At 37.9% G+C, this 72089-nt stretch overlaps 6 protein-coding genes across 6 annotated transcripts; 1 reads left to right on the top strand and 5 right to left on the bottom strand.

Moving 5' to 3' along the window:
- Positions 1-20194: 20194 nt before the first annotated feature.
- On the bottom strand, positions 20195-22273 carry LOC147908828 (uncharacterized). The gene is made up of 2 exons (XM_087408582.1): positions 22221-22273; positions 20195-22161 (listed from the first exon to the last, which is right to left on the bottom strand). The coding sequence occupies exons 1-2, from the start codon at positions 22271-22273 to the stop codon at positions 21609-21611; spliced, it is 606 nt and encodes a 201-aa protein (XP_087264708.1). The 3' UTR covers positions 20195-21608.
- Positions 22274-22353: 80 nt separating this feature from the next.
- On the bottom strand, positions 22354-23244 carry LOC147908829 (uncharacterized). The gene has a single exon (XM_087408585.1). The coding sequence runs from the start codon at positions 23242-23244 to the stop codon at positions 22693-22695; it is 552 nt and encodes a 183-aa protein (XP_087264711.1). The 3' UTR covers positions 22354-22692.
- A 63-nt stretch (positions 23245-23307) lies between these two features.
- LOC147908830 (uncharacterized) lies at positions 23308-24500 on the bottom strand. Its single transcript, XM_087408575.1, is given in 2 exon segments — positions 23308-23675; positions 23678-24500. Coding segments are annotated over 2 exon segments (1191 nt in total).
- A 5691-nt stretch (positions 24501-30191) lies between these two features.
- Positions 30192-32132, bottom strand: LOC147908831 (uncharacterized). Its single transcript, XM_087408572.1, has one exon. The coding sequence runs from the start codon at positions 32130-32132 to the stop codon at positions 30396-30398; it is 1737 nt and encodes a 578-aa protein (XP_087264698.1). The 3' UTR covers positions 30192-30395.
- On the bottom strand, positions 32067-35120 carry LOC147908832 (uncharacterized). The gene has a single exon (XM_087408576.1). It carries the CDS (start codon positions 33292-33294, stop codon positions 32179-32181), a length of 1116 nt encoding a protein of 371 aa, XP_087264702.1. The 5' UTR covers positions 33295-35120; the 3' UTR covers positions 32067-32178.
- A 15162-nt stretch (positions 35121-50282) lies between these two features.
- Positions 50283-55439, top strand: LOC147908833 (uncharacterized). The gene is made up of 2 exons (XM_087408759.1): positions 50283-54388; positions 54584-55439. The coding sequence occupies exons 1-2, from the start codon at positions 50283-50285 to the stop codon at positions 55437-55439; spliced, it is 4962 nt and encodes a 1653-aa protein (XP_087264885.1).
- Positions 55440-72089: the final 16650 nt, after the last annotated feature.

Here is a 72089-nt window from a genome sequence, read left to right on the forward strand (position 1 = left end):
TTTCCATCTAGTAATTCACTTATGATTTTCTCGTAATGACCCTTTCAATTATCTTTTTTTTTATGTATAATTTCTGTAACAAAACCAGCAAGTGTGCAGTCAAATACTACATCGCTCTTTTTTGCTTGTTGTATAATATAGCCATAAGTTGTACGCCACATTCGTTATACATTCCTTTCGCGTAATATTTAGCATCACTACTAATAAAAATTTTAGCGCGTTTGAATGTGAATGCGCACGGTAATTTTTTGCTGCTATATCTTGTTAGTCAATACATACGTCCATTTTCCCGGCTGCAATGACATATATTTTCTGTTACGTCCGTATGTTTATTGCGTAGGTTTCATTTGTATTCATTTTTCTTCGGAAATTATTAGTTGAAAACGTTTCATAGTTTCATAGTTTCAGAAGTGGAAATATTATTTAAATCTGTTAAATTAAACGAGCTGTCTTTTGAAATATTAAATGTATCTTTTTTATCAATGCAAAATGCTTTTAATACGGCGCTTCTATCGTTTTTTAAAATTGTATAAATTTTGTTTGAAAACATTTTTTTGGAAATCCGGTATTTTTTTGAGAGTTCTGATTGCCTCCCAAAGAGTTTTATTGATTGTCCTATTGGACCATAGTGCTACAATGAACGAAAAAGTTATAGTCTTTCAACGTTTCGGAATCGTAAACTGCCCTCCCCCCTCCCCCGAAACTTCTAATGATGTTTTCATCGCTTTAATCGATGGAACTTTTTCTAATATTAATAGAGAACTCTAGAACTCTTCGGGGGGCAATCAGACTCTGCTTATTTTTTTTTAATTTTGAAAGTGAGGGACCAGCTTCACAAACATCGAGAATGTTCGATGATGGCAGAGTACGCTCTACCTCAGGTCACGTTGCGGATCAGTCTAGGAGCTGGTGGTAAAGAGCGGAATCGGAGCTGGTGATCGGGAAAAGCGGCGGAGAAAAAGAAGATTCCTCGTGCTAGAAGCATGGTTTTTGTACTGAATTGTTGTTCCCGCTCGTATTGTTGTACGGCGTCGCTTGGCGATTTCTGATTTACGATACGAGCGGAAGACGCATGGTTCGGCTGTCGCTCTCGGCTTCTTGCCGAACGGCCATAACCTCTAAATTATACTTTGAGATTTAAAATGTTATCGAGCGTACCGTGCTCTCAACACTCGCAAGTGACCAGGGGTCATTGCGGCGGCATCTGGCAGGATGTTAGTGCCGGATACAATGCAGTTTCTTTGGGGAGTGCATTGTTACAAAGTTACGAAAAAATGTTATGTTTAAACTCATTTTCGTAATCGTTTATAGCAGACTTAGAATCAATTTTTCTAACGAGTATCAAATTTTCCGAGCTCATGATACTCATTTTAGTTACTAGGAGGTAGAATTCTATAACTTGCAATCGTTACTTTTTCTAATCTAATTGGATATCTGGATAACTTTCCTTGTAAGAGGAATTCTCCGCTTATTGGCAGAATTTTTTTTTTTTTGGGTTGAGATAGATGTAAAGTCAATTTAAAGAAAATTCGAACTTGTAATATTGATAAAATTCTTGTTAGTTTAGAATCCCTTTATACAAAAAGTTGTTTATAGAAGTTGTCCTTCATTACGCAATATTTTTTATATAATAAGTTTAATTCAAAATTTCAATATACATGTACTTTGCTTACAGGCAAATGCAAATGTAAACGCATGAGGGATAGTATTAAATTTGATCGATATATCGTTTTTTTTATCGAATTATACTTACATTCTATTCTATTATAGAAGCTTTTGAATTTATTTGAAATGTCATAACTTTAAGATAGTTTTCTGACATGCGGAGTTTATCGACATACGAAATTGTATAGATATTTCATTAATTTTTATTGTGATATTTATAAAAGAGTTTATTAATCTTAGAAATATGTATCTTATTTATTTCAATTAAGAGACTAACTTTCTGCAAATTACGGATAGTTAAGTATACCGAAAATTTCAAATAAAATATATTTTGTGTAAGATCATGAAAAGTTTAAAGTTTGTATTCTGAACTTACATAGGATACGCATTGCAAAATGGTTGTTTTAATGAGATTTAAAATTCTACGCTACAATAAACACATTGTTTCTTTTTTTCTCTCTTTCTTTTTTCACTCTCTTTCTCTCTCTCCTTGGATTGTTGGGTGTTTTGACGATTAAAAATTTTTTATGTTAATTGTCAATAATTGGTGACACGACGAATTTTATAATTTTTTCATCACTTCATCACATAATCTGCTTGACTGAGACATGGCTTAAATCTGAAGTGTCAGATACTATGATCAACCTTCCTGGCTTTTCGTTGCTCAGCAATGATATATATTTGACACCAGCCCCACCACTTCTATCCCCATCAAGCAGATACCTACTGGCACTGAGTCAGCCGACTTCGCCGCTGCGCGAGAGCGAGCGAGAGAAAGCGTCCGTCCTTCTTGCTCTACTAGTAACTTGTAAACACAAACGAGTAATAGAGCGAAAAGGACAGCCGCTCTTTCTCTCTCGCTGTCTCGCTTCTCTATTAGTCGCTTGTTATAAGCGACAAAAAATCGAAAATGTGCTTTCTCGGCCGCTCGGCATGTTTCTGCATAAGGGAAAAAGGAACACACAGATTCTAGGTAACGATTTTGATAAATTTTAATAATCATATAATGCTTATTTAACCTCCCATTAATGATTTTAAAACGCGATAGTTTACGAAATATTAATTGTATGTTATAAAATTATAATATTAGGTGTTGGAATTAATTCGTAGCGTTTTTTAATGAAAGAATGTTATTTATTTCACATGAGCATTAAAAAATACATTAATGAAAGTACTTCCCATCACTTGTAAAACGCTACGAATTAATTCCAACACCTAATATATATTGGCATAATCTTTATAATTATATTAATCATCTCACTTTCGTAATTTAGTTCATTACAGAGTTTCAGAATTTTCACATACATTGAGATAATCCTAAAGTAAAATAGCCGTGTAATCTTATTAAAGTTGGCTCCTAATCGCGATCTCATTGTTGTCGCTATATTCGGCACGTCATTGGCCGTATCGCGTATCGCACCGGTGACACGTTTCGAGACGCATAATTGACGTGACGGAAAATGGATCGGTGAATGGCGCGTGTGAGAGGCTAGTGGAGGTTACCGAATATAATAAAATAATAATGTGGCAGTTAATAATATAATATGAGGGTAAGACAATAAGTTTTTAGAAAAACAAAGTAAAATACATTTTTTTTGATCGATTCATTTTTATTTCTCAACATAGTCTCCTTTTAGCTCGATACATTTGATCCAATGATTCTCCAACTTTTTCAAGCCGTCCGAATAATATGATTTGTCCAACCCTTCAAAATAAGCCTCTGTTTCGGCGATGAGCTGTTCTCTGATGGTGAATCTCTTTCCTCCGAACCATTTCTTCAGGTTTGGAAACAGGAAATAGTCGCAGGGAGCTAAATCTGGCGAATATGTTGGATGGGGAAGCAATTCGTAGCGGAATTCGTTGAATTTGGCTATCGGGCATGTGTGAACCCGTGCATTGTCTTGATGGAAGAAGATTTTCTTCTTCGCCAAATGGGGACGTTTTTTCTTTAAAATGTTGTTGAAACAGTCTAATAAAGCTGCGTAGTAATCGCCATTGATCAAGTGTTTCGACGGAAGGTAATCGATATGAATTATACCGCGTACATCTCAAAAAACTGTGGCCATCATTTCCGGCCGACTTTTTACGGTCTTCGTCTTCTTCGGAGCTGGTTCACTCGGTGAAGTCCATTGTTTTGACTATTCTTTCGTCTCGGGTGTGAAGTAATGGATCCATGTTTCGTCCACAGTAATGAATCGACGCAGAAATTCATTTAGATTAAGAGATCTTAAAACATCTTCAAACATTGTTTTGAAATCGTCACACCGTCGCGCTTATGGTCTACAATGAGCAAACATCCATCTTGCTGGTAGCTTTTTTATACCCAATTGTTCGTGCAAAATTGAAATCACTGTGCCATGTGATATGCTTGTGACCTCAACAAACTCGCGCACTTTCACTCGTCGATCAGTCAAAACAATATTGTGGACTTTATCGATGATTTCTGGTGTAGCAGCCTCAATTGAATGTCCCGAACGAGGTACATTACATGTGAATGTCCGACCACGTTTAAATTCATTCACTCAATTATATACAGTCGCAAACGCTGATGCAGATGTGCTATGAACATTATCCAACTTCGCTTTAATTTCTTTCGGCGTTAAATCTTTCACATATAGATGTTTGATCACTGCACGAAACTCGTTTTTTTCCATTTTGCAAAAAATACAAAGGTTGTTCGCTATAATCATCTACAGAAATGAAACTATACGATGAATTCCGCTCAAAATTTGACAGTAATCAACTGAAAGATGCTATTTGTCAAAAAATAATGTAACATGACACTGCGAATGCCCTCTGATAGATTTTCTAAGAACTTATTGACTTGTCCTCGTAGTAAAAATAATAAAATGCCTCGTAAGCTATTTATTTCTTATCACAGTAATGATAAAAAAGAGACGACAGTGGCGAGATGAGACATGAGGAAGTGAAAAAGAGGTCAGACGAGTGATGAGACGCGATAGAGGCGAGAGATGAGAGATGAGTAAAGGAAGATACGGAATAGAATCGAAAGATGAGAGAGAAGAGGGTTAGGTATTAGAAGAGTTAGTTATTTTGCGTTTTATTTTTGTATATTCTGATATAAAATGTCTTGTAAATTATATTAGGTGTACAACTTTGCTTCCGCCGGTTTTTTTCCGAAATTCGAGGCTTTATTGTAAAAAATTTATACATTTATGATTAAAAGTATTGTCCATTACTATCGCTAGCCATTACTTTCTCCCATTTTTCGAGCAGTGTACGAATCCCGCGTTGAAAAAACTGGTCATCTTTTGAGGCGATCCACGAATCGATCCAATTTTTTACTTCTTCATAAGACGGAAGTGCTGGTCAGCCAGGCCGTGTGCCATTGATCAAAATAAGTGATAGTCAGAGGGAGCAACGTCTGGAGAATACGGCGGGTGGGGTAGGACTTTCTATTTCAACGTTTCCAAGTATGTCTTGATCACTTTAGCAACATGGGGTCGAGCATTGTCATGCTGCAAAATCACTTTATGTCTCTCGTTGTATTGCGGCCGTTTGTCTTTCAATGCTCGGCTCAAACGCAATTGCGTTCGATACTGATCGCCTGTGATTGTTTCAGTCGGTTTTAACAGCTCATAATACACTACGCCTGGTCCCACCAAATACAGAGGCATGACCTTGGAGCCGTGAATATTCGGTTTGGCCGTCGACGTAGAAGCATGGCCGGGAACTCCCCATGATTTTCTTGAGGTTATCGTAAAATAAACCCATTTTTCGTCTCCAGTCACAATGCGATGCAGAAATCCCTTTCCCCATCTTTGCCTTTCAAGTAGCTGTTCACAAGCAAACAAACGCCGTTCAACATCTCTCGGCTTCAACTTGTACGGCACCCAATTTCCTTGCTTCTGAATCATTCCCATGACTTTCAGGCGTTTTGAAATGGTTTGTTGAATCACTTCCAATGATCGTGCCAATTCTTCTTGATTTTGACACGAGTCTTGATCAAGTAATGCCTCCAATTCTGCGAAAACCTTCTCTCTTCCATCGCTATGTCAAAATCACCGTTCTTGAAGCGTTGAAACCACTCACGACACATTCTTTCACTAATAGCGGCCTCACCATAAGTATTTGAGAGCATTCGATGAGCCTCAGCCGCAGATTTCTTCATATGAAGCAGAAAATTAAAATCTCCCGCAAATGATGAGAATTTGGCTCGTAAATTGACATTTTCAATCGAAAATAACTTTATGATGCAAATACAAATCGACTAATGTTTCTATGGGACTATGTTGACAGATGCTCAAGTTTATTGTATGACGTCTATGATCTATTTATTTCGACCACCACTTACCGCTAAAGCCATCTATAGGAAAACGGCGGAAGGAAAGTTGTACATCTAATACATTTTTTAGTAATGACAAAAAAAGATAATCAGAGTTGCAATACAGGAAGTTGGAAGTAAGAAATATATAGGTATCGAGCGAATTATGAGAGATGAGGGCAGGAAGTAACGAGATAGAGGCGAAAGACTTAAGAGACTAGAGAGAGAAGAAATGAGATATCGATGAGAGAAGAGAGATGCTAAATAAGAAAGTTACCAGAAGAATAGAGAAAATACGACACAATAAAAGACTTTACTATTTCTATCACCGTCTAGAATTTCCTTTTTCTCGGAAGAAAAGTTGCTTTTGCAAGATCTTCATCTGAGATGGTATCTGGTATCATTTTCATATCTGACATAATAAGTAAGAAATATGACATTTTATCAGTATTAAGAATGTTAAATAGTTGAAGTTTTGTTTTTACTTTAAATTATCAAGAACTTTACGAGATCTTTACGTCGTACTTCGAATCTAAATTTAGGTGAAAGAAGAAATCTAAATAAATGAGAGATGAAACTTTTATTTTTAAATTTAATTTTAAAATAAAATTGTTATTTTCAAAGAATTAATGATTTTATAGTCATTTTCTATTTTATTTCTGTACATTTTGATATAAAATATATTGTAAGCTATATATTTTTTTAGTAACGACGAAAAAGAGATGAGAGAAGCAAGACAAGACATTGGAAATGAGAGAGATGCAGGGCAAGTGATTGAACGAGATAGAGGCGAAAGGTAAAAGAGAGATGAAAGAAGAAAAAACTAGACAGAGAAGAAAGATGAGGGAGGACAGACAATAGACTAGAGAGATACGAAACCAGATATTAGTGAGAGATGAGAGACGAGAGATGAAAAATGAGAAAAAAGCGAGAAAGGCAAAGAAAAACGAGAAGTGAGAGAAGAAATTTAACTATAGAATTTAATCTTAAAATTATATTGTTGTTGTTAAAAATTAATAATTTGAGACACTTTATGTTTTATTTCTGTACATTTTTGTAAATAAAATGTATTGTAAACTATTTATTTTTTAGTAATGACGAAATCAGAGAATAGGAATCAGAGTGGCGAGACAAGAAATTGATAGGAAAAGAGATTTAAGACGAATGATGAGACGCGATAAATGCAAGAGAGATGAGAGAAGGAAGAAGCTAGATAGAATTGAAAGACGAATGAGGAGATTCGAGAGATGGGAAATGAGAGAGAAACGAGACAGATGTATATAATTCAAGATATAGATGAGAGGAGAAATTTTAACTTCGAAATTTAATCTTGAAATTAAATAGTTGGTGTTAAACAATGAATAATTTGTATATCCTTCTTTCTTTTGTAAAATTATTTTTAAAATTATTTTAAAGTGTAATTAAAAAAATAATAATGAAGAGATTAAAAATAATTTAAAAAATAATTTTCGCATTATTTGTTATAGAATAAATCAAGTTTTGAGAAATATAAAGAAATTGCTGATATGTAATTATGTGTAAAATTATACATAATTATATATTTCATATTACCAATTCTCATTTTTCTGAACAAATGTTCAGAATTAATAAAAAAATAGATTGGTTGCGACAAAAAAATTTCAAATTATCTAAATCTAAAATTAGACCTATTTCTTATGTTATTTCTAACGACACGAATGATAACCCTTCAAATATTCGTCTTGTTGTTGATAAGTTCTCGCATAATATCCATTCTAAGTTTGAAAGAATTGACATTAATCCCGATAATTTTAATGAGGCGTCTCCTTTAGATACTTTACATGAAAAATGGTTTATTAATTTGAGTGGCATTGACATTCCCTTAGAAGTTCGGTACTTGTTACAACTCAGTGAAAAATTTGGGCTTCCTAAATATAAATATAATAAATATAAATTCAATAAATATAATAAAGACAGTATCTTGATTGAATTTATAAAACACATTGAAAATAATATAATTGGTCTTCCTAATATTGGGTATGGGAATAAGTTTCCGCCCATTGCAGAAAGATGTCGTTAGTAGCATTGCTCGTGTGTTTGATAGAACGGCAAGACATGTTTTTGAAAGGTGTGTGTCCAAACTTTTGAGCCCAATAGATGGCATTCGTTCAAAGCGTAACAAAGAGTAACTTTTTTTTGCGTTGAAGATGTCGGAATTTATTCCAAAAAAGCAACATTTGCGGGAAGTTTTACTCCATTATTTTATTTTAAAGAAAAGTGCTGCGGAAACGCATCGTTTGTTCGTAGATATTTACGGTGAGCATGCTCCATCGAAAACTAGTTGTAAAGAAGTAGTTCGGCGATTCAACAGTAATGATTTTGACGTGCGTGATAAAGAACGCGAAGGTGCACCGAAAAAATTTGAAGATGCAAAATTGCAAGCATTACTCGAAGAAGATTCGTGTTTATCGATAGGTTGGCAAAAGAATTAAATGTTGATAGATCCACTATTGAAAAACGTCTACACGCAATGGGAATGGTGCAAAAAGAAGGAAATTGGGTGCCATACAAATTGAAAGAGAGAGATATGGAAAGACGTTTGGTCATCTGCGAGATGCTTCGTCAATGACAAGGAAGGGTTTTCTATTATACATCGTATCGTAACTGGCGATGAAAAATGGATCTACTACGATAACTCTAAACGCTTGAAAGCATGGATGATACCAGGTCCATCAACGCCAAAACGAAATATCCATGCTTCGAAGATTATGTTGTGCATCTGGTGAGATCAAAGAGGTATTATATATTATGAGCTGCTCAAACCGTCCGAAACCATCACTGGCGATCGTTATCGGCTACAACTGATACGTTTAAACCAAGCTTTGAAAGAAAAACGATCGGAATAGGACAATAGGCACAACAAGTTGATTTTGTTACATGACAACACTAGGCTACACGTTGCAAAACCGATCAAGAAATACTTGGAAAGAGTAAAGTGGGAAATTCTGCCCCACCCGCTGTATTCACCGGACATTGCCCCTTCAGATTTCCATTTGTTCCAATCCATGCAGTCGGCCCTTTCTGGAGAACGATGCAATTCTTATGAAGGTATCAAAAAATGGCTTGATGAATGGATCGCTTCAAAAGAATCAGATTTTTTCATTCGAGGAATCCGTTTATTATCGGAAAGGTGGGAGAAAGTTGTCGCTTCCGAAGGAGCATACTTTGAATAAACTCACTTATTAAGATTTGTTTAAATAAACACATCTTTTTCATTTAAAAAGGGCGGAAATTTATTCCCATACCCAATAATATCATTAACTTTGTTAGGAATAATTTTTTCCCAATACTCAATAGATTCCATAACAATTTTCCTTCTCCTACTTTTGCTGACAAACTGATTTTGGAATGGTTACGTATAACAAAAAGATTTATTAATAACCATCCCAATATATTTATCACAAACGCCAATAAAGGTAATGTTACTGTTGCTCTGGACAAGGGCGCCTACGTATCAAAAATGGAGGAGATTCTTTCAGACACTAACACTTACGCGATTGTCAATAAAGATCCAAGTAAAAAATTGACTCAGAATTTACTTTGTTGGTGAGATGGAAGCGTGATCAGTTTATTGACGAACAAACATATCGTAGATTGCTTACAACTGATGGTGTTATACCTAGAGCTTATGGTTTGACTAAAATACATAAGGATGGTAATCCATTGAGAGTGATTGTGTCATCTATTAACAGTCCATTATATTATCTTTCTCTTTTTTTGCATAATTTAATTAGTGATAGTATACCAAAAGCTCCTAGTTACATTAAAGACAGTTTCCATTTGGTTGAACATTTAAATGTACTGTTTTTGTACTGTTTTTGATTCCGAATATGTTTTGGCTTTGTTGGATATAGTATCCCTTTTTATTAATATTCCTATTGAGCTAGCATTAAATATCGATAGGAGATAGGTTTACATCTCGGCGAAGACAAACATTTCAAAAAACGAGTTTATTATTGCTGTTAGATTTATTTTAGATTCAACCTTTTTTTGCCTTTAATAATAGAACTTATAAACAGATATTTGGCACTCCGATGGGTTCACCGTTATCTCCAATAATCGCCGACATTGTAATGCAAGATTTAGAAGAAACAGCACTTAAAAAATTGTCAGTACAACGTTTGTTTTATTTTAGATATGTAGACGATGTTCTTCTCGCGTTTCCATCTGATACCATCAATGACGCTTTAAATATTTTTAACTTTTTACATACGAGATTACAGTTTACTTTGGAAGTTGGTACAAGTGGCAGATTAAGTTTTCTTGATACAATGTATTCTTGTTATAAATAATCAGAGAATTATATTTGGCATTTATCATAAAAAAACATTTTCCGGAAGATTCCTTAATTTTCATTCAAATCATTCTCTTTACCATAAAAAAGACACTATCATCAGTTTCATCGACAAAATTATTCTATTATCACATCCATGATTCCAACAAAAAAATTTGATAGATGCTATTCATGCTTTTTTAAATAACTGTTATCCTCTTCCCTTTATTTTCTCTACAATTAAAGTTGAGATTAAAGTTTCATATACATAATAAATATTGGGTCATCTAAAAAGTATCCGCGGTTTTTTGTTATTAGATGTGTGTTGATGGTCATATATCTAGTGACAAAGTACCGCGGATACTTTTTAGATGACCAAATATATTACACATAATTCACGTGAGAAAGACAAATATTTTACGATTCCTTATGTCAAATCTATTTCTGAAAGTTTCTTTCCTATCTCTAGTATGTTTTATTGTAAATTAGCCTTTTCTATTCCCAACATATTAAAAAGTTTTATAAAAAGAGGAAAAAATAAGCTTTCCTATCCAATCAGAATGTTGTTTATAAGATCTCCTGCGATGATTGTGAGGCGAGTTATGTTGATTAGACAAAACGAAAATTGAGTACGAGATTACATGAACATATCTCTGACATTAGGAAGAATATGGGTTCTCCTACTGTCATAACTAAGATGTGTGTTGATGGTCATATATCTAGTGACAAAGTACCGCAGATACTTTTTAGATGACCCAATATATAATGAATGACGGCACTTTACACTTTCTCTATCGACATTAATAACTTTTATGTCTTATAATATAAAAAATAATTTTTGCCTCTTTCTTTTAATTTTAATTTTATTACTTGCGATTTGTTTTGTACCTTTCTTTTTATTATTTACGACTCGATTTGTATTTTTCTTATTATTTTTATTTTTATTCCTGTCGTAATTTATTATTACATTTTGTACTTGCTAACAGAAACATGTTCGTCCTTATTCTACATACACAATCTGGAGGAACACATTGTTGTCAACTGCAACTTTTATATAATTTTCAATTTATTTTGGAGCGAGATTTATAGATGATATTGCGTCCGAGAGCAAATTTTTAATTAATTTTTATATATTTTATCTATGTAACATTTCCATTGTTATTTTTGCGTCACATTGAAAATGATCCAGGGATCGAAACGTTTGTGTTGTTTTTTACTTGCTGACGGTCAAATTAAATTTCATGTTTTTAAATTCATGACATGTTTTATTTTAACTATTTAATATAAATTTGATAATTTATAATGATTGTTTTAGGCTCGTAGCCCTTTGTCTTTTTATTTATTTTAATTTATTGAGCCTTATTACTTTTATAATTTCTCTTCCGAATCCGAAATCCTAGAATCCAAAATCCTTGGAAAGAGAAAACTTCTCCTAAAAATTTAAATAATATATATATCCAGAAAATTTTGGAGAGAGAAGTTACCAAACCTCTTCTGAAAATTTAAATAATCCAGAAAATTTTGGAGAGGGAAGTTATCAAACCTCTCCTGAAAATTTAAATAATTCAAAAAATTTTGGACAGGGAAGTTATCAAACTTCTCCTGAAGAATTAAATAATTCTAGAATCGCAGAGGAAAGTTTCCGTACTTCCCTGTTAAATTCTACTCTTGTCGATTGCAAGGAGGTAAATAACCAAATCTCGCTATGCAATGCGACTCAATTCTGCCAAAGGAAAAGAGTTCCACTCTAAAAAAAAATTAAATTACCAAGGATTAGAATGCCCGCAAAAAAATGATAATCATCAAAGTGATTCCTCTCATATTACTATCGATGAACTTCTAGAAAGAATGCAATCATGTAATCCTTATATAAATGTTCATAATTCGAAGGGAAATAAATCATCTTAAAAAATTCTAATCTACACAAAATCAATCTCAAGAAATGATAGACAAATTCATACGCAAACGTAAGTCAAAACACAAGGAAAGAACCGAACAGGAATGTCAAAATGAACCTAAAAAATATTCCACGCGAATGCTTAGTTGTATCGGAAAAAATCGGAAAGGACAGATTCACAGAAATTACAGAACTATTGTGTTTGGAGCATTTGAGTTTCCAGGAAAAACAAGTGTAATGAAATTTATAAACTGACAGCCAGGACAGATTCACATCCCTGGAGAAAAGTTGTCAGCAACGAATATATTACAACATCAAATATCTACAACGGATGATCGATCTATAAATACGCGACCTATAAATTAACCAAACCTCTCAGCAATTTGTTAAAAAATGATACTAAATTTGAATGAACAATAGAAAAGTTCTTCTAAGCATAAAAACAGAAATTGTGCGAAGAACTTGTCTTACAATATCCTGACTTTTCTAAATCTTTTATATTAACTATTGATGCTTCCGGAATAGCATAATTGGAGGCATCCTATCACAAGGAGAGATAAATAAAGATCGACCGATAGCATATGCTTCGCGAACTCTAACGAAAATGAAATAAAATACAACACTTATGAAAAAAAAGCTTTAGCCATAGTATAGTGTATTGTGTCAAGCATTTTAGATCTTATCTATATGGACAGAAATTTATTTTAGTAATTAAAGTAAAGTAACGAACCACAAACCTCTTCTCTGGTTTAAAAATGTACAGGACGCCAACATGCGAATACTACGATGGAGATTAAAATTAGCTGAATACGATTACGATGTGATATACAAAGCAGGTAAAACTAATGTAAATGCCAATACATTATCACGAAATCCGGTAGACCTTGAAGAAGCGAACTGCAATATAATTAATCATCACAAGCTTTTGAATCTTAATGATGCAGAAACGATTTCTAAAATGCTAAAGGAATCAGATGAGGAGGGCGAGGATTTTAAATTATATTCGATTGATGACGAACCACTTGAAGACTTATTACGAGACGATTCACCTGAAGAGGGTACGAATTCAATATCTATTACACAAAAGGAGACAGAAAAGTCACAATAGCTACAAGCTATAGAAAAGGTTACAACACACAATACTCCTCGAAATAATAAAATGCAGATTCGAAGTCAAACAGCAAAAAATAGGGACGCCCAGCAGGATAAGCTAACTAGAGATTTACATTAAAGGGAATTATTAAAGGTCAAAATGTTTGAAAATTATTTACTTTATTTTATGTTATAAAACGATTAAAATATATTATAGCGCACATTAATTTGCTTGGCACGAATAGTCTTTTATATTTTATTTAATTTTAAATTAATAAGTAAGTATAATACATACAAACTAGAAGGAAGAACAATTTTTTTATTTTGAATAATTGTAATTTATCTGTAAACAAAAATAATAACAATAAAGAGAAAACATTACAAATAATTAAAACGATAAATTTGGTATTTTAGAAAAAAAAATCAAGTTTAAAGAAAAATAAAAAAATGCTTATGCACACACACACACACACACACACACATATTTATATATACAATTTTATATATAATTATATATAATTATATATTAGAACTTTTATTTTCTTTCTCTTTATTATTATCTTTTAATTATAAATTTATGTATAATTTTAGACAATTATATATTATTCTTTATTATTTTCATTCATTATTTATAAATTGTAATAACATTTTTTATACATCTAATAAAAAAGTTTATTTTACATTATAATTATCTCATATGATAATTATCTCATATATCCCTGTATTTTTTATATCAAATCCAGTTATATTCTATTATAATTATACGATAGTTTAATCAAATATGTACATATTCATATGTATATATTCACGATCATAATTGTAGTAAATGATAAAAAGAGACCGGTAATACATAAATGATGTGCGTGCAACAAAGATAACCACATCAAGCGTAACAACTTTGTCGAATCAAATATTTTTAGTCTAGAGGTTTGCTAACATGGGGGTCCAACTGTCACGAAAGAAGCGAGAAGGCAAAAGATTCGAGAGAGACGCTCGCAAACTGAGCACACCATGTTAGAGAAACCGCATAATGAAAGGAATAGGGAATAGGGAACAGAGAATAAGAATTTCAACCTATAAGAAACCACGTACTGTGGAATACAGTTTCTCATAGATCGAAATTCTTATTCTCTTTCCTGTTCCCTATTCTTTTCATTGTGCGGTGCCCCTTATTTCTACCATGATAAAATAAACTGAATCATTAAAGCTATGGTACATAGAGATGACTTAAAATTTAAGCAGTAAAGGTATATTTTCATGGGTGACCTTTTTTGGACACGTAATTATTGGACACCGCACGATTGGACATGCACGATTGGACACTACATTATTGAATTATTGGACACCGCATTATTAGACATCACATGATTTTATACCATGTCTTTAAAAAAATTTATCATTCGATGTATAAATTATTCACATTTAAGGTAAGGCCCTCCTAATGTTACGTACATACGTACGTACACATATCCAAATGCGTTATGGCTCATCGAGCGGCTTATTGCTTTTTTTACCAGATCAATGATTTCCATCTATACGTAATTCATATGTTTATTTCCATCTATACGTTATTCATATGTTTATTTCCATCTATACGTAATTCATATGTTTATTTACATTGATGCATTTATGAAGATTTTAAAAAGTTTTAGATTCATCATGCATATTTAATAACGTTTACTTAGACCGTCCCATGGAGAAAGAAACAGCGGAATGGAATATTGACAGAAAAGATATAGGATGAGGCTTCTTTCTCCATGGGAACACAGTCTTATGTGTCACATCGTATATATATAGGGGCATTACTTTCTTTTATCGTTTCGATGTTTTTTATCGGTATGTGTCTACTTGTATTAAAATACGAGCGTTCGTTGTTATATATATTTTACTATATAAAGTGAAAATACATCAAGAAAATCATAAAGGAATCATAAAGGAGCAGTAAGGAACATGTGGTATTTTGAAGGTTATATAATCTGTCATGACAATGCAATCGACAATACGATTTATTAAATGGCTGATGTTATCTATTTGGCCAATATTGCGTTCGTTTTTTGTCGTATGATAAATTTTTCCTGTTGATTGGCTATAGAACAAAGAAGTCCGAGATCCTCTTTGTCTTGCAATCATTCATGCATTCAATTAACATGCTTGAAAATTCGTCGTTCGACAAAAAAACCGACGTATGTAATATTGGCCTAATACATAACATATCAGCCATTAATGAATCGCATTGACTCTTTTTACACCATTAAATCGGTTAGTATGTATGCATACAAATTGATGTGGATTAAATATTTGATACGTCCTTATTTATACCGATTTGCCTCAGAACTGGTCAGGTGACATGATGTTTTCACTGTTTTTCAAGATGTAAAACTTCTAATTCTAACTTGAACTTAAAAGTGGCAAATTTTAATATACGATCCAAAACGAACCAAGCATTTATAGCACGTTGAGATTGGATAGCTCGTTATTCTCTGTTCCCTTTGCCTATTGCCTGTGGCTATTGTATTTAAACCTTAAACTAAGTCATTGCATGACAGATTATCTAAAAATATCACTTCTTCAAAATATCACATGTAACACCTTATAATACGTTTTCACTGAGCGCGTCACACGTCGCATCGTCGAAAGAGAAAAAGAGAGGAGTTGTGTATATAAATTTTTCTCTTTCTTTCACGACACGACGTGTGACGCACTCAGTAGAAACTCAGCCTTAATGCTCTTTTATAATTTCTCGATGTACCTTCACTTTATATAGTAAAAAATATATAACTTATAACATTTATATATATTTTAATAAAAGAAAGCAATGCCCCTATATGTGTACGATATGACACATAAGACTACGTCCCCATGGAGAAAGAAGTCTTATCCTTTCTGTCAATATTCCGTTCCGCTATTTCTTTCTCCATGGGGACGCAACGTAAGTAAACGTTGTTAAATATGCATGATGAATCTAAAACTTTATAAAATCTTCATAAATGCGTCAATATATGAAATAAACATATGAATTACGTATAGATAGAAATCATTGACTTGGTAAAAAAACTATAAGCCGCTCGGTGAGCCATAACGCATTTGGATATGTGTACGTATATATGTAGGGAAAGCCTTACTTTAAATGTGGATAATTTATACATCGAATGACAAATTTTTTAAAGATGTATGGTATAAAATCATGTGGTGTCTAATAATACAGTGTCCAATAATGCGGTATCCAATAATGCGATGTCCAATAATGCGGTGTGCAATAATGCGGCGTCCAATAATGCGGTGTCCAGCAATGCGTGTCCAATAATGCGGTGTCCAACTGTGCGGTGTCCAATCGTGCAATGTTCGTGTCCAATAATGTGGTGTCCAATAATGCAGTGCCCAACTGTGCGGTGTCCAATCTTGCGTGTCCACTCGTGCGGTGTCCAATAATTACGTGTCCAATCGGGATACGCCCTATATTACACGAACCGTTCAAACTGGCCGTTTTTAATCATAAAATGGATTATATTATTAGAATTGCTTTTGTCAATTTTAACTATTGATGATTTTTTTTTTATCACTAAAGGTGTGAATGCCGAATTGGATTAGTTTAGCTTATTTTTTCCTAAATGTTGGCAGTCCCGTAACTAAATCCGTAACTAAATAAAAGAGAAATATTCCGAATCTGTTGGCCGTCATAACTCAGCTACTGACTTTGGAACTGGTTACGAATTATGACAGCCGACGGGTTCGGAACATTTTTAGTTACGGGATTGCCAACATCTAGGAAAAAAAGCTAAACTAACGCGATTCGGAATACGTTCTGAAACGGCTTAAGCGATAAAAATATACTTTTAGAAAATCAACATATTAGATTCGCTACAGCTTAAGTGGCGTCTACAATGAGCTTTTAAGGCATAATAGGCCTTCTACAGTAAGTCATAAGTCATAAATCAGAAGTCAGAAACTAAAAATTGACGAATGTAATTAGTCTATCTCTAGCTTCTGACTTATGACTTATTGTAGAAAGCCTATAATGGTCATTCTACAATAAGTCATTAGTCATAAATTAGAAGTTAGAAGTTGGAAATTGACTATGATTGATCAAAAATATAATTGAAATTGTACAGTACTTGTTCCTATTTCTGTATTGTTTTTTATTAGACATATTACATAGTTATTTTGATTATTGCATTTTTTAATTAATGGAGAACATAGTTGCATACGTATCGTCTGATAATTATGCTTGATGATATCTTCTTTATCTGATGTCAGTTTGTTAAATTATATATAAAATTAAACTTAACTTACGTTCAGATACTTCACAATTCACTTTGAAGGAGTGACGGTTAAAACCTACAATAAAACAATTTCTAATTTTTGTATTATGTTTCAAAATCTGATACAATTAAATTCTATGACAGTAACATTTGAGGTCTATTACAGAGAATGATGCAAAGAATTTTGTCTTGCAGTATTACTCATCCATCTTGTTGATCGAATAACAATCAGAAAACGTATAATGGAATTATTTGAATGGATTCCGATCAAAATGATCCAATTAAATTATTTCCTACATTTATATTGTGTTTTTTAAAGAAACTATAAGAAAACTAAATAATTCCGATCGGAACTCATTCCAAGCAATTTCATAATACGTCCTGGAATATCAAAGTACTAGAGATACGTATCTATCGTGTCTAATGGAATTTCCATGACCGTAGCGCCTGTATTTACATTTCGGTCAAATACACATTTTAATTAAATATTTTAATATTTAATTAAAAATATCTGGATGACTCACAAATGTTTTTAATGGTACTTTATAACTCTTCATACGAAATACAAATGATTCCATATATAAACTTTATTGAATTTAAATCCGGTTAATTATTTCGGTTAAGTACATGATCCAAAAAAGAATGATTAATTATAATTAATAGAATGACTCACAAACCTTTTTATTTGTACTTCGAAACTCTTCATAATAAATACAAACGATTTAAAATGATAATTTTTATAACCGAAGGTTTTGTCCGGTCATGTAATTACACTCGATGGTAGAAAGGTTGCGACACTTTTTTTACGATTGGTTTCGGAATGAAGCTTACTCGCCAAATGATTGATTCTTACTTATTGATCTAACAATCCATGTTCAATCGTTCCAGGAGCAAAGGTGTATTTCAAAATCTATCAAAGTAAAAGTGTCAACTTTTTAGCCATCGAGTGTATGTATGTACATACATACATATGTAGATCGAGTTTTAATTGCTCGATTGTGCGTTACTTCATTATGTCTTACGTGGCGTCTACAATGAAATTTTAAGACGTAAAACTTAAACTTTAAGCTTTAAGTTGTAAAAAAATTAACCAATCATAGTCAATTGTTCCAGACTGTAATTGATGACTGTAATTGTTTCGACTGTAATTGATGAATTTCAAGCTGACACTAGTCAACTCGGATTCAATCCATTTCAATCCATTCAATCCATTTTCATGGATTTAAAGTACGCATTAAAAAAATTTTAATCCATTTTAATCCATTCTCGTTTGCTGGATCTATGAAACATCTACAATTAATATAACGTCTTTAATATTCGAAAAAAAACATTCATATTTAAGGATTACAAATTTTATTCTTAAGACATTTATAATAATTATACTTGAAAATAATTACTTCAAATTGATATTAAAAAAACGCACTTTAGTGGGATTCGAATCTGGAACCTCTCTCTCTGAATTATGAGTATTCTACATTACCCTCTACACCACTTCTTCAATTGGTAAATGTGTTATTCATTCTCTACTTCAATTACAACCAGCTAAACCAGCACAAAATTATATAGATATAATAAAAATATTATAATTTAACAGATATAATAAAATATAATGCATGTTTTGCCTGATGTGGTGATAGCCGCTCTACATCCGGTTCAAAGTAATACAAATCGAGAGTTATCCACATTATACGACGATATTAAATCTTAAAGACATCCAGTTTCCAATGATATTGAGTCAAATTAAAAAATTTGAAAATCGCAACGACATCTCCATCAACGTGTACGGCTTCGAAAAGCAAAAAGAAATGACGATTCTTTCTTTACGACTCACCGATATGAAGAGGGACAAGCATGTCAATTTGCTTTACGTGCAGGATCCACAGAACAACAACGTGAAGCAAGGATCTGTCCCACTTTGTGAACTCGCAACTCAGCAAAAAAGAGCGCAAGAAGTACTTTTGCGATTGGTATGTATATGTAATTAAAAATTACGTAAACATTTTTTATAATAAAACAATTCTTTGAGAAAATAATAAATTATACGTTTTTTTTCAGATGTTTAAACTATTTTAGCTCGAATGCAAAACTGGAGATCTATGCAATAGATTGCGAAAAACTAAACGACTGTGCCATCAGATACCGAGCGAAGACGACAAGTGGTTGAGCTTCGGCAACTACATCATGAAGGAACGTTCATAGTCTACGCCGACTTGGAATGCATCCTGGAGAAGACGGAAAGGGATATCGAAACGTCCAGCTACACGTACCAGCATCATGAAGTATTATTTAGTTTAGCATATTATGTCTGCTGTTCGTACGACGATTCATTGTGTATATATATAAGTTTCGTCGCACCGGAAGATACGCTATCATTGCCACTTGATCGGACGATACAGAGATCTCGCATTTAAATTGCAACTTGAATTACAGAAATTCATATTGCATTCCCATAGTTTTTCATAATTTATCAGAGTACGACGCGCATTTTATTATCAAGGATATAGCTATCGCGTATAAAGGACGAATAAATATACGAGGGCAAATCAATAATTACCCGTGTTTTAAGACAGGCTACGTTGCTGATGCAAGTTGGTATTACCATCGTGTACTACCATCTTTCAAATGACGCTATACAAAATTTCAGAGTAATTCATGCAATAGTCTTGATTTGACAGCAATTCATAGTGAGCGTTTGATGTTTTCCGATATAATGGAAAAAGAGCAATATCGATCCGTGATTCGTTCCTCATTTTTGGATAGAAAAACGTGCGAAGAAATAAAAACGAAGTTGGTTGCCAGTAGATATACTAGGCGGGTTCTAAGCCATGGGGCTAGAGGGGAATGCGGGGTGCGGGGAAGTACTTGTAGGCGCGGGGAATACCTAACGCGGGGGAAAGAGGGGGAAAGGTCTAATCTCCTACACAATAGGGCTCCTACACAATAGGGCTCCTTTTTTTGTTATCAAAATTAGACCATGTTTTTCTTTAAAAATGCATTGATAATAAAGGTTTGAATTTGACCATGACATATTTTTCTTTTCTTTAAAAATGTATCGATAATAAAGGCTTGCATGTTAGAGAAAGATAGAGCGCGCGTGCTACGAGTGAAGAAAGGATGGAAGAATTAATAGAGTACGAGTTTCTTTTGTATGATACAGTTTTTCAATTTTTATGGTTTTTCCTGGCGCGTCGAGGCAAAGGATGGGAAGTAAAAGACAATACACATGAAATAAGGCGAACAAAAATGTTTTATTTACATCTTATTACATCGGTTTTCGTACTTATTAAAAACTAAAGCTAATAGTTCGCAATCGATGAAAGGCTTGCATGTTAGAGAAAGATAGAGCGCGCGTGCTACGAGTGAAGAAAGGATGGAAGAATTAATAGAGTACGAGTTTCTTTTGTATGATACAGTTTTTCAATTTTTATGGTTTTTCCTGGCGCGTCGAGGCAAAGGATGGGAAGTAAAAGACAATACACATGAAATAAGGCGAACAAAAATGTTTTATTTACATCTTATTACATCGGTTTTCGTACTTATTAAAAACTAAAGCTAATAGTTCGCAATCGATGAAAGGCTTGCATGTTAGAGTAAGATAGAGCGCGCGTGCTACGAGTGAAGAAAGGATGGAAGAATTAATAGAGTATGAGTTTCTTTTGTATGATACAGTTTTTTCAATTTTTATGGTTTTTCCTGGCGCGTCGAGGCAAAGGATGGGAAGTAAAAGACAATACACATGAAATAAGGCGAACAAAAATGTTTTATTTACATCTTATTACATCGGTTTTCATACTTATTAAAAACTAAAGCTAATAGTTCGCAATCGATGAGCTGATGTCCATTGAAGATGTCGCTATTACATATAATGTTCTCAGATGCAATGTTGGAGAATCGCTTATAATAAAGGCTTGTATGTTAGAGAAAGATAGAGCGTGCGTGCTATGAGTGAAGAAAGGATGGAAGAATTAATAGAGTACGAGTTTCTTTTGTATGATACAGTTTTTTTTCAATTTTTATGGTTTTTCCTGGCGCGTCGAGGCAAAGGATGGGAAGTAAAAGACAATACACATGAAATAAGGCTAACAAAAAATGTTTTATTTAGATCTTATTACATCGGTTTTCGTACTTATTAAAAACTAAAGCTAACAATTCACAATCAATGAGCTGCTGTCCATGATTGAAAATGTCGCTATTACATATAATGTTCTCAGATGCGATGTTGGAGAATCGCGTATACTTGGTATCTACCGTATCGATGAATCGAGCTAATCGTTCGAATGTTACATCGACACACCCGTTAAAGTCAAACATACGGCGTAGCGTCGTTTCGGTCATCATAATGCGTACCGATGAAGAATCGAGACGTACGACCGTAGCATAGTTCAGCATGAAAACACTGATGATTAGTGGTCCAACGCTTATAAAATTATCCTTGTATTCATTTCGAAACAGCTTATAAATATTTCCTCGCTGCTCGTAGAGACTCTTCCATGTTTCGAGAGATAGCGATAATTCGTGTTCGCGATGATCTCCAAGGACGATCTCCACGTAACTCGGTGGGCCAACATTGATTCCAATTTCTAAAAATTTGTAGCCCGTATTCGTCAGATCGTAACGTCTGCTCAGTAAACGCACTGCACGATGCTCCGTACTGTGTACATACATAATGTTAAAAAACGTTTCTTTTATGTATAGAACGTTGGAACTTACATGTTATATTCCTTCTTCACATCACACGATGCACTGTTCTCTTTAGCGTACATTTTTTTTTTTTTTTTTTTTTTCGACCGTTCGTATAAGCGGGTATCGTAAGACTGACTGCATCCGTGTAAATGGTAATACTTCTGGAATCGATGAGAGAAGATAAGTTCTCCCCCTCTTTTCCAAAAATTTCGAACATGTTGCGACACGTTTTATCAAGTCTTTCTACATATTTTCTTTATCACGAATTTATACATACGTTTATACATACATTTATACACACGTACATACATACATACGTTTATACATATGTTTATACATACGTTTATACATATGTTTATACATACGTTTATACATACGTTTATACATACGTTTATACATACATACATACATACATACGTTTATACATACGTTTATACACACATACGTTTATACATACGTACATATGTTTATACACACATACGTACGTTTATACATACGTTTATACATTACAAAGGAAGGGAAAAGAAATACATAATAAATATGTTAATGTATTTTTATTTAAAAAATTCTTTTGCAACCACCAGTTATATATTTTCAAAACATTTTGTAACGCGCAATTCTTAACATGTTGTCCACATCGTATAATATTAGTAACATCTAGATTAGATAAAGATTCCATGTCTTCGTAAACTGCATCCAGGGTCTCAATGTAAATACGTTCTCGCTCATCGTCCAAAAGCAAGTTCCACAGCCACGTTCGTTTTTCGCGTCCCTTAACGTACACGATAGCATCATCTTCAAATACAGCTGCTGTGATCAGTTTCGCCTCGTTGTACGGGATCGTCCCGTCTTCCCATTGCAATCCATGGTGATAAGCAATCAACCAGGAGGCGCAAAACCTGTCGGATCTTGTCAAAAGTTTCCATGGCACAGGACTCGTAAAAATGTAATGCGTGAGAACGGTCCCCTGTTTCAGCACCGCCACTTCCTTCACGATAAATTTCTTATTAACGATGAATCCTTGCAGATCCACGAACGTTGGCATGAGCATGTTGTCGAGAAGACTGCAGTCGATTGTGGTCGTATCGTAGATCTTATCGTGTTAGAGGTGCACTTAGGTGATTTTGCGCACAACGTTGGTCAATGGATTATACTGAATCACGCGATCGTGTATGATGAGACAATAGGCTGTTGTATTTGCAGGTACATCCTCTTTACATTCAAAGTCTAATCGCACGTCCACGGTGCCACTCTTGATTGATTCGTTCTGTCGAGAGCAATCAATGATCACGAATGGACCATAACGTAAAAAAGTTGTAAAGGTGAGACTCGGCTCGAGATACTCGTATCCGTAGTAGCCCTTGCAGAAACGCGCGTACAATTCGTACAGAATCGCACATCTGTTTTTGTCAAAATCCAGATTCAAGTCATCGTACGGATAACATTCCGAATTCAGGTAAAGTTTCGCATTGGTTAATTTGCGAATCGACTTACATCCTCGGACATGATGTTTTTTCGACCTGTTTGCATAGCGAAAATAACGTAGCGCGGCTTCTCGAGCTGAGTAGCCGTCTTGATGGCCCACGAATGTTTGGTTGTGCTCTGCAAGAGTGGAAATTCGTACAAATCCCACGAGCGAAAAGCCATGCTCAGATATCGTCCGCTCTCCAAAGCGCGCAACATCGACAGCTTATTTATCTCGCTCAATAACACATGCGGCATTCGCCACTGTACTTTGAATAATTCGAGCGTTGGCTCTACCGCCGGATCTCCCGTCAGACAATTGTTGTCGTTGCGCGCTCGTATTAAAATCAACTCATGACGAGCGTTAATCACCACGCGTTTGTAATCTTCGCAAAATCCCAGCAGTACGTAGAGCGGTACACAGAAATTAAAATATCCGGTTGCAGTAGTCTGCGCATCCCAGCCGGCATTCCGTAGAATCACGCTTCTGTCGGATGACACTGTTACATAGTTTTTGAGCGTGCTAGTTATACCCACATTTCTATTACGATCAATCTCCACACCATTGAGTTCATATCGAATCTCATCGAATATGAACGCGACACAATTATTTGCCAATGCCACATGAGCATCTTGGACAGCTTTGTTCTTCGTCAGTTTTCCCTCGACATATAGAAAGCTTTCGTACGGCAGTGTGTACAGATCCTGTTGCTGTATAGGTATTCTTATTTCGTCACTGTACCCAAATGTTGTATTAGCGAACGGATTGTACGTGTGAGTCTCAATCTTGACGATGCGATCGTCAAAGATCGGCTCATCTTTAATGTTTAAGATATCAGTCATCTTAAAAGTTGCGCACCACGAATCCCAAAGATTGTAAAAATTTAACGTTTGACGCACTGAGATTCTTCTTGCTGACGCAGTTGGATGAGCAAGCGTTATCGAGCGGTGATGTTACCAGCTTTGTAAAGAATGCGTTATCTCTCTGCGTGCGCTCCGCTCCGTTCAATACGAGCATCTCACGCTCGCTGTCGCTGTCGCACGTGCAATCTGACGGTGATCTCCTCTCCGCGAAAATCGAGCAATCGTCCGTTCTGGTCGACGACGCGTATCGTTAGATCCGTAATGTTCCGTACCGTGATCGGCAGGTAAATGATCTGCGTAGGCCTCTCCGATATCTTATATCCTGGTGGCACGCTCGGTGAAAATTCGTGTATCGTGTGCGCGCTTTTGCCGTTGCTGTACGCGCCCGCGGTCACGTTACACTCTACGCGGATAACGTTTACATTCATTATGTTGATCGACATGTTCGATTCGTGCCATCTTCGCGGTTGCAGCATACGCTTCGACGAGAATCCCAGCAGCGATCCAATGCTGTTGGGCTTGCCAAAGTTTATTCTGTATGCACATTTAATCTCGCATCTCATCGTGTTGTAGTTTGCGCGGAGCGTAATCGGGTATTCTCCACCCTCACAATTATCATCAGTGTCATTGTTGTTGATGTTGTTGTTGTTGCTGTTATTGTTGTTGTTGTTTTTGTTGTCATCATGCACTACGTCAAAGGTTTCAAGTGCGTTGCGGTGCAAATGTCTCCGTAAAATCATACGTTTCAAAAATTCATTTATGTCTCGCACTTCGTACCAACCTTCGGGAATTGTAATTTTTGCATCGTCTTTGCCAAAATAAAATTTATTGTTCGATTCGTTTACATTCGGTATCGTGTGATAAGTCTCAAAAATCACCAGACCGAGCTCGTAATCGCCGTCACTCAAATCTATGGAGGGAAAGTAGTTCGCCGCGAGGACGGTGCTCTTCCCGCTCAGCGTAAGTGTCAGCGACATGACGGAAACAGCGTTCGACTAATACTGAGATTTTACAGCACCTCATCGAGCTTTTTAAATTCACGCGCGTCTACCGTTTGTAGAAACTGCAGACACATTTGACCGCAGAAGCTCTGATTGTACGTCTGATAGGACGTACGATTGTACTCTATCGTCGTAGCACCGTTCTCAAAATATCGCACTAGTTCCTTGGGCGGTCGAAGATTACCGAAACTGTCAAAGTATATGACGTGGTTGTTCCTCTTGGTGTATGCTACCCAGTGAGTACCCGGCCCGGTCGCATCGTCCAGATTCACAATACCGCTTTCGTTTCGGTGCACCCCGCTCGTCGGTAAAGCGTTACGCATGAAGACACCTCTAAAGTATGGTACGCGCATACGTCTCGCGAGCACGTCCAATTGCACGTTGGTAGTTGCACCCGAGGGCATTTTTATCGTCTTTTTGGCGTTTTTTTTTTCTTCGCTGCTACACCCTGTCCGCGTTTATAGGGGCCGAGATATAGTCCGCGTCCATATTTGTACGGAGCGAGATACAGACCGCGGCCCTGTTCCATCGCGCGGTCGTGACGTTGCAGCTCCTCGAGCTGACGTCGCGCGGCTTTGCTATCGTTTACCGCTTTCGCCACGCTGGTCGCTCTACCAATCAAGCACCCGAGCGCGCCCAACATTGGCAGAAAAGGTAACGCACCACCTCGTTTTGCCATTGGAAGTATCCGCTTTTTCGTTGTCTTTTTCCTCGTTGATCTTTTTTTTTGTTTCCCCTGCCCATGCCTCTTGGTCGGTTTCCCCTCGCTCCCAAAGGGGGGCACGGGTTCCCCGCTCAAGCCGAATCTCCCCCGGGGGCACGTTTCCCGCCTCCTTGGCAAATACTTTTTCCCCGCCGGTTTCAGGGGGGTGTTGCTTGAGAAAGCAATGTGTGTTTCGGAGGGGGGCCAGGGTTTTTTCCCAGCACCTCGGTAACGCTTTAGCCGAGTCCCGGGGGCCCCAAAACTGGTAGCCCCGGAAAGTAATCAAAAAGGAAAAGGGGTTTTTTTCTTCCCCATTCAACAGACCCCCCGGTAACTTTTGTTACAGCCTTTATCTTGGGGGGGCCCCCCGAGTGCTTTTCCTTTTCCCGGTGAGTAGTCCGTCGCGCGACGAACGTTGAACCTCCAAACCCCCCAAAAATTTTTCCGGGGAATTTTTTCCCCCACACGTTCATATAGTCACCGTACACGCGAAAAAAAAAAACCCCCGGGGGAAATATACTGCAGCTCCCTCAATTTCAATTTCCGGGGGGAAAAAAGGGGATGACACGCATGAGATCCTTTTGCTCCTGCGCAAACTAAAAATGCGCCCCCTTTAAAAAGGGGGTCGTTCGGGGCGGGACCTAGTGTGATTTTTAAAATTCGGCCGCCCCGTTTCGATACGCGTAAAAACGGGGGACCGAAATCGCAAATGATGGGAGGCATTTTTGGAGAAGCGAAAGCAGGGGGGAAAGGCGCCGGTTATCCCCGCGATCATTGCGGCCACGGGGGGTAAACCAACTTTTCTCATAAGCTTAGGGGGAGAGCCCGGGGGGCTTTTTTTTGGGGGAAAATTTTTCCTACAAAAAAATTTTTTTAAAAAACCCCCAAAAAGTATCAATCAAAAAAAATTTGTTTACGTCTTTAAAAAAAAATTGGCTTTTTTACTTTTTTCCAAACACGACATCTTTCCACGAGGGGGGCGCCCAAATTCTTTTTTTTTCTTTGATGACGTGGCAGTAAACAACATGCCCCCCCCCGGTGGGGGGAATACTTTTCGATGGGTCGCCACGCGAATACCCGCCCTGTTCTATCCTGGGGGGAATACCGAGGTCCAAAACCCCTTGAAAACGTGCCGGGGGCAACCTGCTGATCCGGAAAACAGGGGGCCCCCAAAACTTAAAACCCTTTTAAAAACACATGTGAACTGACTGTCAAAGGGGGGGAATTTTTCACTTTTTGTGCCCGATGTTGGCAGAAAAAAAGGGGGATTTTAGTGATAAAAAAAGACCTTAAGTCACAAACGACAAATAAAAAAGGTTTAAAAGGGAGTTCGCGATACCGGGGGGACCAGTCGTTACCGAACTTAGCCAAACGGGGGGGCGAATGTGCCCGAGCAAAAAAAAATGCGAGGAGATCGAGAAAGAAAAAAAACGATCCGCAAAAAACCCCATCGGGGCTAAAAAAAACCCGGGGTAGAATCGGGGGGGGCATCGCGTTGGACCCCCTTTTAAAAACCTTTTTAAAAAACCGCGGGGGATTTTTTGTCAAAACCCCCCAGCATGCGCGCTAAAAAAAGAAGTCCACAAAAAAACCCCCAAACGCCCCCCCAAAAAACAAAAAGGGGGAAAAGGTTTAAGGGGAAAAAAAGGAAGGAAAGGCAGAAAAAGGGCGAAGGGGGACGTTCACTTTTCCACGTCGCAAAACCCCCAAAATGTCGATAAACGATCGAAAAAGGGGGAAAAAAACCCCTCCACCCATCCCCCAAAAATTTTTTTCCAAACGATAGTTTTTTTTGGAGAATTTTTTAAAAAAGGGGGGAAAAACTCGCTACGACAAAAATTCAAATCAGCAAAAAAAGTCGGAAGGTGGGGGGCGTTACGAGCCCCCTTGGGCCATGGGGCAAAAAGAGGTGGGGCTGCCCTAGGGTATGCAAAAAGAGGGGGGTTATAGATCACTGGGGGGAAATTTACCTAACAAGGAGGGGACTGTTTTTTGGGGCAAAAAACTTTGGGGGGGGGGAAAATGACGCGGCCCCAAAAATTTTATCGAGGGTACAATACGCCAAAAACAGGGGGGTTTTTTTAAACGAGTTGATTTTCAAGAGTTTCCCCCGGACGTACTCTCTAAAAACCGGAAGACGAATGCACAAGTAAAAGAGCATGCTTTTTGGTAAAAAAACCCCCCCAAAAAACAAGTACCTTCCCGGGTCATTTTTGGCAACGGGGTTTTTACAAAAAACCAAAAATGCATTTTTGGAGTCGTCACACCCAGAAACAGAAAAAAAAAGGGGGAAAAGGGGGATTACCCCCGGCTGATGACAAAAAATGAAACGCCCCCCTTTTTTTCCCGACCCCTGGGATGATCCCAACAGCTGGTGGATTCTACGATTCCCTCGACGCTTCGCCCCCCGAGCAAAAAACAACGCTCAAAACAACAGATCTGTGTCATGGGGAAAACTTCGCAAAGCTGGTCTTATTAAAAATTAAATCCAAAAAAAATTTTGAAACGATTCATTGGAAAAAATCAGCAAAAAAAAATTTTTTATTTTCTGTATGGGGGTTTCCCTTTTTGAATCTAAAAAAAAAATCTGGAAAAAAAGAAAAAAATTTCCCCCTTTCCAGAGCCCCCCCAAAATTTGGGGGGAAAATTGCACGCTCCTCGAGAAGAAATTTTCCGGGGGGGGCGCGTCAGTTCGGGATACAAACCAAACGGGGGCAGGTGGGCCCTTTTGAATGGTCCTTTTCCCCGGGTTTAAAAAGAGCCACCATTCATCTCACCGTCTCGATGTGTTGAGAAAAATCCCGGGGGGCCGTAATCAGAAAAGGGTTTGGGGAAAACGGGGGCGGCTAACGCTATCCTGAGATCGTTCGAAAGATTAAAGTGTAAAAAAAAATTTTAAAAAAAGGTAGGGGGGGAAAAAATTTTTTTCACGCTGAGTGCAAAAAAATCTTAAAAAAAAACCCCAAATTTTTAACCCTATTCCCCGATTCGACTTTAAAAACGTAAAATTTGTTCCCCCCCCTTTTTTCGCACCCTTAAGAACGATTTTTTGGAAAAAGGGTTTCCCCCTCAAGGGGAATTTTGAAGGGGGTCGCGAGCTGCCGCGTTTTTTCCCCCCGGTTTTAAAAGGCGCAAGCATGACCATCGGCATGCACCGCCGAAGTAAAAACCCCCCTTTCCCCCGATCCCAAAAAGGGTTTTGGGGGCACGGTGTACGGGGGCGATAAAGATCGCGGGCCTGAAAAAATTAAAAAAAGGCTTTTGGAAAACTGAGAAAATAAAAAAAAGTTTTTTTAAAAGGGGGTTTTCACGAAAATTTTTGGGCCACCGAAGTTTTTTTACGATTTTAAGGGGGCAGCGTCCCCAAAAATGAAACCCCATTTACTCGAGGATTATTGGGGAAAAAAACCTTCGCGGGGGGGGTTCTACAAAATTTGAGTTGAAAACGCGTACTCATCCAACGTGTATCTCGGGGAAAAAATAACGGGCCCAGGAAGGGGGGAAAAAATTTTCCCCCCCAAAGGGGGGCTGGGATTCGTTTAATACACAATTCAGGTACACAAAATAATGTTATTTGAAAAAATTTTGATTCATTTATTTTATTTCTACATAAAAAAAAATATCAATTTTAAGTATAAAAACTAAGTATATTTTTTTTACTTCCCTTTTATTTTTCTTTTTTGGGGAAAGTAAAACAGAATAAAAGGGGAAAAAAAATTTTTTTTATACTTTTAAAAAGAAACTAGTAATCCATAATAAAAAACCTACAAAAATCGTAATAAATATTTAAAAAAAATGTAAAAAAAAAAGGGGTTACGTGAAATTCGTACAAGCAGACTTTCGATATGTCGAGTATACACATACCCGGTAAATCGGCTTGTTGAACTTCACCTCGAGTTTGCGCAGTTCGACGGCGATTAAATTTCCGCAAAGATGCTACGGCTGTGGAAATTCGGTTTTTTTGGATCATTGTCTCCGCACCGTACCGTCCCATTTTGTTAATAATTTTACGTCAACGTGATTGCGCACATTCTCCATAGTTTTACCGAATACCGCGTTGTTCATTAATTTATATAAATTTTTCTCGAAATCATTTTTTGCGCGAATTCTGAAATTTGTATTGAGTTCAATATAATCGCGAAGCCATGGAGATTGCGCGAATTGTAGTACTCAATGAATCTTTGTTACGCGAAGACCGTGACGAGTACATTGCTGTAGGTTGCGGTAGTGGATGACGTAACGCTGTTTATCGTACAGCGTCGCTAAAAGTTTAGCCTCGCGCTTGCCGGGCGGCTTATCGCGTGTCGGACAAAACGGCAGGTCAGTGTGCAGATTGTGTAGATGTTGTGGATACTCGAGATCGACTTCGAGAATGTAACCGATGGATGAATCCAGAGCAATCGCACTTACGTCAAAATTCGCAGCGTCTTCGACCCATCGAAATTCGGCGTATGGCAATGGTTGACACATCGCCCATCCGTATAAATTGTTAACATCGTAGTACATCAAGTACGACGATGGTTTCGATGAGTCGTACGAACGCATGTACTTGTTATTAGCCTGTGCGTATCTACTGGAACATTGACTGAGACCACCGCGTATACCGCGCTCAATGAACATTACCATATCGATGTCGGTGAGTAACTCGAATCTTATACGCGTATGTTTTAGCATCGCATCCCACGTGAAACCAGGCAATGTATAGTAATGCGCAGGATCGAGACCGTAACTCGCGACACAACTTTCGCGGAAATTTTCGAAAATGTCGGCCAATAACAAGACATCAGTTTTCAAGTACAGATCACTGTACTCGCCGAGCGTTTGAATGGAGAATCGCTTCCAGACGTTCGCGGCGTGAGCGTAATCGCTCTCGGATACTGTATCGCCTGTCAACGAACTGAAAAATAATTCGCGCGGTGGTAAGCGCGTGTCCTGCAATTTTTCGACGCGATCAATGTACTCGTACGGAAAGACACCTTTTCGTGTGAGTAATTCAAATTCTTCATCTGATAATGTTGGAAATTCGGAACGTACAATTTTTAATTTGTCTCTGCTTAAAAACGATGTCAATTTATCGATTGCGTTTAGAAATTTTAAAGAATCGATAAATCGTAATTTTATGCAATTTTTCTGAAAATTCTTTTCATTTGTGTCTTTGGTGCTATCGACATTTTTAGTGAATGAAATATATTTTTCTTTAGTTATCGGTAATAAACTTACATGTCCTTCGAACGCGGTAGCAATTTCTTTAATTATAAAATGCGCGTCGTAGCCTGATAAATTGTGAAAAACGATCGGAATATAAAATGATTTTTTATAATTTAAATTACAATTTGCATGCGCTGGACCACGGAATCTACCGGTGAGATGACAATGATCGCGGACTCGCGTATCGTCCGGCGCGAACGGTTTCTCGCAAATATGGCAACGCGTCGTGCTACAGTACGCCTCCAATTGTTCTTTCGACAACGTTTCCATGGGTACGTTGGTGGATACTATATTTTTAACTTGATGCGCCAAATCATTGAGTTGTCGCGCGAACCACGTTATGCAATCTTCATCGCGACGGAACCGATACAATGATAACGCGTCGTTGTATGAACATCGCACGTAGTATCCTATACTAAATACCTCGTGCTGTTGATGCGTGTACGACGACGACGATGCATTTTCCCTTTCAAGTTCCATCTTCCGTAGAACGCACTCCAAATCAGCGTAGACGATGAATGGGGCGCTCTGCTTATTGCAGTGGTTCCCAAATTCGAGCCACTTGTCGTCCACGCTCGGCAGTTTGATAGCGAAGTCGTTCATCTTTTCGCAGTCCATTACGTGCGACTGCAATTTTTCGTTGGTATTGAAGTAGTGCATGCATCTGAAAAAAGAAAAAAAAATTATAACTATTACCATTATTTTATTAATGAGACGGAAAATTATAATAATTTTTCATGTATATTTACCGATCGCAGAAAAATTTCTTGTTCTTTTTTCTACTAATCTGCGAACTCACGAGACGGGATAAGTTTTTTATCCATGCAAAATGTCCAATACCATCGTTGCGTGGATCTTGCACGTACAGCATGTTGACGTGTTTCTCCTTCTTTTCATTGGTGAGTCGCAGAGGAAGGATCTGTTTATTCTCGATGCCGTACACGTTGATCGACATCGCGTTCAACCGTTCGAATTTATAAATATCCTTTAAAGTGATTGGAAACTCAATGTTTGCGAGATTTAGTACTGTTGTATAATGTGGATATGACGATTCCCGATTTACATATGTTTCTGCAGGGTACAGAGCGGCGACCACCGACCACGCGAAACATGCATTGTCTGCCGAATGAACACTGATCACCGCCTGTTTCGTCACTATTTCTCGTGGCACTTCGATGTGACATCCCGCGTGCATTGGATTATGTTTATTTACATTCACTATTAAATTAAGGATTCGCGACAATGCCCACCCGCTGTCACGTTCCTGGAATTCTTCGAGCGATGCTAGGATAGGCTCGACGACGTGTCGCTCGTACCACTCGTGCATATCGGTGCAACGATATATTTCGCTGTTCTTTGTAATTATGCTCTTATTGGCACGTTTATCCTTCGTCGCAAACTCGCCATTGAACGCAGTATTCACTTTTGCGCTACCGTGTCTTTCTACTGCGTCTCGCACACGCTCGAACACTATTTCCTTCGCGTCTTCCAAAAACCGTCGCGGCTCAATGTGATTAGAGTTTATCACAGCACCTGTCGATACACGGTTTTCAAACGCGGCGTCGATCTCTCGCCAGATGAGAGATCTTTCGTCGCGATTCGCGTACTCGCCACTCGCGTAGTCGCCACCAATGTGCATGAAACGTTGCTCCAATTGCACTTTTGCACTCGCGAGTCGTGCGATCCTCGCCACCATGGATTGTCTGTGTCCAACGGCGAGACGTGGACGCTTGGCACGACAAAGTTCTTCAAGCTGCTCGATGCACTCGTCACATCGTTGCAGCCACGCGAAATATTCCACCAGAGTAGCGACCCGGCCGCACTGTTCCAACAATTCGCGTACTCGCTCGTGATTTTCCATGTCTTTTTTTTTTTTACAGTCTTTAGATCACACTCTTCTACGGAGCACTTGCATGTGATTCATTCACAATACTATTCGAAATAGTTTTTTTCAATGTGTGCACTGTGGGCACTTATTGCATGGAAATATAAGGTATGTTGGTAGTCTGCAATTTGTGCAAGACTGACCACTTAGCGCGTAAATATGTCCAACATCGTGCTTCCTTATGAGATACAATCTTGCGATATCAGTCTCATTCAAACGTATCATGCATTCTGCACATATACGTAAAGCACCATCCGTCGTTGTATAATAACAATGGATTACACAATGTTTTGTATGGTTGTTCAGTGCACGGATTTCTGATGATGACACAAATCTTTGTATATAATCTGTATCAATCTCGCTCAAATCGCTAGTATAGCCAGCGTCGTCCGATAATGTTTCTTCGTCGGAATCGATCTCTTGATCCATTAGTTCTTCGAAGTTCACTTCTTCGAGTACTTCGAACACTTCGTCTCTGATATGTGCGAACTGTTCCTGATCTGCGTTTCGAATATACTGGACTGCGTTGACTATGTTCGCATGATTAACCATATTATGCTTATCAATAACTGAAGCATCAGTAACTGAAGCGACTGATTCCTTGGTCTTCCAGGACACCACTGTGGTACATCGAGCACTTATGCACTTTTATATATTTCATTATGTCCAATGGACTCCGTCCAAAATTTCTCCGTTTCATGAAAATTTCAACAAAGAAAGGAAAAAAACAATCGTTAGTACAAAGCATGAACATAAAACTCAAACTTTAACGATCACTGATCTGTGAGTGATAATATTCAAGAAACTTGCCATTAGAAAATCTTCCCAATGATATTGGAAACATAAACAAAAAACATAGATCCTCAGAATCGTCAGATCTATGATAAAATTTATGAAAAAGATTACAAATCATGTAGAAAAAATCCTATTTACATAGGATCACATTTAGATTTTGTATTTACCGATCGTGTATAAATAAAGACTCATATTTTCACTGTATTATACAAAAGAAACTCGTACTCTATTAATTCTTCCATCCTTTCTTCACTCGTAGCACGCGCGCTCTATCTTTCTCTAACATGCAAGCCTTTCATCGATTGCGAACTATTAGCTTTAGTTTTTAATAAGTACGAGAACCGATGTAATAAGATGTAAATAAAACATTTTTGTTCGCCTTATTTCATGTGTATTGTCTTTTACTTCCCATCCTTTGCCTCGACGCGCCAGGAAAAACCATAAAAATTGAAAAACTGTATCATACAAAAGAAACTCGTACTCTATTAATTCTTCCATCCTTTCTTCACTCGTAGCACGCGCGCTCTATCTTTCTCTAACATGCAAGCCTTTATTATCGATACATTTTTAAAGAAAAGAAAAATATGTCATGGTCAAATTCAAACCTTTATTATCAATGCATTTTTAAAGAAAAACATGGTCTAATTTTGATAACAAAAAAAGGAGCCCTATTGTGTAGGAGCCCTATTGTGTAGGAGATTAGACCTTTCCCCCTCTTTCCCCCGCGTTAGGTATTCCCCGCGCCTACAAGTACTTCCCCGCACCCCGCATTCCCCTCTAGCCCCATGGCTTAGAACCCGCCTAGTATATCTACTGTTGCCATCTATGGGAACTCTTCACTATCTATGACAACCGTCAAATATTGGTTCAACGAATTCAAACGTGGTCGTTCGTCTATTTTTGATGAGAAGCGCCCAGGCCGCCCGGCAGACGTGGTTTCTGAGGAAATCGTTGAAAAAGTCCATGACATGATTCTCGCTGATCGCCGAACGAAAGTGCATGAAGTAGCAGAGGCCGTAGGCGTGTCCGTACGGAACGGCATTCAATATTTTGCATGATAACTTGGGAATGAAAAAGTTGTCGGCACCTGATGGGTGCCGCGATTGCTCACGTGGTGGACAACAAGCGGATGCGGTTATCAATTTCAAAGCATGGTCGAATTACGCTATGAATTGCTGCCGCATCCACCGTACTCTCCGAATTTAGCCCCTTGTGATTTCTTCTTATTTCTAAACTTGAAAAAATGACTCGGTGGAAAGAAATTCATGTCGAATGAGGAGATCGCCGAAACAGGAGAGGCCTGTTTTGCAGAGTTCGACAAATCGTATTTTTCTGAGGGGTTAAAAAAATGGCAGAAGCGTTGGGAAAAGTGTATCCTTCTAAAAGGGGATTATGTTGAAAAATAAAAAAAATTTTTGTGAAAAGCTTGCGTCTTCATTATTAACACGGGTACTTAATGATTTGCCTTCGTATTTCCTATAACAAAAGAAAAATATATTTTCTTCACATATCGACAACACTGCAAATAATGAGAAAAAATGTATAAATTTATATTTTATTGATTCTTATAAATTTCTCAGTATCAGTTTAGAAAAATTGGCGCCGTATTTCGACAAAAATAAATTGAAAATTACACTGTCAGAATTTTTCAACCTCAGCGCGGAGGATTTCGATCTTCTCACACGCAAAGACATATTTCCGTACAAGTACATTGACTGCGTCGAAAAGTTAGAGGAAACCGAGTTACCATCGCGCGAATTATTTTATAACTCGCTGATAGGTGATACCGTATCTGAGAGTGATTACGCGCACGCCATCAACGTGGCAGCGGTTCTCCATTCGAACGCTCGGTGAATATAGTGATCTGTATTCAAAGACAAACGTTGTTGTTAGCCGACGTTTTTAAAAATTTCCGTAACAGTTGCATCGCGAATTACGGCTCGACTGCGCGTATTATTATACACTATCGAGTTTTACATGGGATGCGATGTTAAAACATATATGTGTAAAATTCGAATTTCTTACGGACATCGACATTCTCATGTTCATCAAACGCGGTATACGTGGAAGTCTCAATGTTCAAACAGATATGCACGGGCTAACAATAAGTACATGCAGTCGTACGATCCATTGAAACTGTCGACGTACCTTATGTACTTTGACGTTAACAACCTGTACGGTTAGGCAATGTGTCAACCATTACTATACGCCGATTTTCGATGGATTGACGATGTAGAAAATTTTGATGTTACGACCGTCGTGACAGATTTACCTACGAGTTACGTTCTCGAGGTAGACTTAGAGTATTTGCAACATCTTCATGACGCTCACACAGACCTACCATTCTGTCCGACGTGCGAGAAACCACTCGACAAGCGAGAGAAGAAGCTCCTCGCTACGTATGATAAGAAGCATTACGTAATTCATTATCGTAATTTACAACAATGTATTCATCACAGTCTTAAAATCGCAAAAATTTATCGCGTATTGCACAATCTCCATTCGCTTCGCGAATACACCGAACTCAATACGAATTTTAGAACTCTTGCCAACAATGAATTTGAAAAAAATTTGTATAAATTAATGAATAATCAATAAGATAGGAAATAAGACCGTTTATGTTAAATAACATTACTTTAAAATCCGAAGCGCCATTACGATCTGAGTATTGAGATGTTGAACTAATATACAAGGTGCGTCCCAAAATTTTCCCAACTTTTGAAATAAAACAACAACGGTTTACTTTTTTTTTCAAATTCAAATTGTTTATTCAAAGTAGTCCCCGTCGGACTCAATACAACGTTTGGCACGATCTAAAAGCATTTCAAATGAGTGTTTTATGTCGTTCAAAGGCACGTCCTTCAGAACAGTGGTACAAGCCCTTTGGATGTCTTCTACGTCCACATACCGCTTTCCTTTCATGGACAAATGCATTTTGCCGAATAGGTAGAAGTCACAAGGTGCCATATCAGGCGAATACGGGGAATGGTTGATTGTTAAAATGTGATTTTTAGTCAAAAAATCAGTGACAAGTGTCGAACGGTGAGATGGCGCATTATCGTGTAACAAGCGCCAACTTCCTCCTTCGCGATATTCTGGCCGAATACGACGAATGCGGTGCACCAAACGCTTCAAAACGCTTACATAGAATACAGCATTAACTGTTTGGCCTGCTGGAACGAATTCTTTGTGCACAATACCCTTGGAATCATAAAAACTTCGATGGAATTTTCGTTAATTGTCGATTTTGGGCGACCTGTATGTGCGTCGTCATTTATGTCCTCACGACCGTTCTTGAATCGCGTATACCACTCATAAACACTGGCACGGGCTACACAATTATCACCATAAACTTGTTTCATCAAATTATGGGTTTCGGTAAATGTTTTACCAAGTTTAAAACAAAACTTAATATTGGCTCTTTGTTCGAAGTTCATTCTCGTACCGATGTATACAACATACTGACACTTGAGACGCCATAACTTCGTTTCCACTGAACCAAATGTCATGAAATTTTTACTGGAAGTCAGCTAGGGATGTACCTTTCAAACGCGCAATCGAACACACGGATGGCGCCACCCGACCTATCCCTATTGAAAAAGTTGGGAAAATTTTGGGACGCACCTTGTATATATTTTCAAACAAATGAATTAATTTCAGAAATGATAATTACATATCGATATGGTTGTCAGCATTAAACGGAATTGATCTGAAATATTAATAATCCCTCCAAATTTCCCAAATTAATCTTAAAAATCTTAATATAATTATCTAATAATTATATAATGCTGTATTTGATAAAACCATGGACAATGTGCGTAATCATGTCGACGTACGACTTGTAACACGTTGAGATGGTAGATACGGTGCGGAGGCAATGATCGCGAAATCAAACTTTCATAGTAGAAGCGTTTTTTCCGAGAATCTGGTCGCGATAGAAATGCAGAAACTCGAAATGAAGTTCGACAAACCGATATATATGTGGATATATGCACTCTCGATGTATCTAAAATGTGTTTATACGAATTTCATCACGAGTACATGTTACCACTCTTTCATAAAAAATGTAAAATTATGTATACTGATTCGGACAGTCTTATTTATCACATCGAGTGCGATATCTACGCTGTTATGAAACGTGATATCAATAGATTCGATACGAGCGATTACGCGACAATGCTTACGACATTCCGCTAATAAATAAAAAAGTTCCCGGTTTAAAAACGAAAACAATCATGGCGCGATCATGACCAAATTCGACGATTTTAGAGCGAAAATGTACGCCTTGCGCATCGATGACAAAAAAGATACTAAGAAGGCAGGGCGTCAAGAACAACGTTGTTGAAATGCGTAAACTCGAATTGAAATTCGATATACGTGGGTATCCTCAATATATCCAAGACACATTTGTATGAATTTCACCACGAGTACATGGCACCATTATTTAGCGAAAATTATAAAGTTATGTACATTGATACGGATAGTCTCATTTAGGGGAGACCGAGGTCAATTGAATATAGGCATAAGTAGAATAATTGAGGCTACATTAAAAACAAAACACGCGAGACATGCGTAAACGTGTCTGAACACGCAGCAGCGACTGCTGCTAAGTCTGCTGTAATATCTTGTTGCGAACACATCTATGAAAGAAGTTATGCCACAATTTTAAAAAATCATCTAAATATTTTTATTCTTAAAGTTTTTGTTTTACAATCGTATAATTGTCTGAGATATTTGATTTCTACTTAGATAGTAAGTGTAGTTCTTACTTAATAAAGTTCAATAGATTTTTTTTGTTTATGTATCTTTGTTATCGTATATTGTTAATGTTTTTAAAAAATGAATGGAGATAGTAGACTAACCATAGCATGGAACTGTATGATTCATTTAATGACGACTCATAGTACTTACTCAAAATTTTATTCCTTTAAAGAGATTTTCCTCAGTGATAAATGTTATTATATAAGTTTAGTTCTTTCATGTCCAATCTCGAAAATTGGGCTTATTCGACGTGTTTTTGTACGAAATAAATAAATTTTGCAAAAATAAGTATGTTTTGCCCTGCAAAGCGAATGTTTATGTTAAAAATATATTTTTATAAAAGTTTTATTAATATGTAGCAAAAGATGTAGCTTAAAATGCATTAATTTTTATTTTAATAATCTTAATCGAATTACCCCGGTTCCGGGACTAGTTGAATCAAATGGAATGCATTAGAAAAATGCATTTTTTTCATATTAGTTATTAGTTTCCCTTTATTATTAAAGTATTATTAAGTAGTCAAATGTATGTAGTAACTGATGTAGAATTCATTTTTTCGATGGTCTCTTATTAATTTATCTGTAAAAATTCAAAACTGAAAAATGAGTCTATTAGCCCCGATATCCTACATCGAGTGTGACAACGTCTATGATATTATGAAACGTGATGTCAATCGATTCAACACTAGTGATTATGCGATTGACAATGCGTATTGTATTCCGCTAGATAATAAAAAAGTTCCGGGCTTAATGAAAGATGAAAACAACGGCTCACGACCGAATTCGCCGGGCTTAGAGCAAAAATGTATGCTTTGCGCGTCGATGGAAAGAAGGACATGAAGAAGGTAAAAGGAGTCAAAACGTTATAGCGAGATCGATAACATTTGATGATTACATGCAATGTCTAAATAACGAAATCGAAATGAAGCACAGGCAATCGTGCAAAAGATCGAAATTGCACGAAGTGTACACGAAATATCGGAAACGAAAATTACTCTAAGTCTGTACGATGATAAGCGATATATTGTGCCAGATTCTATAGATTCTACACTGCCATGGGGATATTATAAAATATTGCTATATAAAAGAGAAATAAGTAAAATGAATCTCATTTTTTTTGTACACTTATGTATAATATTTGTAATAAAAAACTTATTTTTTGTATGTTTATATTATGTATTTTTTTAATTAAAAAAAATCTCAATTACATGTTTGCATATTGTGATAAATATATACTGATATATAATTTGTAGAAATACATTTATTTATAACACATTGTCCTTATGTACATGAATTGTGCGAATTATCAAATCTCAGTTATTTCATGTAAACGTCATTCCCCTTTTTGTGCAACACTTTTTCAACTAGATATATGTCGGGATTAGCGACACGATGCAACTCGTATTCGTAGAATCCTCCGATTTTCCACGATAATCTTCCAGAAGATATGTCACGGGATTACTTCAACGATTCTAAACACCTCCGTGGTCCAATTTGGCGTGTAACCTTTCTCAAAGATCGTTTTGAATTTGCTCACACGTACCGAGTCATCCACTTTAAATCGCGGGAGTGTGATGGTCTTTATGCTATTGTACACCGTTTGTTGGCGATTATTGACATTGTGTCACATCGATAAGTCGCATGCCGATAGTTCGATGTTTTCGTGCGTTGTACTCTGACACGAGGCGCGGCAGCAAGTTGATCTATTTGTAATTTCTATTGTACGTAAATTGTTTCCACATATCGTTTTTCAATGTACGATTGAACCGTTCGACGATCGACGCCTTCATTACGGAATACGTTGAGTAATTTTGTTTTTTCAAGAATTTTTGCACGTTTGTGTTGTAAAATTTTTTTCCCATATCGATTTGCAAATTTTTCGGGGATCTTCTATCGTCTCGAATTATCTTTGCTATCGCTGTAGCCATCTCATTTCCATTCTTTGTTTTGAGCGGTACGGCTCATGCATGCTTATTCAACATATCGATAACGGTAAGAATGTAGTGATAATCTTTGAATCATGTGTAAGGCATTTCGACCATATCAACTTGCCACAGGTATCCATAAACTATGATACGTCTGCGTGGAAATTTTTTTCTCGCTGGAGCATGCAGTTCTTCTATCAGTCGTCACTTTTCAAGACTTTTCTTCTCAGACATTTTTTTATCGTGATATACAATAAAGTTACAAAGATCTTACGCAAATGTTGTTGATCAATGTTTCGACTAAAATTACTGTGTATTCGCCGGTTCAATTTATAATAAGGCTTCACGAAGCTCCTCGATAATGGATAAGATTTCGTTATCATGGGCGTTGTGACTTGCCTACGCAAAACCTCAAGTAATCGAAGTTCCACAAGTTCGTTAGGATCGTCTCAATGAACATAATCGATTTTATTTTCATTTAGATCATGACACGCGGTATTACACTTTTTCCGACTTTTTTACCTAACTTGTTGTTTAGTTTCTTGGGGCGTGGTATGCCCGTTCTAACTTGTATTTTATCTGACACCAAAGGTGCTATTATATTTTTATATTTGTACCCTTTGCTACCCACTATTGGAATATTTATGATTGCGCCTATGAGCATTCGTTGCCAGCAGTATATTTTTATATGCTAATTTATCATTCTCTGTGTAAATAGTGTTGTGAGAAAAATAGTGTCCTTTGAAAATTAATTCATATAATACAACCCAGGTGTACCTTTGTACTTTACTCCATCTACGATCACGAAATCACTCGTGTCTAAATCAAACTGTTTATCATCGAGCATCGTGCCGTTCTTGTTGAGATATACACCATGATCGATCTCCTTTTCTCTGTTGTCACCGAGAAACATGTTTACATATTTTTGTCCCTAAGCGGCCCCAGTTGATCATGCAACTCTTCGAACTTGTTGCGTTTGCAAAGACTATTTAACTAAGCGGTTCATTGGGCGATTATTTCATAAACATCTTCGGCTAAGAGAGAATGTAAATGTTCGTACGATAATTTGCGTGATGCGGTCGATGTAAAATTAAGTGAATTCGACATGACAATCGTTGCTTTTTAGGCGGTGTTAATTGAAGCTATGCTTTATCCATCCAGAAACCATCATTATCATCATCATCATCATCATCTTCATTATCTTCGTTATCTTTAGGTTTTCGTTTCTTAATAATTGTATCCTTTGCAATATTTATTTCTTTCTTAATCGACAGAGATTCCTTGCCAACGGTGTTTTCGACAATATGTTTTAGAAGTTCGACGATAGGCTGAAAATGTTTCTCTAGTGCTATGACTTCGTTTACTTTATCGGTTTTCAAAGCGCGATACTTTTTACGAATTGAATCACTGATTTTCGCAATTTGCTTCGCTATCTTTTCACGATCCTTCAGCTCCTTGCTATCCATGTTGTACTCGAGAGGGAACGTTGCGTAGTTGACGTGTCGATAACGACTAACCACGTTACGGTATCGCATATTCATTAAATCCTTTTCTGGGCCCATTTGTAATTGAGCGCACTATCTTTGCCTATCACTACAAATCCATACTTTTGCTGCCAACAGCAGCGACACAGTTCGCAGAAATCCTTGTAAGACATGTCGGTATTTACATGGTCATTGTATACATGTTTCAGATTGGTACCATCCTGTTTGAACAGGATTAACAGATTTGCATTATCACGTATAAGATGCTTCGGTATCTTTGCATACATGTCTGACAAAGACAGAAACAGTCGACGTTCGGGTCGACCTATCGCAAAGTACTCTCTGATCGCGTCTTGTTTATGCCACGTCGTCAAAGATAAAAATGGAATTTTATCTTTGGAAGCGCCTCGTTCGACATCGTTATTATTGGAGAATGTAAAATAACCAATTTCTTCAATCGGAGCTAAAAAATTCTCCAAGTATCTCGATATTTTGGTTGTTGCAACGATTTTGAGTATTCGTTCTCGAAGCGTATGCCATGTGAACTTTCTAGTAAACTTATCAGCACGTTTGTTTTGCCGCAGTTTGATGAACCGCAGATAAGACCACATATAGAAATCGGTAACATGTTTCCATGCTTGCGCATTTCTTTTTCAGTCTGTACTTTGTTGTCGACATTAATTACTTCGATTGTTTGCGATTGTTTGCGATTGTAGTACGACCTCATATCTTCACCCCCTTCACGATACTGATATAAACTGAAAAAATTGCACCGAGAGCGGACCTATTTATAGAAGGGCGTAGAGCGAAACTATTGAAAATGTTTCTTATTGTGTCGAACAACTATGATGTACATTATTTAACCATCAAAGAGTTGGAATATATACCGAAAATTATTTTGTTACAAAAGTTTAAAAATTACATAAATCAACTATGGGATAGATTACCTGAGCATATAAAAGCTGATTCAGAAGTTTAGCAACATCGTCGGTGCTTGAAATATTATAATTTGCCTTTGGGGGGAGTATACCAAAACGAAAGCAATATCGTAAATTTGGATAATGCTGAGAGACCAGGTACTCATCGAGTGACATATGCGAAGTGGGGAGATCGTGCTGTTTACTTTGATAGTTTCGACAATCTTCGACGAAAGAATTGGTGCAATATTTGGACGTAACGCAAATCGAGTATAATCGCACGCTTATCAACGTTATGATCAAAGTAACTGTGAACAACTGTGTCTGCAGTTTTTACAGACGGTTGACGATCAATTTAAGAATTGACATTGCACTTTTTCAATTCAATATTTATTCAAACATATCATTGACATTTACGCTTACGGTAAAAGTAGCATCCTCGCGGCCTGCTACTTTCCGGCCATAGATTTGAGCAATGGCGATTACGAGCTCTGTCTGACTTTGAACTTACCATACGATATCTAATGTAAATTTATTGAATAATAAATTTTATTTTGACGAAGACGACAAGGTAATTGTCATTCCGGAAGGATCGTACGAAATACGTGATACAAACGAGTACCTAAAACGTGCAATTTTATAATCAATTGTCGTCCCAACAATACTGCGAAAGAGAAAACGCTTCACAAAGAGGATGAAGAGTATCCATTAACTATTCGCGCTAATAACAGTACAATGAAGAGCGAGATCAAATATGCTTATCAAGTAAATTTCATCAAACCTAACAACATTGGATCACTGTTAGGATTTTCATCGAAGTGGAACCACAATAGTGGCATGAATCGGATGAATCTGTAAGTATCATCAACGTAAACATCATTCGCATTGAATGCAACGTGACCGCGGGTGCATTCAGCAACGACAAGTGTGTGCACGCGATACATGAGTTTTCGTCGAGCGTGTCGCCCATATATCAGAAAGACTTACGCAGATCATTTACCTTCCGATCATCGTACGGAGCATTATGGATCTGAAGCTTCGCTTTGTAAATCAAGACGGTCGATTGCTCGATTATCGCGGAGAGGAGATCACCATTAGATTGCATATACGGAGGCGACATCGATAAAATGATACGACAACGATAACGTGAGATGTTTGTTCCGAACGAGCAGGTGAAACAGACTAGAAATATTTTTGGCCAGAAAGATGACAGCGATCAAAAACATTCGATCGTTTAGTAGAAAAAAACTCACTGCGTCGAATGTTAAATTTTTACAATCAGTGGGCTTTGCCGTACGAAATATCTGAGATGGCTGATATCTTGAATATTGGAGGCGAACTGATCTTTGATGATCTCATCGTCAAGTTCGAGTTTCACACGTACGTTCCGTACCTCAACACAACGTTTGGACACAGCGACGAGATAAGAATACAACAGCAGGATTTATACACATTACCATGTGAAAGCATTCTCTACGTCGAAGGTAGATTGACTTCAAAAGAAGAAAATCACTCTTCGAGCATGGGAAGAGGAAATAAAGTCTAGTGAAATAATGACGTTAAACGACATGTTGGAATTTCTAAAAAATAGAAGCCTCATTCTAGAGCGTATCGAGTCACGATCGAATGACAGGACTCTCAAGGAAAGGGAGCTGCATAGCAAGAGCTCTCATGGGCACTCTAAATTGCAAGCTGTAAACAAAAGTATTGCAAATCTCGAAACAAGTTCTCTAACCTCTTCTCTGAATACGGATAAGTGTTACCTCCGCGATGGATCACATCTTTTATTTGTTTGTGAGAAATTTCTAGCTTTGTCGGTTGCCGATCGCATCAAGGAAGTTAGGCGTCTAAAGCTATGCATAAATTGTCTCAGAAATGACCATTACGTAAAGGCATGCAAAAAGGATTCCTGTCGAGAATGGGAAGCACAATACACTATGTCATCAACTACAGGCTGACAAGGATTCAGCAAAATTAGAGTTGTCCGCAGGACAACAATTATCAATTAGTTGCTAATGTAGCGGTTAATCATGTATATCAAGGTAAAAAGGCGACGAATTCTCATGGCCACTGCAAGGTTAGAAGCAACACGATGTAATGGCTCGCTAATTCCGATTCGCGTATTTCTTGATAGTGCCAGTGAGGCAAATTTTATCACTCAAGCTGCTTACAACAAACTAGGGCTGAAAAGAAATAGGGCTTTCGAAATTGTGACCGGTCTAAACGAGGTTGAAAATAAGATTCACAGTATTTGCGAAGTTCACGTAAAGTCGAGGTGCTCCAATTTCCAGGCCAGTGTTCAATGTCGTGCTCAAAATTGCCAAGAATTTGTCGTCCATGAATATAGATCGCAACAAGCTACAAATACCGAGTAATCTTGTATTAGTTGACTCGGAATTCCACAATAACGGTCCAATAGACATTTGTTACTGGGGACGGAATATTTCTTTGACTTGTTAGACAGTAAAATCGAGCTTGGACAGGATCAGCTAGTTTTATATAATAAAATACGAAACTTGGATGGATCATAGCAGGTTCCGTTCCGATAATGGCTTGCAGGGATTCGGACAGGGGAGCAACAAGCGCCTTGATTTGTTCGGTGGAGCCTTGCGATGTTAAAGGAATGTCTGGAAAGATTCTGGAAATTGGAGAATTACGACAGCGATAAAACAAGAGCGTTATCGATAGACGAGAAAAGATGCGAGCAGCATTTCGAGCAAACTGTCACGCAAACAAGCAATAGTAGATTCATGGTAAAATTATCTTTCCGCAATGCGAATTTACCTATTAGTGATAACCGAGAAGTAGCTTTGAAGCGTTTAATGCATTTGGAACGCACACTCAAGAACAATGAAATCATGCGAGATCGTTATGTTAAGTTCATGCGAGAATATATCGAGTTAGATCACATGTCAGTCCTGAAATCTCCGCTTGACGATTGCAAAGGGGCGGTCTACGAGGTGTGGCTATTAAATAACGAGATTGACGCTGTAAAACATTTTATTTTGATTTCATACATATTTACTTATTATCACCTTCAATATACACCCCTCCTCTATCCCTACAACGCTCCATGCGAATCTTCCATTGTTTGAAACAGTGCTGAAAGTCTTCTTCTGTCAGCTCCTTCAGGACGCGTGCCGCTTTCTCTTTCACAGCTTCAACGAACTCAAATCTTGTTCCTTTTAATGCAGATTTCACCTTAGGAAACAGATAGAAGTCGCACGGTGCAAGATCCGGCGAATAAGGATGGTCTAACACTGGGATGCTGTACTTGGCTAGAAACCTCTTGACAGACAATGCGGAATGCGAATGCGGAGCCGGCGTATTGTCTTGGTGGAGAACCCATGACTTGTCTTTCCACAATTCGAGTCGTTTTTTCCTTATTCTTTCACGGAGTTCAGCAAGAACGTGAAGGTAGTAATATTGATTAATAGTTTGACTTTCAGGAATCCAGTGAAGGTACACAATCCCATGAATATCGAAAAAAACAATCATCATTGCTTTGAATTTTGATTTGCTCATTCGAGCTTTTTTGGCTCTCGGTGAAGTTGGGCTCTTCCAGTGCATGGATTGCGCTTCGTTTCGGGATCATAAGTAAAAAACCACGATTCGTCACATGTTATTATCCTTTCCAATAAGTTTGGGTCATTTTCAGTGGCATTCAAAGTGTCAGTACAAAGATTTTTGCGAACTTCTTGTTGTTCAAACGTGAGAATTTTAGGTACCATTTTGGCACACACTTTTTTCATGTTAAAATTGTTATGTAAAATTTGCCGTACACATTCTTTGTCAATTCCTACAGTTTCATCAATCGCACGAATACTTAACCGACGGTCGGATCGAACCAGATTACTGATTGTTTCGATATTGTCATCCGTTTTTGACGTGGAAGGGCGATCCGGGCGTGAATCATCTTCAACGTGTTCTCGGCCGTCTTGGAAACGCTTAAGGGGATGCTGGAGCGAAGGCCGAACTTGATCAAGGTCGATATTACAGGTTTTCATTTCCAATGTATAAGCTGCTTACGCCCTCTGAAGTTAATATGATCATGCAGGAAATTCGATCGATTAATTATCGATATTTTTATTCCGTTTCCTACATTACCATCTTAACAGGGACGTGTATTAGGATCGGTCCCACAATGTAAGATTTATTTTGAAAAATTTTCCAATTTTAGAATTGAAAAAAAAATAAACATAATTGAAGTTAATCTTATATTTGTAGAATCGGACCTTAGAAATTTAGTTGCATTATATACATATTTAGTTGTATTATATACACATGCAATGTAGGTCGTGTTCTAATATATATCACCAGTACTAAAAGTCTGTAATATATATAAAATACAGATTTTTAATTAATAGATATATCGATACGAAACCGTAATAGCATTTTTTTCTTACATCCAATGCCATTTTAGATTATAATATATTATCATAAATGAATATCATAATATATATATATATAGATATTCATGCAGATATTCTCTATGTCCATTTTTGCAATATTAAAATTTTATATTATAATGTGTATAATGATATATAAAATGTAATTCTAACGTTGTATATAAAAAGACATTCATGTATACGAATTACAATTACATTTTATGTGTATTATAATATATGTGTATATACACAATAACACAAAAAATATTATTGACATATTAGTGAAGACATAAACATGTTAGTGAATTAATGATATATGCAATATTAAAATTATATTTTGTACATTATTGTGTATATTATAATACATATAAAATATAATTATAATTTATATTCACTAATAATGTTTTGTTATATGTTACAACAATGTTAGAATTATCATAGTATAATGTACATACAATTTTCTATATTAGATATAGTCGACATATTAGTAATGTATAAGTACTATAAGTATCTATCTCTTTTTATTAGACAGAGTAAAAAGAGTTACATTATGTATGTGCAATGTCGTATTCATTTATATATATATATATATATATATATATATATATATATATATATATATATGAAACACGTGTCCATATATTGACAGTAATATATGTTACATCTTGACTAAACTCTAAATGATAGGAAAAATCATAGGAAAAAGTGATACTACAACTGTATTTCGATATTCACTGCGAGTACTGAAAATACGTAACTATAGATTTTCAGTATTGACAGTGTACATTGACACATGGGCCTATATAATAGCATTTTTCCTGTCGTACAATGTCATTTTAGGTCAGGATGTGATATGTATTAGCTATATATAGATATATTACACATATAATATACATAGCTATACCTAATCTGTGCTTCGCGAGTTTTCTCCATGTCTTGGTCCATTCTTGATGTGTAGAAGTTAATCATGTTAAAATATTAGTGATGTACTTAAATATAATACACACATAGGCAATATTGTACAATATTGCATATATGTACTATAATGTGTGAATATACATACGTTGCAGATAGAAGTTATCAATGCTAAGCTGTTTAAGCATTCTCTGTGTTTAAATGTGCAATATTAAAATTGTATACATATATAAAATATATATATATATATAATGCATGTATATATATATATATATATATATATATATACACACACACACATAAAATGAGGATTTATCAGAGGATTCGTAATTTGATTATTTTTTTTAAGATGTTACGTCTGATCATCTGCGTTTGATTATCGTTAGCTTTGATTTATGTTCGTTGTATATTCTGATATTGAAATATAAAAGTATATATCACTAATATTTGATCATAAAAAAATATATCTCTTTTTATTAAACGTAGAAAAAAGAAGATATCAGTACACCTTTTTGTTATACGTAACAAAAAGAGATGAAGTAGCTACACACATATGTGAATATGAATTAGAAATATATTTTATAATGTGTGTACACATCATAATGCACATAAAATATAATTCTAATATTCACTAATAGACTGTGTCTATATTATATCTGCATGAAAAGCTAAGTATGAGTAACTTCTATCTCTTTTTATTATGGGCCTTCTACAATAACACATTAGTTACAAATCAGAAGTCAGAAGCTAAAAATTGATCAATCACAGCCAATTTTTAGCGTTTGACTTCTTATTTATGGCTGATTTATGGCTTATAATTGTAAAAGGCCCATTAAACATTGTTCGAGATCGGTAATTCGAAAGAAAAGCAAGAATTCTTTCAGTCGATCGACATTAATTGTCATTGAACGCATGCACAAATTGAGCTCGTGATTTCATCTCAAACATGATTTTAATCCTCGTTAAAATCATCAAATTCGTCGTTCTTTGTTCTTTTTAAAAACAATTCGTTACACGCAAACAAGTTGTCGTTACCGGCAACGGACAATCGAAGGTTCTAGAACAATTCAATTCGCGCACGCGAGCGCCGCGCTCCGACGAATACGTCACGCGCTGTCACCAATCCCACGCACGGATTTTCTGTCGCGCATGACTGTTACGTTGAACGTCGCTAGAAAAGAATCCAAAGCGCCAATCAATTTTGTACACCTAATGCCACGTAATAATTACGATTGTGGCAAATTTTTATTGGATTTTTCCCAAAAGGGAAAGCTCAGGCCGAAAGCAATAAATGCTTCGATCTCGCCGTCCTCCTTCTTACTTCCAAAAAGGTTCTTAGAGTTCTTAGAGTCATAATCTCGCTTCGTAAAATCGCCGTGCTAACCGTTTAGTGAAATCGCTATAAACCGAATCTTTCGAGAAGTGCCGAGAAAAATCGCCGAGATTTTCCATCACCGCGATTCCAAACTCAATTTGGAAAAGGTGACCGCATTTGATATTTTGTTAATCTAATTTTAATTAATTATATCTTTTGACTTTGTAACTGAATACATTAAAGAAATTCTTTTGTTAAATTAAATGAAACGGAGTTCTCTTCACTGTCGTGCATCATATCAACCTTGTGCCGTTTTCTCACTCGAATCTGTCCGCGCGGTGCGCTCTCGCACATTTTCTGGTCCTTCGAGCCGGATTTTCGCCGGCATCCGCAGTGTCGAGTGCATCGCGTCCAATGCGCGCATCATCAAGAAAATCAGAGAGAGAAAAATTCGCAAGTGAAAGCATGAGTGACGAAATAGCCGCCTTGCTGAGCGCCCAGAGTGACATCCATGGTCGTATGGCCAGGTCAATAACCAATTTGAAGAAATTGGGGACGGCCAACATCACCCTCCACAATGTCGAAACCCGCTTGGCGCTTCTCGACCAGATGTGGACGGAATTCGAACAGCAACACAAGCTTATTCGAGCACATTACAAGGAAGCCTTCGATCAAAGTGAGTACAACACGTCTCAATTTGCCGATTCCGCCGAAAACACGTACGTGCAGCAGCGCGGCCTGCTGAACGAGTATCTGACGAAACTCATTGCGAAAGAACCGAGCTCAGCTTCCAAAACAGAAGGTAATGTGTCTTCCGGAAAACCGTCGCTGCCTCGCCTCAAGATTAGTTCTTTCTCTGGCGCATTCGAAGACTGGCCTACATTCCGAGATCTCTTCCAATCCATTGTCGGAAACAATTCATCAATCTCAGCAATCGAGAAATTTCATTACCTGAAAACGTGTCTGGAGGGTCCTGCCAAGGAACTAATTCAACCATTAGCGATGACCGAAGACAACTATCCACGCGCATGGGAGCTGCTAAGCGAGCGGTACGAAAATAAGAGAGAGTTATCTCGCTCCAATTTCTCCAAGTTTACCGCCGTGGCTAAGATGAAGAGCGAAAGTGCGGAGGAGCTCAATCGCGTCTTCAACGCCTTGACCAGGGTAGTCAACGGCCAGGAGAACATTGATAGGCCTATCAACTCTCATGGCTTCGATCTACTAACTCATCTTGCCGTCGAGCTCTTCGATCCAAGAACTCGCCTGGAGTGGGAGTCACTCTCACGCGCCTCGAGCGACATGCCCACTCTTAAAGAACTAATGAACTTCATAAACCAAAGAGCACTTACTCTTACAGCCGCCAAACCACAATCGCTCAAGGTCTCCGACAACCCGTCGCGATCTGCCAAATCGCATCACGTCAAAAAATACACCGAATCTTCACAATGCGTCCTATGCAAGGGAAAACACAACGTGATGGTATGTGAAGAATTCAAGAAAAAATCCGCGGTCGACCGCAAGGCCGTCGCCGAAACTCACAAGCTGTGCTTTAACTGTCTCGGCTCTCATGCTTTCGCGAAGTGCCATTCGACGAAGACGTGTGCTACGTGCAAGTCTCGTCACCACTCCATGTTACACGACGCGTACGCTTCACCGAAACCTCAAGAAGTCAGCTCACTGTCGGCGGTGCGCCGCGACAACGACCACAAGGCTACCTTGCTCGCAACTGCGCGAGTTTCCGTCGCTGATCGTCACGGCAATCAGCATACCACACGCGTGCTCATCGACCAAGGTTCTGAAATTTCTTTAGTGTCCGAGGCTCTGGTTCAGCGCCTACGCCTGCCACGCTCTCGATCCGCAATCGAAGTCATCGGCATCAGCGGCAAAAGCTCCGGGCTCAGCAAGGGAAGGGTAACGCTCAAGGTGACCTCGTTAACAACAGGGACCGACTTCACCGTCGGAGCCTTTATTCTGCCACGTCTTTCGCTTTACCAAGGCCCTCAAGCAAGGACCCGAATGGAGTGGCCACACCTAAAGGGGCTCCAATTGGCTGATCCAGACTACGCAGCAAACGACCCAATTGAGCTACTTTTTGGAGCGGAAGTATGCTCAATCATTCTCCAGGATGTCCGCAAGGGAGGCCCCCAAGCGCCTATAGCTCAAAAGACACTGCTCGGCTGGATCTTATCGGGAGGTTGCGACCAAGTAACCAACTCAGCACAACGCCACTCGCTTCAGTGCACCGTAGATCACGAGCTGGCCGACCTTGTGCACCGCTTCTGGGAGCAGGAACGAGAAGCGCCTGCTCCTGTCGCACTCACGCCAAAGGAGCAGCAATGCGAAGACATCTTCGCGCTGCAGCATCAACGCACTGCCGAAGGACGATACATCGTGCGACTACCTTTCGCATCTCCGCCGACGACGATGATTGATACGAGAAGATCTGCTGAACGGCTCTTAAGCGCCATGGAGCGACGATGTGAGAGAGACGCACGATTCGGCGATCTCTACCGAGCCTTCCTGAAGGACTACGAGGACCAAGGGCACATGGAATTGGCGCCAGAACCTCCGAATTCCAGCGAAGATCGGTGCTACCTTCCGCATCACGGTGTCCTTCGAGAAGCCAGCACCACGACTAAGCTCAGAGTCGTCTTCAACGGATCACAGCCTACAAGGTCTGGTGAGTCGCTCAATACGCATCTATTAGTTGGGGCTAACTTGCTGCCACCCCTCGCGAACGTACTTCTGCGGTGGCGGTGGCATCGGTACGCGCTAGTGGCTGACATCGAAAAGATGTATCGGCAGATTCTCGTTCATCCCGAAGATCAAAGGCATCAATGCATACTTTGGCGCCACAGCATCGACGAACCTATACGCGAGTTTACGTTGAAGACCGTTACTTACGGTCTCGCTTGCGCGCCATTTCTCGCCATTCGCACGCTGCGTCAACTCGCCGATGACGACGGACCGCGTTTCCCTCGCGGCGCGAATGCGTTACGACACGACTGCTACGTCGACGATGTCGTGACCGGAGTGCACGATAAAGACGACGCTATCGCGCTCCAAGTCGAGCTCCGCAACCTCTGCATGGCGGGCGGGTTTTCTCTCCGAAAGTGGGCCGCCAACTGTCAGGAACTTCTTCGCGACATTCCGACTGAGTTCTGCCTCACCAGAGACTCGCGGTCGTGGGAACAAGAGAATCACTCAACGCTGGGATTGCGCTGGTATCCAACTAGAGACGAATTCGCCTTCTCTGTCCCTCCTCGCACCGTCGTCGCGTTCACCAAGAGAGGTCTGCTGTCGGAGACCGCTCGACTCTTCGATCCGCTCGGATGGCTGGCTCCAGTAACCATTCGAGCTAAAATGCTGATTCAGTCGGCCTGGCTGCAGCAGCTAGAGTGGGACACACCATTGCCGTCAACCATCTCTGAAAAGTGGAAGCGACTCTGGGAAGAACTTCCACTGCTTGAGAAGCTCAGAGTCGGCCGCTGGCTCGGCACCGGCGACACGAGCTCTCAACTCGAATTGCACGGCTTCGCAGACGCGTCCGAAAGAGGTTACGCCGCCGTGGTGTACCTCCGCATCACAACAAACAAGCAAACAAAGACTCTGTTATTGACAGCAAAAAGCAAGGTCGCGCCTATCAAACTGGTCTCGCTCCCGCGGCTCGAACTCTGCGCCGCCGTCTTGCTTTCAAGTGTACTCGTGCACGCGCGCTCCGTACTAAACCTAGCAACAACACCAGTGATCTTGTGGTCAGACTCCAAGGTCACACTACACTGGATTCGAGGTCACGCCTCCCGCTGGAAAACATACGTGGCTAACCGAGTATCGCAAATCCAGCAGCAACTTCCAGAGGCTCAATGGCGTCACGTCCCGGGCAAGGACAATCCCGTCGACTGCGCCTCCCGAGGACTAACACCACGCGAGCTCCTCAGTCATTCCTTGTGGTGGACGGGTCCCACCTGGTTGTGCGGGAATCCGACGCAATGGCCAAGCGTCAATCTAGAGCCCATCAAGGACGTACCGGAGCGACGGGCCACCACACTCGCGGCGGTCATCAAAAGCAACCAAGAGCCGGAAGAACTCCTCAGGTTCTCGGCACTGCACCAATTACTGAAAGTGACTTCCTGGTGCTTGCGTTGGCGTCGCCGCAGTCTATCAGTCGGATCCGGAGATAATGAGTTCCAAGGGTCAGCGCTTCTCCCAGTCGAACTCGACGCCGCACTCCTACAATGGATTCGCATCGTGCAGTCACGTCACTATCAGGAGGAGATGACTGCGCTCGAAAACAAACGCGATCTTGCAAGATCCAGTCATCTTCGGACCCTCAGCCCGTACATGGACGAACACGGAGTCCTGCGAGTCGGAGGACGCCTCAAGCACGCAGCGCTATCTTTCGACGAGCGACATCCTGTCATCGTGCCTCCAAGGTCATGGCTCACTCGCCTGCTGGTGGAAGCCTACCATCGCCGTACTCTCCACGGAGGAGTCCAGCTGACCCTGGGGTTGCTTCGCCTCCGGTTCTGGATTCCACAAGGCCGAGCGGTGGTCAAGCGATGGCTGCATCAGTGCGTGACATGCACACGGTGGAGGGCTGCCACTCCGCAACCAAAGATGGGAAACCTTCCTCCAGGAAGAGTGACGCCAGCGCGACCATTTCTTCACGTGGGCATCGACTACGCCGGGCCTATTTTCATCAGGACGAGCAAAGGGCGTGGGCACGGCGCTCACAAAGCGTTCATCGCCGTATTTATTTGTTTTAGCTCCAAGGCCGTTCATCTCGAGGCTGTTTCAGCGTACACCACCGACGCCTTCCTGGCTGCTCTCCGTCGATTCACATCTCGCCGAGGACTGTGCTCGGACATATATTCGGATTGCGGCACCAATTTTTTGGGCGCCGACCGGCAACTTCGCGAGATGCTTCGAGCCTCCTCGGCAGAAGGACAAAGGATCGCACACGTAGCTACATCGGAGGGGATCCATTGGCATTTCAATCCCCCGTCGGGACCTCATTTTGGTGGACTCTGGGAGGCGGCCGTGAAATCGGCTAAGTATCACCTGCGCCGAACCATCGGCGAAACCAGGCTCACCTTCGAGGAAATGAGCACCCTGCTCGCACAAGTGGAAGCTTGCCTGAACTCAAGGCCCATGTATGCACTCTCAGACGACTCCGACGACCTCACGGCTCTGACACCAGGTCACCTGCTCATTGGGGCACCACTGCTGGCCATTCCTGAGCCGTCCTTGTCGGACGAACAGGAGAATTTGCTTTCCAGGTGGCAACTTATTCAGCGAATGCGAGACCACTTCTGGCAGAGATGGTCACGCGAGTACTTACACACTCTGGCTACCAGACCGAAATGGACCAAGGACGCTTTGCCACCACGCCTTGGATCGCTATGCATCATTCGCTCCAAGCTCTCGCCGCCAAATAAGTGGCCTCTGGAGCGAATCACGCAGCTACATCCTGGAGACGACGGCGTAGTGCGGGTGGTCACAGTCAAAACCGCCTCATCTGAATTAACTCGTCCTTTGGTCAAATTAGTTTTATTGCCAGAAGAGGCTAACGCGTTTATCTCGCACGCTAATGCGACAAATGTAAAGAAGAGCTTGAATTGATCGCGCGTATTTTCGTGAATCATTCTTTCAATGTTATTTGTCATATAACTCTCGTTTACGGTTCAAGTTCTTCCACGAATTCATTGTATTGTATCGCTTGTTATGTTTTCGCGTTTACAGTTTTTGTAATCTCTATACGTAACCTCATACACATATCGTCACGGAGATGACGAGGCGGGCGGGATGTTCGAGATCGGTAATTCGAAAGAAAAGCAAGAATTCTTTCAGTCGATCGACATTAATTGTCATTGAACGCATGCACAAATTGAGCTCGTGATTTCATCTCAAACATGATTTTAATCCTCGTTAAAATCATCAAATTCGTCGTTCTTTGTTCTTTTTAAAAACAATTCGTTACACGCAAACAAGTTGTCGTTACCGGCAACGGACAATCGAAGATTCTAGAACAATTCAATTCGCGCACGCGAGCGCCGCGCTCCGACGAATACGTCACGCGCTGTCACCAATCCCACGCACGGATTTTCTGTCGCGCATGACTGTTACGTTGAACGTCGCTAGAAAAGAATCCAAAACGCCAATCAATTTTGTACACCTAATGCCACGTAATAATTACGATTGTGGCAAATTTTTATTGGATTTTTCCCAAAAGGGAAAGCTCAGGCCGAAAGCAATAAATGCTTCGATCTCGCCGTCCTCCTTCTTACTTCCAAAAAAGTTCTTAGAGTTCTTAGAGTTATAATCTCGCTTCGTAAAATCGCCGTGCTAACCGTTTAGTGAAATCGCTATAAACCGAATCTTTCGAGAAGTGCCGAGAAAAATCGCCGAGATTTTCCATCACCGCGATTCCAAACTCAATTTGGAAAAGGTGACCGCATTTGATATTTTGTTAATCTAATTTTAATTAATTATATCTTTTGACTTTGTAACTGAATACATTAAAGAAATTCTTTTGTTAAATTAAATGAAACGGAGTTCTCTTCACTGTCGTGCATCATATCAATCTTGTGCCGTTTTCTCACTCGAATCTGTCCGCGCGGTGCGCTCTCGCACAAACATAATAAAAAGAGATGGAATAGTTACATATGTATGTGCAATGTATTTACGTACTGACATGTTACATCCTAAGTTAAAATGACATTGGGAATAAAGGAAAAAGTGCTATTACATTACACGTGTATACATGTATTTCAAATACATGGTTGCATCCGAAAATATATCTAAGTCACAGTCAGAGTGTTCATTTAGTAAAAATATACTTATTGTAACTTGCTGTTAGTCAACGTACATTGACCTGTAAGTGTATATATTTGCTAAAACACTTTGAATATAATGTACTTACATACATTTCATAAACGTACAGCATCGTACAAAAATTATGCATGTGACTATTGACTGTGTAATGTATGTTGTATATATATATACATATATATATATATATATATATATATATATATACATATATGTATAACATATATATTATATAGGGTGTCCAAAAAGACTCCGGATTTAGGAGCTGAATATAAAGGTGACTATAACTAATCGTAAAGGAATGTGAACGTGTATCGGCATGCATAGTACGCCAAAATATAATGCGTTGCCCTATGATTCACGTTCTACGATTCAATTACGACCATCCTTGTGCTAAGACTATTACATAACGTTTTTAGAAAAAACGTTTCAGACAAAAGTTGTAAGGTTTCAAAGAAACTATTTACTGATATTCAGTTTTTTTTCTTCATTAGTTTCTTTGTTTCGGTTATGTCAAGCAATTAGCTTTTGATTCCATCATGACAATGCATCTATTTGCATTTCTTTAATTGCAGACGCAAAATTCTATAAATTGGTTTCGTAATTGTATTTCACCAAATTTAATAATCGAAATTCTTCTTCCAATAAATTAACAATAGTCAGTCCACGATAAACGCCTCTGACATTTATCTGTAATTAGCCAAAGCACAATTTACGGCTGTGGCATTTTGTTATAGCTAGCCAGCTCACGATTAACGCCTCTGGCAGTAAATTAAAAATAGTCAGCCCACGATGAACGCCTCTGACATTTGTCTATAACTAGCCAAAATATTATTTATGGCTGTGACATTTTATTATAGCTAGCCAACTCACGATTAACGCCTCTGGCAGTAAATTAAAAATAGTCAACCCACGATGAACGCCTCTGACATTGGATCATAATTAGGCAAAGCGCAATTTATTGTTATAACAATAAATTTAATCATATCACTTGTATGATAAATAAAAGTGATATTTTTACGAATAACATAAAGATGCTAACCTTTCTCATTCTGGCTTTATAGGGTGCCAACAAGAAACACATATCACAATAACCAATTTTGGCCTTCTAGAGTGCTTTCCAACAAGAGACACGGTGCATTATTACAATCTTGTTCGATAATACAAGGATGAGATATTGTACTGAGTCGCTTGTTATAAAGCACCCATAACCTTCTCTTATCAAAGGCAGACAATATTCTGCTACTATTTTTTCTATTTTGTGAACAAAAAACACTATATATATATATATATACATATACACACATATATACATACACATACACACACACACACATATATATATATGGTGTGTGTAGAACACTACTACACTACACTACATTGACAGTACTGTTGTGCGGCAATGATACTGTGAACGCGGGTCATACTGATTACAGCTGATTGACTCATATAATGCCGTTGTTTTCTACACATACAGCGTCACGCAAAATGATATATGTATGCATATATATATACATATATATATATATATATATATATATATATATATATATAATACACATACATACAAAAAATTGTTATTTATCACTCTAAGAAAAAAGATACATAATCGATATCATGATCACATTATCTTTTCCTTAGCGACTAATTAAGAAAAGGCGTTCACCGTATCTAAATTCACGTTATTGTAAAAAGACTCTCTATTATCTTTGAAGATCTATTATTGATACGTCATTTAAATGTATTCTCCAGGTTTATCCAGGTTATTCCACTAAAAAAAAATACAAATAGATGACCAGATGTATGATGCGGTAAAGTAAAATTTTATATTACATTCTGTGGCATAAAAACGTGATCAGTAACTCTTTGAAACTGAATGTATCATAAAAATAATAAAGTAATATTTTAAAAGTACATTACATTTAGTAAAATGCATTAAGTTATTAATATGATGTTCAATCACCATTATTAAGAAAATACAATATTATGTAGGAAGGAAAATATTTTCATGACAATTTGCTGGAAGGTATGGTCGCAGCATGTTTCTTATACTATGACACTTTTGAGATACACGTCCACGCGTGAGTGGTTTGGCGGTCAAGCGTCGAGCGATTGTGAAGGAAAAGTAGGCAGCATATCAGAAATCGGCTCGAAATGCGCAACTAATTTCGAGCACATTGAAATATACGTATATAATTTTTGAAATTTTATAAAAAGTATATTTGGAGTAATATGTTTATTAATAAAATTTAATAAATAAAATGTTATTTATTAAATAAAAATTAAAAAAGGAAAAAGCAGAATCGAACATACTTGTAAGATCTCCAATATTCTGATCTTGCACCCAACGCCCGAGACCACGCGTTCTTGAAGATCACCTCGACGAACGCGATACATATAGTGTATGGGAAGTCGTAAACTATTGTATATCTCATCAATGTTTACGTTTTGAAATCATTTTTGCATTTGCATTTTTGCTACGTTAATGAGAAAGATATATGATTAATATAATTTAATAAAAAGAAAATGAAAGAATTTTAATTCGACAAAAATTGGAGATTTTCACATCTGCTGGAGTATTGAATATTAGTCCAAGAAACCGAAGTCTGTCAAAAAAAAAAAACGGATCACTGGCAACCGTGTTCGTGATTTAAAATTCTTTCAATTTTTGTTATTTCGATAGAGCGAGACAGAGAAAAAACAAACGGATAGAAGCTCCGATTGTAATCGGTGAGTCTCCGCGCGGACACGCCGAACTGGGCCCGCTAGCAAAACAATGAGTCATCTGTCTCTGTCCTTCTCTCTGTGGTCGCTTGTTTCTAGCGACCGAAAATATTTTCTCGACGATCTCGACCGCTTGGCGTGTATCATAAGGAGGAAAGAGACATTCTAGACAATACTTAATTTTTATTAAATTATATTAATCCTTTGCTCTACGATTTAAGTTACGATGGCGCGTGCCATAATTAACAGCCTGGAACATATTGTTTATGTTTGGCTCGATTTCTTTACCACGAGTCTCACATGATATTAATGAAAGAGTTAATCGTATACCTTTCTCATTAATATATAATAGCAAAAATGATTTCAAAATGTGATAGTTAACGAGATATAATTTACGATTTTCCGTGTATTTTATGTACCGTGTTCATAGAGGCGGTTTGTAAAAACTCAGCGTGGTCTCGGGCGATAGGTGCGAGATCAGAATGTTGAGGATCCTATGTTCAATCCTGCTTTTTCCTTTTTTTCTTACTTTTTTTTTTAAACAAATAACGTTATTAATGACAACATATTACTCCAAATATATTTTTATAAAATTATAGAAATTATATGTATACTTTAGTGTGCTCAGAACTAGTTACACATTTCGAGCCAATTTCTGAGGTGCTGCCTATTTTTCCTTTACAATCAACAGTCGACGGCTGAACCGCTGGATCGCGTGCGGACATGCATCTCAGGAGCGTCACAGTATAAGAAACATGCTGCTATCATACCTTCCAACATGAAAATTATCATGACAACATTTTAGCATGAAAATTATTATAAAAATATTTTCCTTCTTACATAATTGTTATTTTCTTAATAATAGTGATTGGACATCATATTAATAAGTATATATATTTTACTAAATATTATGTACTTTTAAAATATTTACTTTATTATTTTTATACATTACATTGATACATTCGGTTTTCTTTCAAAGAGCTACTGACCACGCTTATGTGCCACAAAATATAATATCTTTTAATATAGAATACTGATAATATCAATTTAAGACTAATAAGAGTCGATACAGAACGAGATGCGTAATTTTAAACTGGAATGATTCAACTTCAATAACTCCGTGATGTCTTCTTTATTCAACATGTGAATAAAGAAGGCATGTTGAATAAAGAAGACATCACAGAAGACTAAGGAAACTAAAGGATTGATAATTTGCTAGAAGATACGGAGCATATTTCTTAGTGCAACGCTCCTGAAATACACATCCGCGCGCGATCCGGTGCAGCTCAGCCGTCGAGCATTGAGCGGCGGCGGCGGGGGGAAAGAAGGCAATGCCTCAAAAGTCGACCCAAAATTTAATATGTATTCCAATAACTATAGGAAGAATACCGAATCACTTTAATAGATAAATAAAAAATTATTTGTATGTTGCATATAAAGGCACATATAAAGGCTTTTTAATTATAAAATTATATTGACATCATCCTTATAATTATATTAATCATCCTTATAATTATATTAATCGCACTTTTGCGATTTGATTGATTATCAGAATTTTCTTTCGGATGATAATTATAAAAAAAACATTTCACAGAAAGTACTGATCGACGTTACATTATTACAGAAACATAATTTTTTTTTGGATTTTTTCTAAAGGTAAATTAAAACGTTTAGAAATACACATATAATTTCAATAATTAAATAAAAATATATTTAGCCTGTAATATATGTTTGTTAACAATGTCTTCAATCACTTATTTAAAAAAAAAAAATTATGAAAAAAGAAAAAAGGAATTGATCATGAGATCTCTAACATTCAGATCTCGCATCTTACGCGTGAGACCACGCCGAGGTTTTGCAAATCTTTTCTATGAACGTGGTATATAAGGCTCATGGAAAATCATAGAAATATCCCGTAAATTCGTGTTTTGAAATTATTTTTGCTATTATACATAAATTGGAGGGATATAGGATTAGCATAATTTATTAAAACTTATATTTTATCTATAATGTTCCTTCTCCTCTTAATTATACGTATTGAGCGGCCGAAATTTTCCAGAAAGCATTTTCGGTCGCTAGAAACAAGCGACCGTAGAGAGATGGGGGGAGAGGAGAGGAGAGGAGAGGAGAGGAGAGGAGAGGAGAGGAGAAGAGAGGAGAGGAGAGGAGAGGAGAGGAGAGGAGAGGAGAGGAGAGGAGTGGAGAAGAGAGGAGAGGAGAGGAGAGGAGAGGAGAGGAGAGGAGAGAAGAGGAGAGAGAGAGAGAGACAGAGAGAGAGACTCTGAAGGATAGACTCGCTGTTTCGTTCGACGAGCCCAGCTCGGCATGCGAAGTCTCACCGATTACAATCGGAGTTTCTATCCTTTTTTGTTTTTTCTCTGTCTCACTCTGTTGTACTTCTGTTTCAATAATTCGTTCTGCAATTCAAGAATGTGATTTCTATCGATTCTGGCATCATCATCGATACATCAAGAACGCATGATTCCTTCTCTAAACAACGATCTTGATGTATATTTCTATATATACAAAAATATATTATTATGGCGTTTCCGGCTGATAATATATTGCTGATTTATTTACAATGGTTCAATCCATTTCTATAGTTGAATAGCAATACTACTTCGTTTGCGCGCGACCGATAGGAGGAATGGCGCTTCTTACTAAGACTCGACATCCGAGTCAAAAATGTGCTGTATACAATAATTTCAGACCTTGCATAAGTAGCTGGCGATTTACAGAAAACCTCAAAGAACAATACTATGCTTGCAGAAACGAGTTACGAGCTTTAGTATAAGAACAAAGTGTATTCGAAAATTTCATTTATATGCTACGTCTGTTACGAGATTGCCGCTTGTCGTTCCGACATCCGAGCAGAAAGAAAGCTCAACCGAAACACATCACGTTCCGAACCTTGATATATGCATGTGTAAATAATTCAATAAATAAAGTTTAAACATGTGTTGTATATATGTACACGCACACACACGCGCGCGCGCGCACACGCGTATGTATGTATGCTATTATATATGCATATATATATATATATATATATATATACACATATATATACACATACATACATATACATACATGTATATATATATGTATATGTTATTTTATATATATGCATCAATAATTTACTAAATAAAATGTATGTAAAAGACAGAACAGTGTAATTAAAATAATTATCTTCATTTGTATTCATATGTAAATAATATGGTATGTTTCTTGTTTAGGAAGAAATTATTTCAACAAAATTGAAATAACTAATATCATATTTATTTTATTATTTTTCCTCTCAAAAGAAAAAACTTTGACCAGGGCACGTTTTGATTGATATGGGCCTGAGTAGGTCGATAATTCAGATCATTTCTATGGTTCAGCGACGCACTTTTCATGACAGCGCCGCTGTCGGAATATCGCGGAACTAAAATACTGCTCAGTTTCATGGCTACACGTCAATTTCACTCGTAATATACAAACGAAATTTTTGTACACGCCTTTCTCTTATACTAAAACTCCTATCGCGTTTCTAAAAGCATAGGATTGTTCGTTTCGGTTTTCCGCAATTCGCCAGCTACTTTTCATGAACGTGCAAGATCTGAAACTCTTATATGCAATACATATTGTGATGTGTTGACTACAGAAGCCGATAACAAAACTGTAAGTCTTTAATTTCGTTTTTCGTATTCAAATGTAGCTGGCGACTTGCGTTGTTGTCGATACTTTAATTGTGGAGAAGGATTTTTCAATCCATAAACTCAGTTACGAGAAAGGCGTTTTTAAAATTTAATGATAAAACAGGACACTCCAGCATCCCCTTAAACCACTCAAAAACACGTGGACGCGATAAACATTCATGGTCATACACTTCTTTCAATAAATTATAAGTTTCAGTAGCGGTTTTTCCAAGTTTCACGTGAAATTTCACAACAATTCGTTGCTCTATTGTTACATTTATCATTTTTCCGGCGAAATAAAAAAACAATTCTAATGCGAAAGAAGGCTACGGTTATACGGATTTGTTTACAGAAGCGAGAGGTACTGCATTCGAAAGAGAAGGCTTCACGCTAAACAGATATCGGTCGCTGGCGTTTGGCGCATGCATACTTCTTCTGTAGCAGCGTCAGTCTCGTTATTTAATAGTCACACCTCGTATTTACCTCATCATGGGGTATTAAAAGAATCTAGTACTAGTACAAAATTACGTGTTGTATTTAATGAATCCGCTAAAAAATAATAAAGGCGTGTCTTTAAATGACGATCTTTTTTTTTGATCGGACCCGTTTTACAAGATGGCTTAATCGACATAATTATTCATTTTCGTACTTACAAAATCGCTTTAACTATCGACTTGTAGAAAATGTATCGCCAGGTGTTGGTTCAGGAAGACGATCGCGATTTTCAACGCATTTTATGGAGATTTTCGCCTGAGCAACTTGTACAAGATTATCGCTTAAATACTGTTACGTACGATCAAGTCTGTGCATCTTACTTGGTGGTACGTTGCTTGAGACAATTAGATGAGGAAGTAAAGAGAGTTATCCGCTTGCGTCTCTATTGAATGATATTTATGTCGACGATATAACTTCGGGGGCTAGCACGATTGAAAATACTCGTTCTTTGCAAGAACAGTTAATTATGTTATTGTATTAAGAGAAGGACGATTCGAAGCGCACAAATGGTGCTCTAATTCTGACGACGCACTGAAAGGAATTCTGCACGAGCTCTGTGAATCTAATTCTAGTTTCAAGATTGATGCGAATGATACTATTCGAGCTTTGGGGTTCGAATGGAATCCAAATTCAGACAGACTTCAATTTACTACAAATACAATAGGTTATGCGTCCACAAAGCGCGAGATGCTGTCCGCAATTGGTAAACTGTTCGATCCTTTAGATTTGATAGGTGTGCGAGAGCGCACCGCGCGGAAAAATTCGAGTGAGAGTTCGGCGCACGGCTGGTATGATGCATGACAGTAAAATCAACTCAGTTTCTTTGTAATTTAACAAAAGAATTTCTTTAATATATTCAATTACAAAGTCAAAAGATATAATTAATTAAATATTAGATTAACAGAATATTAAATGCGGTCACCTTTTCCAAATTGAGTTTGGAATCGCGGTGATGGAAAATCTCGGCGATTTTTCTCGGCACTTCTCGAAAGATTCGGTTTATAGCGATTTCACTAAACGGTTAGCACGGCGATTTTACGAAGCGAGATTATGACTCTAAGCTCTAAGAACTTTTTGGAAGTAAGAAGGAGGACGGCGAGATCGAAGCATTTATTGCTTTCGGCCTGAGCTTTCCCTTTTGGGAAAAATCCAATAAAATTTTGCCACAATCGTAATTATTACGTGGCATTAGGTGTACAGAATTGATTGGCGCTTTGAATTCTTTTCTAGCGACGTTCAACGTAACAGTCATGCGCGGCAGAAAATCCGTGCGTGGGATTGGTGACAGCGCGTGACGTATTCGTCGGAGCGCGGCGCTCGCGTGCGCGAATTGAATCGTTCTAGAACTTTCGATTGTCCGTTGCCGGTAACGACAGCTTGTTTGCGTGTAACGAATTGTTTTTAAAAAGAACAAAGAACGACGAATTCGATGATTTTAATGAGGATTAAGATCATGCTCGAGATGAAATCACGAGCTCAATTTATGCATGCGTTCAATGACAATTAATGTCGGTCGACTGAAAGAATTCTTGCTTTTCTTTCGAATTACCGATCTCGAACATCAGGGCTCATTTTAACTGTAGCTAAAATTCTGATGCAAAGTCTTTGGGAAATCAAGACAGACTGGGACGATCCACTCCCGGATTCGGTGCTAGACAAGTGGAAGAAATTCCAAGATTCCTTAAATAATACTCACGAGTTATATGTTCCTCGATTAGTTGTAAGTGTGTTAAAGGATTATCGATATTCCATCGATTTCTATGTTTGGATTTTGCGACGCGTCCGAGAAAGTATATGGCGCATGTATCTACATACGATCGGTAAGCAAATCCAGCGGAGAAACGACGGTTATTATGCGCAAAAGCGAGGGTAGCCCCTTTAAAGAAGCAATTTATACCTAGATTAGAACCTATGTAGCGCGTTGTTACTATCTAAACTGATCAATAATGTAAAACACGCCATTCACATTGAAATCGATGAAATACGGGCATGGTCTGGTTCCATGGTCGTGCTGTACTGGCTTCACGGCGACGTAGCACATTGGAAATCTTTCGTATCCAACCGTGTGTCGGAAATTAACGAAATACTGTCTGCTATTCATTGGAACCAAGAGGTAAGAGGTTCGGAGAATCCTGCAGATCTGACCTCAAGAGGAGTTTCACCTGCTCAGCTGAAGGATAATTCTTCATGGTGGAATGGTCCTAAATAGTTGTCATATATTCATCCTGTTACAAGCGAAGGAAATCTTAATTTTTGGAATTTGCCGAGGATGCCGTATACAGTGCCGAGATTGAAGCCAAGCAACTCACTGCAGTTTGCAATCTCATCGTATCTCAATTATTGGTTTCCAACGAGACAATCAACATACTCATCACGAACTGCTCAACGTTCACAGGAATTGAGTGGATACTTGCCTATTGCATTAGATTTCTTCATAACTGCCGCAAAGGATATGAAGACAGAGAACTATCTAATTGACTCTACTTGAGTTGGAGTTATCAGACGCGAGGTACTCAAGCATTCACAACATGTCTACTTTGCGGAAGAACTAAAATGCTTTCAAAACAAATGAGGATTAAGCAGAACTAGTCCATTCAACTACATCCATTTCTAAACGAACATGGTATAATCAGAATGGGCGGACGACTTCAGGCGGCGTCTTGAAGTTTCGAAAGGAAACATCCCATCTTACTGCTCGCACAATGCAGGATCACACGTTTGCTGATCAAAAGGGAACATCGCGCTTTGTTGCATGCTAGCCCACAATTGTTGTTGGCATCAATACGCCAGCAATACTCGCCGCTAAACGCAAGAAATTTGGTCAGATTTGCCGTTCCTGTGTTGTCTGGTGTGCTAGACATAATCCAAGAGGACTAACCCAAGCGATGGGATCCCTTCCCAGCGATAGAGTGCAGTCATTCAGAACATTCGCCGTCACCGGGGTCGATTTTGGTCCAATTACTGCCCTTGTCAACAAAAGGACGAGGTCGGAAAATATGCAAATCCTACATAGCACTATTTATAGTTATTATAAATAGTGCTATATTATATATTCGCCACCAGCCATTCATCTCGAAGCTACAAGTGAGTTATCTACGACGACCTTCCTAGCCACTTTATGCCGCTTCATTGGTCGGCGAGGTTCACCTCGAAAGATTTGCAGCGATAATGCCACCAATTTTGTGAGTGCTAAACGTGAGTTACAAAGTTGGTGACGTGTTGCAGGAGAGAGGCATAGAATGGAGCTTTATTTCTCCATATTCGCCGCATCTAGGAGGTCTATGGGAAGCAGGAGTCAAATCCTGTAAATATCATTTCCATAGAGTCATGGGCAATACTTTGTTTACCTTTGAGGAATTGACAATGTCTCTCGTGCAGATTGAAGAGTGCCTGAATTCGAGGACGTTGTCACCCCTATTCTCTGATCCTTCTAATCTGGAACCTTTAATGCCATTTCCTTATAGGAGAACCACTAACCAGTCTTCCGGACAATCTAGCTGATATCAAAATCAACCGCCTTGATAGGTGGGAGATGGTTCAGTCCAAGAATTTTGAAAACGATGGGCGGCCGAATACATGTCCAATTTGCAAAGCCACGTCAAGTGGAAAACTCGCCAGGAAAATCTCCAAGTCAACGACCTCGTGCTATTAAAGGAGGATAATCTTTCACCGTTAAAATAGAGAATTGGACGCGTTACCGAAGTTCATCCTGACAAGGACAAGCTTTAGTACGTGTCGCGACGGTGCGCACGACCATTGGTATCGTTAAACGTGCAATTGCTAAACTTTGCAAGTCACCAGTGAATGATTCTATAAAGGAAGATTAATTAATTAATCTTGGTGGACGGTGTGTTAGCGCGTTAGCTATTTATGTTATTCATTCATTCGATGTGAAGCGCTCCGCGCCCGCGCGTGTTAGTTGATAAGTCTCGCCATGGTAAGACCGTTACCGGGAGAGGGAGTTATCTCGCGAGTGTACATGGATATTAGCGCGACGGTAGCGACGCTGGGTCACTTCCATGCGAGACGACTTCCTCTCCCGGTAACAGGTCTTACCATGACGGGACTTATCAACTAACACGCGCGGGCGCGGAGCGCTTGAATCGAATGAATGAATAATATAAATGGCTAACGCGCTAACAATTATTAAAAATTAGTTTTTGACAGATATAGTTTTAATATGGAATTATTTTTTTCTGTAAATGATATCTTGCAAAAAAATGTTTACGTTTTTCGTCGTGCTTTTTGGATGTGACTTTTTTCATATACTTTTAACCGAGAGGCAATGCTAAGAATTCTTTTCGAAAAATATCAGATATCCAGGAACAGACCATTTCGATTGAATCAACTAAAAACCTTTCAAATATGGATAAGCAAATCTTGGATCAATGCAATAAAACAGGTCTTCCAATGCACCTAAGTCACGTAGGTCACGTATAATTTTTTTGCTATACCTACATTTTCTCGTGCAACCCTTAGCAGTCAGTCGGTCAGTGTCAGTATGTCAGAAGATTCTATCGCTGCAGCACTGTGAAATTATATATATTGTGAAAAATGTGCTTAACAACTTACAAGAGACATTAGAAATTACATACGAATACCTGGTTCGGGAGATGAGTCTTAGATATATGTGTGATTTTTTTCAGTGTGATTTTTTTTCTTTTAGTATAATTTTTTAATAATTTTTTTTTAGGTGCTAATGGTTGACAATAAGCCTATCGAACGGATACACCTAAAAAATGAATTAGGGATACAAATAGTGCCTTTTGGAGTAAAATTGCGCTTTTATGTACACCATTTTTTTATATAAATGTAATTTTTTTTTATTAATGATATACTTATTTTTATCAGGACATTCAACGTTGGGACATAAAGAGGATTCATTAACACAGATCACCAGCGAAGTGTTAGATTATCAAAAATTTTTAATAGACAGATACTTGACGAGCTCTGGGAGGAATACCCAGAAGATAATTTAAATTGGGTACCTTTTGAATGTTTGAGATCGGTAATTCGAAAGAAAAGCAAGCGATTCGTCGTTCTTTGTTCTTTTTAAAACAATTCGTTACACGCAAACAAGTTGTCGTTACCGGTAACTCGAAAGTTCTAGAACAATTCAATTCGCGCACGCGAGCGCCGCGCTCCGACGAATACGTCACGCGCTGTCACCAATCCCACGTACGGATTTTCTGTCGCGCATGACTGTTACGTTGAACGTCGTTAGAAAAGAATCCAAAGCGCCAATCAATTTTGTACATCTAATGCCACATAATAATTACGATTGTGGCAAAATTTTATTGGATTTTTCCCAAAAAGAAAGCTCAGGCCGAAAGCAATAAATGCTTCGATCTCGCCGTCCTCTTTCTTAGATTCCAAAAGTTCTTAGAGTTCTTAGAGTCATAATCTCGCTACTATATCGCTTCGTAAAATCGCCGTGCTAACCGCTTAGTGAAGCCGCTATAAAACGAATCTTTTCGAGAAGTGCCGAGAAAATCGCCGAGATTTTCCATCACCGCGATTCCAAACACAATTTGGAAAAGGTGACCGCATTCAATATTCTGTTAATCTAATATTTAATTAATTATATTTTCTGACTTTGTAACTGTGCATATTAAAGAAAATTCTTTTGTTAAATTACAAAGAAACGGAGTTCTCTTTACTGTCGTGTATCATATCAACCGTGTGCCGTTCTCTCACTCGAATCTTTCCGCGCGGTGCATTCTCGCACATGACATATTTGACTTCCACTACTTATTTGGACGAAGTCCAAATTAATATATAAAGTCGACGAGCCCAAGGAAATGTGGGATTAATGGTAAGAATCTTATTTTGATTATTATATTTAAAATATTGTATTTAAAATATTATATTTAAATATTAACATATCCTTTTAATATATCCTTTTTTGTCGGACAGAAAAAAACAAAGAATTGTGACGATTTCATCAGTTCTTTTTATAAACGTAAAACAGAAACATTATCAAAAAAGAAACATTATTGTACGTGTGGTTATAATACGTTATACGAATAAAATGTTATATGAATATTAAAAAATAAATTTTAATACTCTGTATTTAAAAATTATTTATTCTTTTGTCCCTACACCATTCCTTTGTCATACTCTCTATATTAGTTGATAAGGCGCTAATTACAAAAAAATTATTACGTTTAGACGCTAAGTCATATTATTTAAAAATCATTAAATGAATACCCATCTTAATAAAATCGAGAACAACGAGGGGGAGAATACAACGGGGGAAGAAGAGAGAACGCGAATAATTTGATAGGTATGGGACTGCAACGAAAGGAAGCGAGAGAGTATGAAGAAGGCAGTAGGTAGGTAGGTATAGGATTGCAACGGGAGAAAGAGAGCGCGCGAATAATGTGATAAGTATGGGAGGAAGAGAGAGAGAGCATGAGTAAGTATAGGGCCACAACGAGTTGAAGGGAGAGAACTGCACCTTAAGCGTGATTTACACGGGGCGACTTTATTCGTTAGAAGCCGCGTCTAGTGACGTCATAGCAAATTCGCTACTAAAAATTTCTTCTAAACGCGAATTTATTTTTGTTAGCATTTAGACGGCGAATACTGCTTTCGATACTTGTCGCTAGCTTGTCGCTAGCTTCTTGCGTTTCTTTTCGCTGAATAAAAACGCTTCGATCTTTGCTCTGTGATTTTGACGGCGACTCGCTAGAAGCCGTGTCTAGAAGAAGTTTTTAATAGCGAATTCGCTATGACGTCACTAGACGCGGCTTCTAGTAAATCAAAGTCGCTCGTGTTCCAGAACGAATTTTTAAGTCTCGAAGCGACCACTGCGACTTCAAAATTTTAGACGCTAGCGAATAAAAACCAAGCGTAAAGAAGCTTTCATCAGCGAATTCGATGACAAATTAAAAAGCTTGCTTCAAGCAAATAGCAGCAGAGTCGAGAGAATTCGCTGGCGAATTAATAGTGTCACTAGACGCGGCTTCCAGTGAATAAAGTCGTCCCGTGTAAATCACACTTATGAAACAAATGTAGGAATTTAATGAAGCGAACTTTTAATAAAATTTTCTTTGATTTATTTCAAAAAATATATTGTTACTGTTTATTTCCAGCGCGACTTTTGAAATCAGCTACGTAACCTCCAGCATCATCTTCTTCATAATTAAAGCACTCACGTACTTCTAAATAATGCGAGATTATTTCCATTAATCTCGCATCGCCGCTGCAATGCCCCAGCTTGTGCATAATGCACAACTGGAGCACTCACCCGCGAAACACCCTAAGACTGAATAATTCTCCTCGTCGTTTTCTATCAACTTTGTCAGATAATCAACCGCAACTAACTTCTGATTCAAGTTGCAGGTAATGATAAAGAATTTTGCAAGTGATTCGCGAAGTGCCATTTTTATCATTCACGAAACTATTGATGTTATAATTTCACAACGAAAATCAACTCTTGACAGAGAAAACGTAGGACTCCTTAACTCACTCGAAACGCGCTATTTATACGCTAATGATATTCACCAAAATTCCTAAAGAAGATGAATCAATAAAAATTTCTAGTCGCGCTATTGGCGTAGATTTTGACAATTTTTCCGATTGGTGTCCTTCCTTTTATACGTAGAGATTTTCTTGAAAAATTTTCAGGGTGGGAGATGATAAAAACTCTCTGGTTAAGAACAACATTCTAACAAACCTTGACAACATAAAATTATCTCTCCTACCATCACTCGTCTTAGAAAATCTCTTTCCTCTCACTTTCGTTATTATCTCGGTTTTTGTCACATGCTTTTTCGTACTATGGTATTCTTATTGTCGGAGTAACTCAAATTTAACCTTTCTCATTTTTTGCCGTTTTTTAGAAAAATTCTCACATACTATTAATCTACGACAAGCAAAAATAAATTTTTTCAATGAAGAAAAAACGGAATTTCATTTTTATGTCGCGCAGCGCTTTTTGTTAGATTTTTTTTTTACGTAAGAAAGAAAAATCGTAGACTCACTGAACATAATTCTCTGAACATAACTTAAATTTTTTTCTTGACTTTCGTTATATAACTAAGACTTAATTTTTTATGCTATATAAAAAGTTTATGACAGTTGCCAAATAATTTTTCTTAGGGACAACGTTTCTCTTTTTCGTTAGAAAAGAATTTTTTTAAACATTAAGATTACTTTTTTGTTCAGATTAACTTTCATGCATATCCTTAGTTCCAGTGCTAGTGAGAAATATTTCTAAAATTTATGAAAAATAAATTCGACAGGTTAGAATATTTCTTTTACTTTGTCGAATTATTTTCAAATATAATAGTACTATATATTTTGAGTAATCCTGACGATTTATTAGATTTTTTACGAATTCGAACATATTTGTGAAATATTTCCGTTATCTATCTTCATAAAATATTTCCGTTATCTATCTTCGAAAAAATTCTGAAGAAGTAACTGCGTCACATAATAGCGTAGCAAGACTCTTCTAGAAAAATAATAATTTAAACAAATATTCCGCGCGCGCAGATTTTCATTAGTTTTCGAAAAACATATATAAGCGCAAATC

This window comes from Acromyrmex echinatior, chromosome 8, assembly GCF_024713525.1.
Source record: "Acromyrmex echinatior isolate Ae372 chromosome 8, ASM2471352v2, whole genome shotgun sequence".
Lineage (NCBI taxonomy): Eukaryota > Metazoa > Arthropoda > Insecta > Hymenoptera > Formicidae > Acromyrmex > Acromyrmex echinatior.

Coding starts and splice junctions, on each gene's coding strand:
- LOC147908828 (XM_087408582.1), bottom strand. CDS start 22,273: ATGTACGCTAAAGAGAACAGTGCATCGTGTGATGTGAAGAAGGAATAT. Junction 22,162..22,220: donor GTGAAGAAGGAATATAACAT/GTAAGTTCCAAC, acceptor GTATGTACACAG/TACGGAGCATCGTGCAGTGC.
- LOC147908829 (XM_087408585.1), bottom strand. CDS start 23,244: ATGCTCATGCCAACGTTCGTGGATCTGCAAGGATTCATCGTTAATAAG.
- LOC147908831 (XM_087408572.1), bottom strand. CDS start 32,132: ATGGTAATAGTTATAATTTTTTTTTCTTTTTTCAGATGCATGCACTAC.
- LOC147908832 (XM_087408576.1), bottom strand. CDS start 33,294: ATGGAAAATCACGAGCGAGTACGCGAATTGTTGGAACAGTGCGGCCGG.
- LOC147908833 (XM_087408759.1), top strand. CDS start 50,283: ATGAGTGACGAAATAGCCGCCTTGCTGAGCGCCCAGAGTGACATCCAT. Junction 54,389..54,583: donor GTCAAGCGATGGCTGCATCA/GTGCGTGACATG, acceptor TATTTGTTTTAG/CTCCAAGGCCGTTCATCTCG.